The sequence below is a fragment of the Felis catus genome, chromosome B2 (genome assembly GCF_018350175.1).
Source record: "Felis catus isolate Fca126 chromosome B2, F.catus_Fca126_mat1.0, whole genome shotgun sequence".
NCBI lineage: Eukaryota > Metazoa > Chordata > Mammalia > Carnivora > Felidae > Felis > Felis catus.
The window spans coordinates 100,500,175-100,568,305 of record NC_058372.1 but is presented as its reverse complement, the minus strand read 5'-3'; the positions used below and the strand labels follow the sequence as shown (position 1 = coordinate 100,568,305).

At 42.2% G+C, this 68,131-nt stretch overlaps 1 long non-coding RNA gene across 1 annotated transcript; it reads right to left on the bottom strand.

Annotated features, from left to right (window-relative positions):
• Positions 1-34,974: 34,974 nt before the first annotated feature.
• LOC123385711 lies at positions 34,975-37,742 on the bottom strand. The gene is made up of 2 exons (XR_006598673.1): positions 37,186-37,742; positions 34,975-35,233 (listed from the first exon to the last, which is right to left on the bottom strand). It is a non-coding gene; the product is annotated as an uncharacterized LOC123385711 (long non-coding RNA).
• Between the last annotated feature and the right edge of the window lie 30,389 nt (positions 37,743-68,131).

Genomic DNA, 68,131 nt, shown 5'->3' with positions numbered 1-68,131 from the left:
ATCCTGGGGTGGGAGTGGGGGTGTCTGTGTGTGTGTGTGTGTGTGTGTGTGTGTGTGTGTGTGTGATAAAAGATGACTTTCTCCTTCATCCGTCTATTTCCATCTCCCAAAGAAATGTAATTACATTGAAAATAAGATCAGGAACGGGGGGAAATAATACAGACTTGCTGGCAGGAAGAGCAAGCAGGAAAGCCAAAAGGACAAAGGGAAAGCTGACAAGACAGAAGGAAAAGAGTGAAGGATGCCAGAGCAGACGGGAAGGGGTTCTTGCAAAGAACTGAAACCCTGACTGAAGGCCAGGGATAAAACAAAGACAATCTTGGCGGGAAGCCTGGCATGAGAAGTGGCAAACTAGAGCTAAAACAACAATGAGGTGCTCAGGAGAAGATGAAGTCCTTAGGAGAGAAAAAGAAAAGGCCATTTCAACGCCCCCCCCCAACTCTAGGTGGCACCGTGCAGGGGTGGCCAAGCACAGAGTGGAACACCTGCCTACGCTACACCCTTAGTGCTCCAGTCAAAACCCAACTCATATTTTTATATGAGTTTTTATGATATATATCATATATGAGTTTTTATGATATATATATCATATATATGATATACGTATATCATATATATAAAATAATATGATATGATATATCATATATATAAAATAAACAATTGGAGCTCAGGGACACCCAGGTGGCTCAGTTGGTTAAGGGTCTGACTCTCGATTTCAGCTCAGGTCATGATCCCAGTGGTGGGATCCCAGTGGTGGGATCCAGCTTAAGATTCTCTTTTGGGGTGCCTGCATGTTCAGTCGGTTAAGCCACAGCTCAGGTCATGATCTCGAGGCTCATAGGTTCAAGCCCAGAGTGGGGATCTGTGCTGACAGCTCAGAGCCTAGAGCTCACTTAGAAGTCGGTGTCTCTGTCTCTCTCTGCCCCTCTCCCACTCGTGCTCTGTCTCTCTCTCTCAAAAATAAATAAACATTAAAAAATAATTTAAGCCTGGGTGACTTAGTCGGTTGAGCATCTGACTTCGGCTCAGGTCATGAACTTGCAGTTCGTGAGTTCAAGCCTTGCACTGGGCTCTGTGCTGACAGCTCAGAGACTGGAACCTGCTTCCGATTCTGTGTCTCCCTCTCCCTCTGTTCCTCCCCAGCTCGCACTCCATCTCTCTGTCTCTCAAAAATAAATAAAGATTAAAAATTTTTAAAAATAATGAAATAAAAATCTCTGAATCTCTGAGGGAGCTTCATGCTACTGCACAGATGAAAATGGATCTGTGGCCCCTGAGGTGCTGATGGACAGCTGTGTTGTGCAAAGCAAGACTCTGTTCACGAATGCACCATGTCGCTTAGCGGTTCGAGTAGCAGAAAAGTGGAAACTCATCGTTTTCCTCATCGTTATCCTTTCCTTTCAATTTCAACTGGGTCTTTTTTAAAACCGTCCCCATTACACGGTTGGTTGTAGAGTCGAAAGATTTCCATTCAGGAAAGTACCCAGAAGCCCAGCATTCTGGTATGCTGAATGAAAATGCTAAATGAAACTATTGACAATTCTTTTTTCTCCCCACCAATGTTTTATCTGCAAAATTTCAAGCCTACAGAAAGGTTGCAAGAAAGGCACGATGAATATTCATATACTATTCCCCTAGACTGGCCAATTTTAATATTTTGCCACATTTATGCCTTCTCCCTATATACATATGTATTACACACTCCTTTTTGGCCAAACCTGAGAATCTTCAGGGAGGTATTTGCAGACATTATAACCCTTTGCTCCAATTACTTCAACATATATCTGCTATTTAAAAAGAAACCCTTTTCATAATTGCAGTACAATTAACATACTCATAAAATTTCACAATTGACGTAATACTATTATGTAGTATGCAGTCTACATTCGAATGTCTCCATTTACCCCAATATTATTCATGATAGCTGAGTTATTCCACCCCACACCCAGGATCTAAACAAGGAGCAATTCTTGTATTTGGTTTCATGTCTCTTTTGTCTCCTTTAATCTAGACGAAAACCTCAGCTTTTTTTTTTTTTTCTGGTTAATTCTTTCATGATGTTGACACTGTTTTAAGAGGCCAGGCCAGTTGTTTTGCAGAATGCCCTCAGTTTAGATTTCTCTGGGTGTTTATTCATCATTAAACCTACAATAAACAACCGAAATACTGTTAAGGTGAATCACGGAATGGTTATTTTATAGACCAAAACCAGTCAAATTTTAGCAATTTCATGCAGCTTATGCAACTGATAATTTCAACTTAATACATAAGGAATATTGTGTCCCTCCTTTTATGTCACACCAAGGATACATGATGCTCGTTTGTCTTGTTATTGGTGGTGTTACGTTTGATTGCGGGGTTAAGGTGGTGTCCACTAGATCTCTCCATTACAGAGGTATTTTTTTCTTTTTATAATTAATGGGAAATCTGTAGGGGATTCTGTGAGCCTATTTTAAGTATTCTGTTCCCCAACAGTCTTTCACCCAATTAACTTAAAATCCATTGATGATTCCGGGTGCCTGGGTGGCTCAGTCAGTTGAGCGCCCAACTTCGGCTCGGGTCGTGATCTCACGGTCTGTGAGTTCAAGCCCCACATCGGGCTCTGTGCTGACAGCTCAGAGCCTGGAACCTGCTTCGGATTCTGTGTATCCCTCTCTCTCTCTCTGCCCCTCTCCCGCGCATGCTCTGTCTCTCTCTCTGTCAAAAATAAAATAAAATTTTAAAAAATCCATTGATGATTCTCGCCTGAATACATTAATACTATGATGGCCATAAAGTGGTGTTTTTCTGCTTCGGTCATTGCTTCCACATTTTCTAGCTGGCATCCTAAAGTGCTTTACCTCCTCACTGCTTATAAACTTGGCCGGTAAGGACTCATGGATTCTTTTCATTTAAGATGTTATAATTTACCCCCGCCATTGTTCATTATCATTCTATCCCCACTAAAGGTTTATTTTAACCTGCCAAGTCAGTCTTGCCTTTCTAATTCCAGCAGGCTTACCTCTACAAGTAAGTTATCTGCTTTGTCAGATTTGAATCTACATCTCCTGAAGGGTAGTGTGGTCATAAAAGTGAGATTTTGAGTTTTTGTATTTGACCTCAACTTTCTCTCTTTTATAAACATCTGAAGTCATTTCCCTGAATTGGATTAACTTTTGCTGGAAAACTATTCTTGGTTGTCAGCATTTTGTAACTATCTGTAGTCCCATGGGACGGAAGTACGGGAGGAAGAGGAAAAAGCAGGCATGTGAGCCGCACAGGTTTGGGCTGAATCCTGGCTTTGTCCCTGAACAGCTATGCAAGCTTGGGCAAGTTATCTTATCTCTGTGAACTTCAGTCTCCTTGATTTAAGAAGAAAAAAAGAGAGAGAGGAATTCTAATCCGATACATAGGATGGCTGTGAGTATTCAGGGAATGAGGTGTGCCAAGTGGTTAGCTCAGTACCTGGCAAATAGGATGTACTCAACTAAGTGGTGGCTGTTCTTGTTTTTTAAAAATGTTTTTAAAGTTTTTTTAAAAAAAAACCTTTTTGTTTTTTTTTAAAGTGGTTTTAAAATGTGTTTTTTAAAATTCATTAAAAAAATTTTTTTAAGTAACCTCTACATCTAATATGGGGCTTGAACTCATGATCAAGAGTCTACGGCCATACCACCCTGAACGCGCCCGATCTCGTCTGATCTCGGAACTCATGGTCAAGAGTCAGATAGATGGTCTACCTACTGAGCCAGCCAGGTGCCCCTAAGTGGTAGTTCTTAATAGCACTATTAATGTTATTTTTCCCCAGGCTTATGTTTCTTTGCAGGTTTCACTTACCTTTAGATAATTTTGCATCTCCTAAATTATTTTTCTACGGATGCATAGTTTTGTGCTTCTCTAAAGTGAAAAGTCATTTTATTCTTTCCACCCATCTTATGAATTTACATCCTTTCACATCTAATTGACTTCTTTCTTGGTGTTTGCATTTCCTCCCAAACGGCAGCATCTGCAAACTTCATTTAAACTATGTTTCTTCTAGTCCTTTGCAAAATTTATAATCCTGAATTTATTTTATATTCTCTTTATCCTTTTGCAGAAACATCCTCTTGAAAGAAATTCATTTACAGTCACCCTATATTTAGTTAGGAAGTTTCCTTCCTCCCTCCCTCTCTTTCTCTTTCTCTCTCTCTCTCTCTCTCTCTCTCTCTCTCTCTCTCTCTCTCTCTCTTTCTGTCTCTCTCTCTCTCTCTCTTTCTCTCTCTGTCTCTTCCAGTCTTCCTTTCTTTTAAGTGACAGGTATGTTTTGGAGCACCTGCTAGATCAAACAGTATACCAGCAGAGTCCCAGACCTCCGTCTAGCAAGAAACAGACACACAATATACATAGCTGTAATTCAAAGTAGGCCAAATGTAAGAAGGTTATAAAGTGACTAGAAAACGTAGAGAAAGACTTGTAGAATGAGTAAGATATGGACATGTGGTGTCTTGAAGGACAATCAGTAAAAGTTTAAAACTGAACTCCATTCTAATCTAATCTCAAATAAAGTTAAATTTTTCATCCAGCACTGCAAGTTCACCAGAATTACGTACTTTTGGAGACACTGTACCCAGAAGTGACATATTCCATTTGTAATGCAGAAAAGCCTATTGCTATCATTTCTTTCCCATATGAGACCTGGAACACTGTGTCTGATGCTACACATACTAAAAAAACATCATCCTGGGCAATTTCTTCTGACCTATCTTCTACTTTACTAATTCTCTCTTTATCTTCATCCATTATTTTTCATCCATATGAAGAGCTTTAAGTTTCAATTATATTTTTTCTAAAAGTTCTACTTGGTTCTTTTTCAGAACAGTTTAGCTATTCTTTAAAATTTCTCATTCTCTCTGGGGCACCTGGGTGGCTCAGTTGGTTAAGCGTCTGACTTCAGCTCAGGTCATGATCTCACGGTCCGTGAGTTCGAGCCCCGCGTCGGGCTCTGTGCTGACAGCTCAGAGCCTGGAGCCTGTTTCGGATTCTGTGTCTCCCTCTTTCTCTGACCCTCCCCCATTTATGCTCTGTCTCAAAAATAAATAAACGTTTAAAAATTTTTTTTCTTATTTTCTGTAGATATTTTCAAGTTTGTCTTTTATTTCTCTAAACATAGGTAAGTATAGTGGCTTTCTATTTCTTGAGTATAATAACCTATTACTTGAAGCTTTTGTAGATCTATTTCTTCTGTCTGTTTTCCTATTGGTTTCCTTAATGTGCCAATTTCCTTATGTGCTTAGTTGTTTTTTTGCTGCTCATTTTCCGTGGAAACTGATTTGTGGGACTTCTTTGTGGCCTATTATGAAGAGGCTTTCATTCAGACAGAATTTGCTGTTGCTTTTGCCCAGTTGCCTGAGGCCACTGCCTGTCCCTGACCACTTTGATCTAAATTTAGGCTTAAAGTTTTTTAACTACCCAAATGATGTGAATTCATGCTAAAAAAAAAAAAAAATGCATGAGGACAGATTTTTGTGGTTAAAATGTGTCAGGACCAGTTCCACCAATACTGGCTCAGGACCAAAGCTACTTTTCTTACCATCTGTCCACTGGAGGTGGGAGTAGGAATGATATGTTTATTTCTGGCTGACCCTTACCCTGAAGGTCTAGCCTTTTGGGGGTCCCAGTTTTATGAGTAGGGTCTCCCATTAGATCCCTACCTTGTTCAGGCCCTGGCTTTGTTTTCTGTCTCCTTAGGCCCTCGGGCCATTAAAACAAACCCAGGTTTGCTGGGTTCAGCAGTTTGGCAAATGATTTTAGAGCAAAAATAGTTTTCCTCTCAGATTTTTTTGTCTTCGCTAAGACTGACCTGATAATTTTTTGTACAAGATTTTAACTTTTCCATTTAAAAATACATTTATATACATATTATCAAGATTTTCTAATTTGCTTTTAATAAGAATGTGCAAACACACAGCCTACTATACTCTAATAGAGCTTGAAGCCCACAATCACTGCCATAATTTGAGACATCACACGATCATTCTATTTTTCAAAAAATAAGTTACTTGGGGCGCCTGGGTGGCGCAGTCGGTTAAGCGTCCGACTTCAGCCAGGTCACGATCTCGCGGTCCGTGAGTTCGAGCCCCGCGTCAGGCTCTGGGCTGATGGCTCGGAGCCTGGAGCCTGTTTCCGATGCTGTGTCTCCCTCTCTCTCTGCCCCTCTCCCGTTCATGCTCTGTCTCTCTCTGTCCCAAAAATAAATAAATGTTGAAAAAAAAAATTTAAAAAAAAAAATAAGTTACTTGCTTAAGATTTTTCATTTCATAAATATACCAACTTTTTTACTAACAATGTTGAAACTTCTTATTCAAAATACATTCAATGGGGTCGCCTGGGTGGCTCAATCGGTTAAGCATCCAACTCTTGACCTTGGCTCAGGTCATGGTCTCACATTTTGTGAACTCAAGCCCTCAGTCAGGCTCTGAGCTGACAGCACAGTCTGCTTGGGATTCTCTCTCTCCTTCCCTCTCTCTCTGTCCCTTTCTCTCTCTCAAAATAAATAAATAAACATTAAAAAAAATACATTCAGTGATCTCAAAAACAGGTGTTCTGAGAAATCCTGGAAGACAAGACTTTAAACATTGGTAGTTTATAATCATTTATTATTATTATTATTATTTTTACATTTATTTATTTTTGAGAGACAGAGAGAGACAGAGAGAAGGAGACACAGAATCCAAAGCAGGGTCCAGGCTCTGAGCTGTCAGCACACAGCCCAACATGGGGCTTGAACTCACAAACCGTGAGATCATGACCTGAGCCGAATCCGGATGTTTAACCGACTGAGCCACCCAGGTGCCCCAATATAATCTTTTTTTTATAATAAAACCTAAGCTTGATGGAATAAGCAGAGAATAAAGTGTACAAGATCTTAAATGCATAAATATATATTAGTTAAACATGCAGTTAAACATACTGCTTAATGATTCAGATTCTTACAATATTTCCATTATTAAAAACTATCAATGATTTTTTTAAATATTTATTTACTTCAGGGTATTCTCTAGAAGTTGTTCAAAATAGCTTTTTTTTTTTTTTTTTTTTTTTAAGAGAGAAAGAGAGCATGAGCAGGGTAGAGGGGCAGAGGGAGAGAGACAGACACAAAGACAGAGAGAAAGAATCCCAAGTAGGCTTCACGCTCAGCCAGGAGCCCGACATGAGGCTCGATCCAATAACCAGAGATCATGACCTGAGCTGAAGTCAAGAGTTAGATGCTCAACTGAATGAGCCATCCAGGTGCCCCTCAAAATGACTTTTTAAAATATACATCTAATACACCAACATATCTTATGTTTATTTGCCATTTGTCTATTTGTCATCGAAATCCAAACGTGAGGAAGAGCAAATAGTGTTGGTTAATTCAAGATAATAAATTAGGTGTGCTTCAGTTAATTCTGGTTTTTATTTCCAAGCAATTTTTATTTTTTACACGGCATTGTGAAAATGGCCAGTGTTATCCCTCTTCCAGGGTCCAGCAAACAGAATCTTACTGATTGATTCAAGTAGTAAATGATCAGTTCAATGTTTAGATGGTTGAGCTGTGCTTTCATTTCCCCTTGACACAGCTTCTGAGCAGAATTCAATCATTTTAAAAACTTTGAAAAAAAAAAAGGTTCAGTAGTAATTCAACTGGTGAGAAAATCCAACATAGAAACAGTAGGACTTGGGAAATCGTCTGACTCCGTATATTCATCCAATAATTATTTACTGTGCACCTATTTCGGACACGGCACCAGATATCGCGCACACAGCGAACGAGACAAAGTCTCTGCCCTCAGGGAACTTTGTCTCCCAAGGCAGTCTCAGGCCTTTGAGGTGGCCGATGGGAACAATAGCTTTCTTTCTACACAGTTTTTCCTCTCCTTTATCATCTGGTTGCTCTTTGCAATTGCCACTGCCCCACCCCAACCCAGGTGCAGTCTGGGGGTAATATGATGGGAACAGGGAGGTCCCATCATCCCAGCATTGGCCTTGTTGATGCAGCCTGGTGCCATTTCCTCATTTCCTTCTCGAGAAGTCCCTCCTATGCCTTATCCCAGAATTCACTCATTAGAGTCTGTGAGGAAATGCCCAGTAGAACCTAAGTCAGGCTTTGTTCCAAAATATGGATGCTTAGGGGCACCTGGGTGGCTCAGTCAGTTAAGCATCCAACTCTTGATTTTGGCTCAGGTCATGATCTCACAGTTGTGAGACTGAGCCCTGCATCGGGCTCTGCCCTGACAGCATGGAGACTGCTTGGGATTCTCTCTCCTTTTCTCTCTCTTGCTGTCCCTCCCCCATGTGCATGTGTGTGCACATGCGTGTGTGTGCGCTTTCTCAAAATAAATAAACTTAAATAAATAAATAAAATATGGACACTTATGTGGATGGTTTTATGTAGCAACCAAGGCAACAGAGGTTTTCCCAACAGAGGCAGTTCCATCCTCAAATGAGTTTGTAGGAGTTGATATCAGTAATAAGACTAAAGCAGAAAATAGGAGTGCCCTTGCTTATAAGCGCATAGAAGACAGATCCTGGGACTTCTAAAAATACCTGGGAGGAAGCTTCAGCTGGGAGGCTGAGGGCCTTGTCAGTCAGTAGAAGCAACAAACCAGCAAAAGGTAGGCTTTAAGGTTAATGTAATCTCATTGTTATCCAAAGCCAGTGAGAACTGGGGTGATTTGGGATACATGTGTTATCTTGCTGTCTCTAAAATGTAATCAAAAGAGAAAGGAGGGAGGCTCCTGGGTGGCTCAGTCAGTTCAGCGTCTGACTCTTGATCTCAACTCAGGTCTCCACCTCAGGACTGTGATGTAAGACCTGCCTTGGGCTCCACACTGGGCCTTGGGAAAAAAAAAAGAGAGAGAGAGAGAGAGAGAGAGAGAGAGAAGGGGATTGGAGAGGACTCTGGGAAATGCTCAGAGAGAGACTTTACTCTCTAATTCTTTTTTTTAAAGCCACATGACTGCTTCACAGTTGGGTGCAGAGGGGTGAAGTTACAAGATTGGGTAGGCTCTGTCCCATAGTGGGTCTTAGACGAAAGGGCCTGCTTAGAAGGGACAGTGCTAGGAAATCAAAAGCAAGCACCCTGTGTCTGGATGAAGTCAGAAAAAAGCAGGCATTGACTAGGACCAAGAACTATGCAAGCAGGAAGCCCGGACCCTCACCCCAATTCCCACCCTCAACAGTAACTTGTCTGACCACCACCCCTAGAGGCCCAGGCTTACTCCTCACTCCAGCTACTTCCATCATCCTCACCGCAACCTCCCACTTCATTTTAACCCAACAACCAACCTACAAATTTTAGTATTATGGCTCTCAACCTTGGCTGCATATTAGAATTACCTGGGGAGCTTTTAAAAACCCCAATGCCCAGGCCAATTAAATCAGAAGTGAAACCCAGGCATCCATAGGTTTTAAAGCTCTCCTGGTGATTCCAGTGTGCAGCCAAAGTTGAGAACCTCTGCGTTAGGAACACAACTTATTAATAATAAATTGAATACTGCCTAGCTTTTCATCAAAAGCAGAGTGTCAAAAAGGGAAAGAAAACAGAATGGTGGAGATAGGGCAGGGGTGCAGCGTAGAAGGCAGAATTTTCTATCAGTAATGACAGACCATGGATGTGTGTGTGTGTGTGTGTGTGTGTGTGTGCGTGCACGTTCTATGAAGAGCTCATTCAAATTTAGAACAAAGACATTGAGACCTCCAAAGGGAAACGCACAAAGGTCATGGACAATTCACACAGAAGAATGCAAAGAGTAAACGAACATGGAAAAATCCCTTTCGCTGATGATAAAAAAAAACAAATTAAAAGCAATCTTGAGGTCGCATTTTATAACCACTAGTGTTAAAAGGAAAAGCTTAAATGACGCTTAATTTTGATGAGATTGCTGTGAAACCAATATACTCACAAATTCTGATGGCACCGTAAATTGGTTTTAAAAAAAAACTCCTTCTGGATAGCAAATGGGAGCATGAAAAAAAATCATAAAGGTGTTTGGACCCATGGACTACTAGAGGTTGATCTTCAGGAGGTATTTGAAGCCAAATGATATACACTTGAAAGCAATCTCTGCAACAAATTCTAAATAGCAAAAAAAAAAAAAAAAGAAAAGAAAAAAAAGGAAACAAGCTAAATTTCCAACATAGGGTAATAGTTTAATAATTCATGGTATCCCAGCACCACAGAACATTATGCAGTCATTAAGCTGACAACCATGAAGACTGAGGAAATGTGGAAAAAATGCTCCCTTGAGGGGGCCCTGCCCCAGGCTCAGCACAGCCCGGCTTCTCTACAGCAAACTGCCTACTGGGCCCATCTGAGAAGGAAGCTGTAATTTGACCTGATTTCCCAGCCTCCCCTGGGAGACCTCTGGGAGTAGCTCCTGTCAGGGCTCACTTCTCTGTTTCCCTCCACGGGGGAGGCCGGCTTCTTGCCACCCAGGCTCTTATCTCTAGAGCTGTGAACACCCCGCTACCTGCCAGACCCTTTTTCACTCTGCCCTCCAGAACCCTGAGGTCTCATCTGCAAAAACCCCTGTATCTCCCTCCAGCTTCATCTCTGAGCCGTCCCCTGTCACGTGGTTAGGAAGCATTTTGGAAAGTTGAAACGTCAGTCGTGGGTGATCGGGTCCTGCTTCTGCCAGGGCGGTAGCGTTTGCTGCAATGGGCTAAACAGCCCCGCACAATAAAGAATCGCTCTGTGTTCTGTTTATAATCATCTAAAGCTAGACTTGACCTGTACTCTATGTATAAACCCGAAGTATGTTTGACATTATTTTTTTTTTTTTTTTAAATTTTTTTTTCAACGTTTATTTATTTTTGGGACAGAGAGAGACAGAGCATGAGCGGGGGAGGGGCAGAGAGAGAGGGAGACACAGAATCGGAAACAGGCTCCAGGCTCTGAGCCATCAGCCCAGAGCCCGACGCGGGGCTCGAACTCCCGGACCGCGAGATCGTGACCTGGCTGAAGTCGGACGCTTAACCGACTGCGCCACCCAGGCGCCCCCGTTTGACATTATTTTTAAGTATAGCGAATTTCCCAGAAATAAAACTTCCATGTACATTGAGGGAAGAGAGCACTTTGTTTGGGGCACCTTCTTAAGAGTTGCACAGCAACTTTGGAGAATCCCATCCAGGCCGCACACCTCTGACCGACCGCCTGCGGATCTGGCCCATTCGCAGTGTTCCCCTGATGGGTTCATCCAGCGAGCAACTTCGTCAGGCCTTTTAGTGAGGTCATGCGTGACCCAACATTTTTACAGGTCAAAATAAAATATCGTACTGTAAGTTACTTTCCTTTTTATCCTTGCGTTCCGTTACAGCCAGAGCGTTTCAAAATATTTGTCACAGAAGGGGAGCCCTGGGCCTAACAGGGATGAGCCCCAAGCTTCCTCCTCCCTGTAGCTCTTGCAAGTGGAGGCTGATTTTCCTCTCGTTCCTCTCACACGGGGTCTCAGCGTGGCCTCCTTCGTCGCCTCTAGACCTTGTCTGCGGTTTCCTCTAATAAAACGCTCAGGTCTTTCTATGGAACGTGCCTTCAGACTAGCACCCGTGACTCCTTCTCAGTGCTCTCAACTGCTGACTCACAGGCCGTGCCCCTTCCTTTACTGACTTTTAGCACCCTGCTCAGTCAGTCATCTTCCTTCTACCAACACTTCCGTCCTCATTCCTCGAAACCCCAACCTCTATGAGGACAACCCACCATGCCCCTGACTTTGCATTTTCTTGATCCCACTTCCAGAGACCTCTTCTTCCACCCCACATTAGCCACGGCTACACTCCCAGTCCTCAACAGCACCAGTAATGGCACTACCTCTGATATCACAGTTTAAAGCCTCTACTCTCTGACCACCACGTCATGTCCTTCCAGCTCACTTCCTCTACTGTCCTCCCCCTAACGATTCCTGGACCTCAATGAGACTTCCGGTCCATTGGTCCCATCATTTTCGCACTCTCTCTCTCCTTGCCTGAGCTTCTGCCCCCTCCCATGTCCTTACCTTTATCCTGACTCTTGACCGACGCTTGATCCCATGGCGTGCAATTTTACACACCGCGCACACAAGCACACACACCTGTATCTAATTCCTTTGTCACTTGCTCCCTTCACGGTGTCATCTGACAAAAGCTCCAATCCTAGTTGCACATTCCACCTCCTGCTGAATGTAGCTGAGAAAAACACACCATCTTGCAAACCAGCCTCACTTTCAATTTACGACAAACTTTTCAAGTAGCATTCAGCTGTCCACACTGGTAATGTAATCCTAAAGTATGTCCCTGGCAAAATAGACTTTCTCCCTAAGTCAACTCTCCCACATTTTCTCCTTTCCCAAACCATCGACACCACCTTCCCCTCCTTACTCCTTGATGATGGTCTGAGCCTTTATTTCATTGACAAAACAGACCAGATTTGATGAGAATCGCTTCGTTGTTCCACTATTAAATCTAACAACCTATATGAATCTGTGCACATACATCACATTTAACTAATATAAATTGGGGGAACTGTACATATTCCATTGAAGACCAACCCCCACAACTCCTAAACTGGTTCCCATCACCTCTTGCCTGCTTAAAGCTTTTTGCCCCATAATTATCCCACTTTCTTATGAATCATTATTTTTCTTCTCATCTCCAATTGTCTGCAAACTTACCATAATATGCTCCGCATCCTTGACTACATCCTCTTCCAACTCCACTCTATTTCTTTCCTCCTGCTCACAGCAAAACCTCCCAAAATGTGTCTCTCGTGATGTCTCCACTTCTTCACCTCTCAGTCTCTCTATACTGCATCCCATCAGAACCTCATCCTCACTAAACCACCAAAGCAGCTCCCATTAAGGTTACCAACAAACTCCAGGGGCATCTGGATGGCTCAGTTGCTTAAGCGACCAGCTCTTGATTTCGGCTCAAGTCATGATCTCACAGTTCATGAGTTCTAGCCCCATGTCCAGCTCTGCACTAACAGTTCAGAGTCTGCTTGGGATTCTCCTTCTCTCCTTCTCTCTCTCTCTTTCTCTCTCTCTCTCTCTCTCTCTCTCTCTGCCCCTCTTGTGCATGCTCTCTTGCTCTCTGTCTCAAAAATAAACTTAAGGTTACCAACAATCTCCAACTGACTAAACCCGGTGGGTTTCTCTGTCCTCTACCTTATTCCACCTCTCAGGAGCATTTTATTCCATCCTTCCATCACATCCTTCTTAAAGCATGTTTTCACTGTTTCCAGGATGCCACACTATCCTCTTTCTTCTCCTACCTTATTGGCCACTCATTCTTAGTTCCCTTTACCAGGTGCTCAACCTGGTTCTGCTCAACCTCTAAGTGTTAAAGCCTCCTAAGTTTAGCCTAATCCCCTTCTTTTCTTTTTTTTAATTTTTTGAGATGTTTATTTATTTTTGACAAAGAGACAGAGTGAGCAGGGGAGGAGCAGAGAAAGAGGGAGACACAGAATTGGAAGCAGGCACCAGGCTCTGAGCTGTCAGCACAGAGCCCGACATCGGCCTTGAACTCATGAGCTGTGAGATCATGACCTGAGCGGAAGTCAGACGCTTAACCAACTGAGCCACCCAGGTGCCCCTCCCCTTCTTTTCTATTTACCTGGAGACCTATGGCTTTAAATACTACCTATAAGCTTATGACCCCCGATTTTATATCTCTAACTCCTCTCCCAGGTTCAGATGCGTATCTCCCATTGCTTATTCGGTATTTCTTAGGGGGCTGCCTCATAGGCACCTCAAACTTAGCATGACCAGTACGAAATGCCTTGTGCCCCTCTCCCCACCCCCATAGTCCACTCCTCCATGATTCTTCCCAATTGCTTTTATGGCACCATTATTTTGATAGCTAGGGGCCCTACCTATCAAAACTGTTATTTACAATGGGAAATACAAACATGCAGCACATCAACTTTGTTGTCAAGGTACTCTTGCAAATGTGTGCCACTGTCTGAGGCTCAGACCCCAAGTGAATCCAGCCAATCGGAAGTCACCAAATCCTGATGACCACCTGCAGACACTCAAAATTGTCTATTACCTAGCTGTTTCAGTCATCTGATACTGTATATAACAAACCACCCCAGAATTTGGTGGCTTAAAACACGATAGTCCCTTGTTTGCTCACTATTTGGCAGTTTGGGCAGCTCATGGTGGAAATGGCTCATCTCTGATCTATAGGCAGCTCCTGGCGAGCTCACCTGGGGCTGGAGGCATCAACCTCCTGGGAGGATTCACTCACAGGCGTAGCCAGTTGATGCTGGTTATCCAACTGAGATCATCAGCTGGTGACTTTGATTCTCTGATTCTCTGTTGCGTGGGCTTCCCCCAGAAGCTTCTTGGATGTCCTCATAGCAGGGTGCATTCTAAGAAGAAGGTGATAGAAGCTGCCAGTCCTCTTAAAGGATAAATCTGAAATTGGCACAGGGTCACTTCCATCCTATTCTGTTGGTCAAATCATCACAGATCCAGCCAAAATTCTAGGGGGCGGAGAAGTATACTCTACCACTTAGCGAGGGGCAGTGACAAAGAATTTGGAGCCATCTTTAATTCATCGCACCAGCCCTCTGAACTGTGGAACGGACCTGTAGCTGGTTTGACTCCTCAGAAACTGTGGTGTGCTGGCAGATGTTTAACAATTGACTGGACTGCCCTGGGAACATGGGGGCTGGGTGTCACAATCTCACTGGCTCCCCGACACATGTACAGGTAGTACACCCCCACGGATATAGACGTCAGACAGAGGAGGGAAGCAGGGAGAGGTGGGGCCTCTGCCATGGGAGCAGTGAATATAGACTCCCACACTTTCCTGTCTTAGCCCCCTCCTTCAGCAAAAAAAGAGCAGAGATAACGTATCTCTGACTTTTCTACTTACCCATCTGTAAAGCAATCTCAAAACTCGTTGCCTTTATAACTGAAAAGCTTTGTAAAATACTGTATGCCAAAATACAGGTTTTGTGATCTCCATTTTTTTTTTAAAAATCCTAAAAGATCTCCTCTCCCACTAAACACACATTGTCATTGTTCTCAATTAAATGGGTAAGAGCTGGAGCAAGAAAAGGAGCCGGGCTCCCTGGCAGAGCCCTGGGGCTGATGAAAGCGTTGACTCAGTGGGTCAGAGGAACACGTCCCTGGAGACACGCTCTAAGCTTACACTGAGAAATCGGAGTTGAATCAGGTGTCAGAAGACCCATTGAGCCTTGTAAATGGTTAAGGGAAGGCTGTGATCAGCAGCGAGGAGGGCTGCTGAAAGATCAAAGGCACCATAGAGCAAGAGACAACCCAAGTCAGCCGTGAATAATAACTTGTTTTCTTCCTTGAGGAGCAAAGCATGCTAGGGCTAAAGCCAGAATGAACACATTCAGGCTCCATCAAATACTGCAGGAAACGCTTATGTGGATGTGGGGGTGGGACAGGGGCGCGGTAAAAAATTAGTCTATATGGTCCATAAACATTCATTAAGTCTCTGGAGCTATGAGGAATGTGCTTGGAATTAGGCTCTCCATTTTACGGCTGAAAGAGCGCATGTTAGATGAAGCAAGTTGTTGAAACACTATTAAGTAGACGGAAAGAAGCAAAAACAAACAAAGAAACAATCAAAAACCCAAATATTTGTTCCCCCCTGCTCTGTCCATCAGAGAACGTAGCCTTTATCTTACATGATGGTTATCTAGTTACTTTCAGCCTGGGGAAAGATCGGAAAAATGGCAAAACGCCTAATCTATAGGCTCTCTTGGGAAAAGAGCAGGTGAACATAAGAGGTTTTCCTATCAATGGAATACCAAGACTGACTTCCAGCTAGGAACCCAGCCAATTTCTTCTTTCCCATTGTGAAGAAATACTATAAATGGACACACTAAGCCCTAAGGAAACTGGTTAGAGGACAAAGAAAAATCAAAACCCAAGTGTAGAAAGATAGGCTAGTAGGATCAGTTTGCTGGGTTTCCATCCAAATCCACCTAATTATGCATGAGGCTTGGCTGGCAGCTTGACATCAGCTAGGCTGTGCCCAGGCTCCTCGGGCTGAGCCTGCTCTGAGTGAGTAGCAGGGCAGCAGATCAACCTTCTAGAAGCAACTGGGTTTTCTGTCCTTGTGCCCAAAGGAGACCCTTCCAGAAATCTAAATGTATTCTTCTCTTTAGAATTACTCCTTCAGAAGAATGTCCAAGATATAGTTACTCTGCTCCTGCTTACGCACAGCTTAATGCTGTCCCTCCTCCCTGCCCTTGGCCTTGTCCCTTTCCTTTTCCCACTGACCCCACCCAGAAAGGGCTGTATTTCATTGTCTGTAGCTAACTCAGTCATGCTCTCTGCACCAAGGATAGTTGGGGGGGGGGGGGATCTTTAATATTCGGTGGCATCTACAAAAACATCTGAAAGAAATCTAGCAGGCCTCACTTTTGCTGTCCTCTCCAAACAAGCACACGCCAAGAGAGGCTTTCTCAACTATGGTAAATTTTAAAGGCATACAGCTACCCTCGGCTTGTTCTATTTCTTTCGTTTTACCCCCAGCCCCACCCTTGGGCAGCAGAGTGGAAAGGGACCTCGCTGTCCATACCCTCCTCCCCTCTGACCCTCAAGGAGGGAGGGTGGTATTCCACTGCAGACTGGGAGTCCATGCACAGGCGGATTCCCAGGCTCTGGACAGTGCCCGTGGTCTGCCCCTCCTCTTCCTCCGTGTCAATCAGCCCCTTCTGCTCTGCCAAACCAGCTGTCTGCACCTGGACATCTCTGTCATTCTGCTCCCTTACTCTGCCTGGCCAGAAGCCAGCTTGGCATGATCCTAGCTGGGGTCTGTGCTCCACTCCGGGCAGCCAGCTGGACCTGGGTGGGGGTGGGGAGGGCTCTCCTGGGGCCGCCAGCCCCACCACTGACAGAAGCAGCAGACTATGTTCTGGCTTCACCTAACTTTGGAACCAGCGTAAACTAATCTTCAGGCTTTCCGGGAGATTCAGAGTGTGTGCCCTAACCGAATGAACGGGCCTATTGCAAGGTATTTCTGTTAATGAACAACATAGTTGGGTTTATATGGGTGGGCATATCTATAGATCAAAGCAGATATTGTCATCTAAGTAATGTCCTTACAATGTGATTATAAATGGTAGGGTTTTTTTTTTTTTCAATTGCCTTCAATCCATTTAAGGTTCTGAGACTTCCCAAAGTTCATGTAATCTCTCATAAGTCTCCAAAGAGCCACATTTTCAGGGACCAGATTTACAATGTGATACACATTGTAGCAGGACACGCAAGCCCTCACTTCCTTATGTCGAGCCTTACTTGGTTATAAGCAACAGAAAACCAAATCTACTGACTTAAGCGACAAGAGGGAATTTTATTGGAAGATACTTGTGTAGCTCGTAGTGAAGAATGTGAAGGAAGGAAACAACAAGGGTGTGCTGAGGCCCTGGGTCGCAGGGGGTCACTACCCTCTCCAGATGCATTGTCCTTGTCCTGTGCATTAGTTTTCTGTTGCTACCCTAACACATTACCACGAGTGTAGTGGCTAATTTCTTAGTTCACAGTTCCATAGGTCAGATGTCTGCCTTGGCTCAACTGCTCAGGGTCTCCCAAGACCAAAATCAAGGTGTCGGCCATGCTGGGCTCTTATCTGGAAGCTCTGGGGAGCTTTTAGGCTCATTTAGGTGGTTGCTGAATCCATTTCATTGCGATTGTAGGTCTGAGTTCCTCACTTCTTCACCTGCCGTCAGCTGGGGGCCTCCATCGGCTCCTGGAAGCCACTGCAGTTTGTCTGCATATGGACCCTTCCAGCTTCAAGTCAACAATGGGGTGTCAAATTCCCCTCCTGCTCAAATTTCTCCAGCTTCTGCTGCTTTTTAAGAGAACAACTGGTTAGATCAGGCTCACCCAGATCATCTCCCTATCTTAAGGTCAATTCTGCCACATAAAATAACAATCATGGGAGCTGTATCTTATCATCTCATCATATTACAGTTGGGGGGGAGGGGATTAGAAATTTTGCCAACCACACCGTGACTCAGTTCCGATAACTTTTAGTCCTTGTCTATCTGTGTCATGTGTCAAGCTCTCAAGAGAGAAGCTCAGATTAGCTAGTTTAGGTTAGGTGTCCGTCTCCATCACCAATCAGCTATGATTGGGGATAGGTTCATACAGAAGAGGGGTCAGCACCTAGATATCAGCGGCTGTTCCGGGACAGGGGAAGACGGTGGGGAGAAGGGCGAAGATCCTGAGAAGAATCCTTCTTGAAGAGGGAAATAAGGCAAGTGACAATAAGAGAAGAGAGCCCTAGGCAGCACAGCTGGAAGACAAGCCACCCAAATTAGGTAGAGAACCTAAGAGGAACATGAGCAAGATTTCCGTGCTCACGTTTTGTCCTTGTATTTTCCACCTGGGTTAAAAATCTGTGGTGTTGACCCTGCTGCAAAACAGAACAGTGACTCATTTTATTTAACAAGTACATTTAGGAGAGCTGCTTTTTCCTCTGAGGAGTTGGCGTGTGTATGCCCCCCTATGCTTCCCACTGAGGGAGAGGGTTTAAAACAGTACCGCCACAAAGGAAGTTGGTAGAAAGCAATCCAGAACCAAGCAGACAACCCTTGGATTTTGTAGGGTATTGTCATATCCTTTTTGTCGCTCCCAAGAAAACTAGGATTTGGGGGCACCCTCCTGATTTTAAAGACTTGAAAACTAAAACCCCTAGCCAAAAGTAATGGCTCTCTTTAAGGTGACTCAACAAGGCACCGATGTATATAGTAGCGCTTGAGACTTTTCAAAGAAAGAAGACCTCATTGAATCGTATGCCTTGTTAGACTCATTTGGGGAAAAAACAAATGTGCAGTTGGCTGCATCTGTCAAGTGCCCACTTTGGGCAGAGCTCCCTGGGAGAATCAGAGAGACAGGAAAGAATCGAAGAGACTTTGCGATACAGTGGAGGAAGCAGGACCAAAACTAATTGTGCCTGGAACTGTGTTTTACTTAAAATGAAACAGAGCCTCTCCAGAAGAAGTGGTGCAAACCCTCTCATATTACGAAGTCACAATGAAATTGATTTTTATTCTCTTCAAAAGTTTATATGGTATACTGCACTGTACCATACAGGTCTGGATGGGTTCATATGGTAGCTCCAAGACTTGTGGGAATGATTTTCTGTGCTTCACTTACTTCTCACCACACTGACTTCCTTCCACAAGCCATTCCTCCTGCCTAGAAAGTATTCCCTCATTCCTTTCGAGTGTTTTCCTTCTTGTCTTCAAAATGCTTCTGAAATGATTTGTTCCTTTTATCCCCATCATCTGCCTTCCCATTTGTTATTATCCTTACTTACCCAGTTACTATCTTAGTACCCATCATAGTTCATGACCATGCGAGTGGGAGAGGGGTGGAGACAGAATCCCAAACAGTGTCCGTTGCCAGGGCAGAGCCTGATGGGGGCTGGAAGTCACGAACTGCAAGATCAAGACCTGAGCTGAGACCAAGTCATTTAGGCATCCTGGCGTTGCTTTTATAATAAGGATTTGGGATGGGGGGCACCTGGGTGACCCCATTGGTTAAGTTTCTGACTCTTGATCTTGGCTCCGGTCATGATCTCACAGTTCATGAGATTGAGCCCCACTTGGGCTATGCACTAACAGTGTGAAGCCTGCTTAGGATTCTCCCTCTCCCTCTCTCTCTGTTCCCCCCAACACACACTCACGTGCCCTCTCTCTCTCTCTCTCAAAATAAATAAATAAACTTGGCAAAAATAATAATAATGACTTTTTTGTGGTAATTTCCAAAACCTCAGATTGCAAATAATTTGCCAAGTTCTCTGAATGAGCTACTTTTCAACTTGTTTTCTTCTTTTATATCCCACTCCATCATCTACAACAAATCTCATTCCCATAACCCCACACCCACCCACATACCTACTTATCCACATGAATTATTTTTATGTGATTATTATTAATATGACAATAATATGACAAGCATGCAACACTACAAACAGGCACATTTCAATAACATAATGACAAAGAGATTGTTGAACACATTCCCCAATGTTAGGGTAGAATTTTGCAAAATAATTACTAAAAATTCTAAGAGGCATTTACCAACTCTCTCTGTGCCACTGGACTGAGTCCTTCACTTGCATTATGGCACTTTAATGTCAAATACACGATTGAACAAAACAACATTTCCTTCCCCAACACAGCATTCTCAGTAGATTCTATCTTTTCTGAAAAATAGATTATTTCTCTTCCAAGAACCTCAAGGCATTCCATTGGCATCAAGTAATTCATTTAAATTCTCTCACCATCCCTAAGAGAAAAACACAGGATTGGATATTACTTATCTTTCTGTAGAGTTGAAGAAGCCACAGAGATGTAATTTCCTCAAAGTCACTCAACTACCAGTGACATCTGTCCATGTCTCCATTTATTAAAGCTGAAGGCATTGTGAGAACAATTATTTTATTTAACAGACATATCTTGCGGTTCTACTTTGTATCAGGCTTTTGTGCAGGGAATTAAAGTCTGATTCACGCATGGACATCCATGCTGGGTGCCTAGGCTGTGCCAGGTACCAGGAACAAGACAGATGCAGCCCCAGGCCCCACAACGGAGAGGCCCTAGCTGTTCTCAAGTTTACAGTCAGAGGGTAACCAGGGGAGCATCTGCAAGTGAGGTGTGTGGCCTAAGAAATAGAGGTGAAAGTTGTGTCTGAGGAATTGGAAATACGCGTGAAAACACTGAAGTGACAAACAAAAAGTTGGTAGATACGTATAAGGCAAAGAAACTTAGAGACGGGTGAAAGCTACATGTGGAGGAAAAGGAAGTGAGGAAGCAGCATTCACAGGTAGAGACAAAAACCTGAGAACACTGAGGGCCACCTTGAGAGGAGCTGCTCCTTCAGTGGAAGGACACACAGGTCAAGGCAAACTTGTAGAGGGGGCAAGGAGATAAAAACCTAACTCCGTCCTGCAGATGTGCCTAATCTCCTGCCAGAGCTCCCAGTGGCCAGTCCAGGGATCTGGGGTGTCTGCTGATACAGTCTAATAGGTTTTCCCAGGCTGGGTGGAGGTGGAGGCGAATGGACAGTGAATCTGGAGGGGTGAACAAAGATACCCAACACTTCCAGTTATGCTGCTAATTTGTGTTCCTTGACCAAGTCCTTTGGCCTCTTTGGACATCAGCTTCCTTACTGTTCACAGGAAGGCCTCATTCTGGTCATCTCTAAGGAATCTCTAAGAATTAGGGAGGGGCGCCTGGCTGGCTCAGTCGGTTGGGCGTCCGACTTCGGCTCAGGTCATGATCTCACGGTTCGTGGGTTCAAGCCCCGCGTCAGGCTCTGTGCTGACAGCTCAGAGCCTAGAGCCTGCCTCAGATTCGGTGTCTCCCTCTCTCTGTCCCTTTCCCTCTCACACTCTGTCTCTCTCTGTCTCTGGAGAAATGAATAAACATTAAAAAAAATGTTTTCTTTAAACAATTAGGGGAGATTGGGACACTTGAGTGGCTCAATTGGTTAAGCATCCAACTCTTGATTTTGGCTCAGGTCATGATCTCATGGTTGGTGAGATCCAGCCCCTCATCCAGCTCTGCACCAGCAGTGAGGAACCTGCTTGGGATTCTCTCTCCTCTCTCTCCGCCTCTCCTCTCTCTCTCTGTCTCTCTCAAAATAAATAAATAAAAATTTTAAAAAAGCATTAGGGAAGATTTCCTTCTACTATCAACCAAGAGTCATTCTTTCCCACCACCTGAGCATATATGGTATTAAACTGACTTAATAGGAATCCTCTTGACTGACAAATGAAAGAATCTACACTAAAATCACAAAAGGTCTGTAAACTACAGCTCTGGGACTGTTCGTCTTGGTGTGTACCTTGGGGGAGTCAGTCTTCCCCTTGTTGCAACAGCCAGGAAGCAGACATAGACACAGAAGGTCACACCTCCCCTGTAAATATAATTGCTATTTTTAACACCAAATAATTGAGGAGCAAGGAGAAGGAGAAGGGAAGATTATCACTATCCGTATTGGAAGTGACTTCTACCAGTTCCTCTAAGGACACTACAGAGTAATTACCACTGAGAGGAAGTGTAAGACGCTGGCTGGTTGGCCAGCAGACAGGGGTTGAGTAAAGGGATTAATGTTAAACTCAGGGAAGCTGCTTCCCTATGCAGTCAAGTGGCTCTGATGGGTCTTCTACTGGCTGGTACAGAGCATGGGTCATTCATTAATTCTGAGTGTGTACTGAGAAATGGCACACACATTAACTGAAGAGGAGAAGAACTTGCCACTATAAGAAGAGAGAAGGATTTCTTCCCCCATCAAAACCAGTAAGATGTCATGGCTCATTTTATCCATGAATTCCAATGTACTTGCCGAGTCGCACACTCTGACTTCTTGATCTGAACAGATGGGAGAGGTGACATGATGAGGAGATTAAGCAGTGGCCATTCGAGCCAGGATGCTGGGGTTCTGTCTCTCACATCAAGTGACCTTAGCAAGTTACTTAACTTTTCTGAAGCTTAGTTCCTCATCAATAAAATGAAGAATTGTGCCTTCTCATGGACTGCTATGAGGATTAAAGTATTTACTAAAGAGCTAATAAAGTTAAGAAAGGTAAGGGGAGCCTGAGTGGCTCAGTTGGTTAAATGTCTGACTCTTGATTTCAGCTCAGGTCATGATCTCACGGTTCATGGGTTTGAGCCCCATGTCGGGCTCTGCATTGACGGTGTGGAGCCTGCTCGGGATTCTCTCTCTTCCTCTCTCTTTGTCTCTCCCCAATTCTCTCTCTCTCTCTCTAAAAAAGAAATAAATAAACTTAAAATTTTTTTAAAAAGAAAGGTAGAAGAATGACCTAATATGCAGAAAGTACAATATGTGCTTAATAAAACAAATATTTCAATGGGAAGGCAAAGAATAGAATCCAGAGACCATCAAACTTAAATCTTTGGTAGATGACAGAGTTGTCTTAAAAATAAAAAAAAAAATGGAAAAGACAAAGGTAAATTCCTATTGGGTTTAAGCCAGTTGCCAAGTAAACTTGAGAAGTATTTGCTATCCTGTTTTTTTTTTTTTTTACAGATGTTAGTAAGTGTTTGGCCTATGGTTTTTATCTATTACAGTTGTCATGCATTAATATTTATGTGTATATAAATAGATACACACACATATGGGCCAAAGTTCTCCAAGTACATAAGCTACTCTCTGAAGAGTATCATTTACTTGTAGCGGAAAGAGTAATACATCTGAAAACATGTTAAGATTTTGATTCTCAGCCTTTTTTGGGAGACCTTGGATAAACCTAGCTTTAGGGTATATTTCACCATCTAGATAAGAGGTAATATCTCAGAGCACTATGAGGATCAAATGAGTTAATACAAGCAAAGTACTTAGAATAGTCCTTGGGACATGGTGAACACTCAAAAAAATGTATTTCCAATATCCTTTCCAGTGTTAAGTGATGTCAGGGCACTTGTTTGGTCGCAGAGGAAAGGATTAGCTGAGTAATCAGCCCAATGAACATTTCTTCCAAGGCTGAGAAAACAAAGCTGCTATAACTATGAGGCATATACATGCAAGAATTGTTAATGAAGAGCTTGCTAACATATCCCTGGATCCCACCACCATACCTGGACCCTCACCTAGGTGCTGCTGCTCAGGGCTATGTTGGGCACCCATGTCTCCACTAAATGAAAGCTTCCTGAAGGTCTCCAGAGGGGTCAACCTGATGGCCCCTATGCTCTGTGAGAGTTTGGCTCCACTCAAATCACATGTGGTACTCAGGTTTGCAAATCCAAAAAGAATGAATCAAAACAGAATTAGTCTCTACCGTAGAAGCAGCCACATTATAAAAAGCCTGAAGTGCCAGAATCATTTACTTTATGCTTGCCCATTTGTTGAGCACTTTATCGAAAACAAGTCTTATGTTATTCTTTTTCTCATAAGAGAAACTTGGTCGCTACAATGACTGTTGTCAGTTTTCCTTTAAACAACATTTTTGTTAATCTTGACAATTATCACTCTTGGCCATATACAACTGCTGCATTGCATTTGTGTGTGTGTGTGCGTGTGTGCGTGCGTGCGTGTGCGTGCATATGCATATGTGGGTGCAACACTATATTTCATTTAAATAAATGCCTTGTTATCAGCTTAGGCAAATAGTTGGTGTATGGTTCTTGTTTTTTAAGTGTGTTTAAAGTTAATCTTTTTTCACTTTTTTTTTTCTGTTACACCAGTCAACCTGATCTTTAATTTTCATGGCTTGGAAGGCTTTGGAGAATAGATAATATCTTTGGTGTCAGTCAAGCTAAGCCAGAAATATACTCATCCCTGATACAGGACACTGAGAGGAAAATTACCTGTCTGAAACTCAGCACTGAGTAAAATGGGGGAAATAGCCCCTAAGAATTCACCCTTCACAATGATTTTAACCTAGAATTTTTAACCCCAATTCATACTACCAAGGTAGTCCAAAAATCCTTAGGCTGAAACTGAAGCAAGAGGCTTTTAAAATAACTGAGGAGGTTTTCGGAAAAGTAAATAGAATTTCTAGAAGTGAAAAACATAATAACCAAAAGTATTAATGATTAGGTTTGATAGCAAATAAGACACAGTGAAAGAGAAAATTAGAGAACTGGAAGCTGAAAAAATTAGCTATAATAAAACACAGAGAGGAGTTCCTGGGTGGTTCAGTCAGTTAAGCATCCGACGCGTGAGTTCGAGCCCTGCGTCAGGCTAGGCTGCCAATGCAGAGCCTGCTTGGGATCCTCTCCCTCTCTCTACCACTCCCCTGCTCTCTGTCTCTCAAAATAAATAAATAAACTGTTAAAAAAAAAAAAAGAAAGAACAAACACACAGATAAAGAAAATAAAGAGAAGAGGTTGAGTATGAGTATGGAAAATACAGGCAAATGCCTAACATACATCTAATAAAAATGAGAATATGAGATAGTAAAAGAAAATACTGGGATGGACAAAGGCAATATTTGAGGAGGTGATAGCTGAAGAGTTTCAGAACTAATAAGAGACAATAAAAGTGGAATGACAGGGGCACCTGAGCGGCTCACTTGGTTGAGCATCTGACTCTTGATTTCGGCTCAGGTCATGATCTCACAGTTTGTGAGTTCCAGCCCCACATCAGGCTTCTCCCACTGACAGCAAGGAGCCTGCTTGGGATTCTCTCTCCCTCTCTCTCTGCCCCTCCCCCACTCCAGCTTTTTCTCTCTCTCTCAAAAATAAATAAATAAACTTAAAAAAAAGTGGAATGACAAAAAATAATCCAAAAGAAGACAAAGTGGGGGCGAGAGGGGGAGTGGACCATGGAAAAAGTGAGACACCATAAAGTATAAAATAAGATTAATAATAACTTCAAATAGATCAATAATTACAATACTGGACTAAATATTCCAATAGAAAGGCAAAGGTGTTGAGAACATATTTTTTAAAATTATTTTTTAATGTTTATTTATTTTTGAAAGAGAGAGAGTGTGAGTGGGTGAGGGGCAGAGACAGAGGGAGACACAGAATCTAAAGCAGGCTCTGGGCTCTGAGCTGTCAGCACAGAGCCTGACGCAGGGCTTGAGCTCACGATCTGTGAGATCATGACCAGAGTGAAGTCGGATGCTTACCCAACTAAGCCACCCAGGCGCCCCAAGACCATATTGTTTTTATGCTTTTATAATTCTTTTTTTTTAATATGAAATTTATTGGCAAATTGGTTTCCATACAACACCCAGTGCTCATCCCAACAGGTGCCCTCCTCAATGCCCATCTCCCACTTTCCCCTCCCTCCCACCCCTCATCAACCCTCAGTTTATTCTCAGTTTTTAAGAGTCTCTTATGGTTTGGCTCCCTCCCTCTCTAACTTTTTTTTCCCCCTTCCCCTCCACCATGGTCTTCTGTTAAGTTTCTCAGGATCCACATAACAATGAAAACATATGGTATCTGTCTTTCTCTGTGTGACTTATTTCACTTAGCATAATACTCTCTAGTTCTACCCACGTTGCTACAAAAGGCCATATTTCATTCTTTCTCATTGCCACGTAGTATTCCATTGTGTATATAAACCACAATTTCTTTATCCATTCATCCTCAATGGGGGGAAACTGAGAGCTTTCCCCCTGAGATCAGGAACACGACAAGGATGTCCACTCTCACCACTGTTGTTTAACATAGTGTTGGAAGTGCTAGCATCAGCAATCAGACAACAAAAAGAAATCAAAGGCATCAAAATTGGCAAACATGGAGTCAAGCTTTCACTTTTTGCAGATGACATGATACGATACATGGAAAACCCAATAGATTCCACCAAAAGTCTGCTAGAACTGATACATGAATTCAGCAAAGTCACAGGATACAAAATTAATGTACAGAAATCAGTTGCATTCTTATACACTAATAATGAAACAACAGAAGGACAAATAAAGAAACTGATCCCATTCATAATTGCACCAAGAATCATAAAATACCTAGGAATAAACCTAACCAAAGATGTACAAGATCTGTATGCTGAAAACTATAGAAAGCTTATGAAGGAAATTGAAGAAGATACAAAGAAATGGAAAGACCATATATTTTTAATTCTACTTACATACTTCTAATCTGAGCTACTTGTAAAATATAAAAATACAAAAAAGTTGAAAGTAAAGAAATGGAAAATATATGTCAGGCAACTATTTGCTATGCTAGTAATCTCACCAAAATACACTTTAAGGCAAAAGCATATTTTCTTACATATGGGAAAAAAGGTTAAATTCACTTGAAAAATATAATTCTAAATATCTGTGCACCTAATATTGTCTCAAAGTATAGAAGTAAAAAGTGATAAAATTACATAGAAAAACACACTTTTTTTTCAATTTTTTTTAACGTTTATTTATTTTTGAGACAGAGAGAGACAGAGCATGAACAGGGGAGGTGCAGAGAGAGAGGGAGACACAGAATCTGAAACAGGCTGCAGGCTCTGAGCTGTCAGCACAGAGCCCGACGCGGGGCTCAAACTCATGGACCGTGAGATCATGACCTGAGCTGAAGTCAGATGCTTAACCGACCAAGCCACCCAGGCTCCCCAAAAACAGACACATTTTACAGTCAAAGTAAGAAAGTCGGTAATCAATAGATCAAGCAAACTAACCAAAATTAGTAAGCATATAGAAGATTTGAACAAACAATTGGGAAGCTCATGTATAGAACATTGAACCCAATAGTTGTCATTCAAGTGCACAGGAGGAGTTACAAAATCGATCACATAATGGGCCGTTAAAGAAGTCTCAAGAACTTTCCAAGAACTGAAACCATACAGGCCGTATTCTCAGATCATAATTCCCTTCCTCTTGAGTATGGACTAGACCCAGTGACTCATTTCTTACAAACAGGAGAAACAAAAGCAAAAGTGATGGTGTGAGATTTCGCAGACTAGATCGCACAAGGCGCAATAGCTTCCCGTGTTCTCTCCCTCCGGTTCACTTTCTCTGGGGGAAGCCAGCTGCCATGTTGTGAGGACACGTGAGGAGCCCCGAGGAGAGGTACACGGGGTAAGGAACTGAGGCCTCCGGCCCACAGTCATGTGAGTGGCCATCTTGGGAACAGAACCTGCAAACCCAGTCAAGCTTTCAGAGACTACAATCCCAAGCAACGCCTTGACTATATCCTAATGAGATATCCTGAGCCAGCACCACTTAGCTAAGCAACTCCTGGATCCCTACCCCATGGAAACTGTATGAGGTAATGTTTGTTTTAAGCTGCTACATTTGGGGGGTAATTTGTTATATAGCAATAGGTAACTAATACAATAGCGGTGGAGTGCCTGTTCTACCTACTGGGGGACTCAGAATAATAGCCAGATACACACACAAGTTAGAGAACAAGTCGACACGCAGTAAGGTGCTACAGCATATCCTGCAGCAAACAGGACTGTGCACAGTGAGATGATAATTCTAAAGTATGAAAACTAAGTTGGAGGAGGAAGACGTCAACTTTCCAAAAAGAAGGTAGAGGTGAAATTTAGTATTTTATTCATCCATGCAACAAATAAATTGAACCCCATTTATGTGTGATACGCTGGGCTAGGAACTTGAGCTACAAAAACAAATGTGTTAGCAATGATTCCCGCCCAGAAAAATTCACAATTTAATGGGAGAGAGAGTCAAGTAAACAAAAAATTACATCATCAGTGATAAGTGTTCTGATAGTACCCTACAATTTTTGGAGAGTACGGAAAGCCTCCTAGATGAAGCAATATCTAAACAGAAACACGAACATCGGGGTTGCGTTAGCCAACCAGGAGGAGGAGGTGAGGAACAAGGCTCTAAGCCACGGAAACAGCACATACAAAGGCAGGAAGGCAGAAAACACAGCACATGAAGTGTCCAAAATAAAGTTCAGGATGTCGGGAGACTTGGACTGAAATGGTCCAGGGTGGGGAGATAGAAAATTGGAGAAGACAGAGAGGCCCGATCCTGCAGAGCCTAGAAGCACCTTAAAAGACTCTGTGCTACACCAACAGCAAGGAGGAACCACCAAAAAGTTTTAAACTCCAAAGTTTGGGCTGAGTAAGAGATGACAGCAGCATCCTTGCAATGTCCCTCCGGTTTACCAGGCCTTCAAAGATACCCCATCTCCTAATCCTCACAATCCATCCCCAGGTAGGTATTGTTAACACCTTTGTTGGGAAGACAAGAAGGCAAGGAAGGCGACCGAGGCTCCAAGAGTTTTTGTGCCTCATGCAAAATCACTGGTTACAGGGGGCAGAGCTGCAGCTTAAAAGCAAAGAAGAAAAAAGGAAGAAAGAAGGGAGTAAAGAAAGGACCGATAGGTAGGGAACCCGTTTGGCAGGACAGCACAAAGGACGGTATTATATTTTAAAAGCCTACTTCAACTATCTATTATTGTAATAGACTTTCTTTCAAAAGCGTGTTGCCTTTCTATAGGGGTGTGAACGTGTGGGAATGCATGTAAGACCCGCTGTAATTACAGAGAGCTAGAAATAACTCTGACAGGCTCCTACTGATTTCTTTATAATAGCATGTGCCCTGCGACGTTTATCAGTGTCCCTGATCTAAATTAATACGATGACAATGCACACCCAAGTGATAGGTACAACTCAGACGCCATTTTGTGCCAGTCGTTAAATGTGCCATTCCCCTGGGGGGGAGACCAGCAATGCTCCCTGGGGGGGGAGACCCCCTACCCTCTGCCCTGCCTGCCTCCAGGCTGCACCTGAGGGGTGCTCCTGTCTCGTGTGGAAAAGAAACAAAAGCAGAAGCATGCCTGCTGAGCAAAAAGACGTTTTAAAAATCCTAACTGAACAACAACTACAAAAAAATCCTTAGGGGCGCCTGGGTGGCGCAGTCGGTTAAGCGTCCGACTTCAGCCAGGTCACGATCTCGCGGTCCGTGAGTTCGAGCCCCGCGTCGGACTCTGGGCTGATGGCTCGGAGCCTGGAGCCTGTTTCCGATTCTGTGTCTCCCTCTCTCTCTGCCCCTCCCCCGTTCATGCTCTGTCTCTCTCTGTCCCAGAAATAAAAAAAAAAAAAAAAAAAAAAAAAAAAAAAAAATCCTTAGGTGCATTCCTGAGAGTGGTATTTATCATTTTCTCCGGGCCTTTCATTTACATAATTTACCTAAGTATAAATTCTCAATTACTTTCCAGAATTTCCACCGAGGGGCTTACAAAACAGCAACGAGAAGTTCATTTGTAACAAAAAACTGTTGTAATGAGTAGCGGACTGTCCTTACGCCAAATCAAACGTCTGGGCGCACCTTTGAGGTTTTCCTTTTTTTTTCAGTATACTGCTTTTCATTTGTCTTTAATATTTCAGTGGTAGGAGAGGAAGAAAATTAATGTCTACCATGGGAAATAGCAAAAGGCTGAAAAAGATGAAAGAGAATAGGATAAAGGCAGATACATTTTTCTAAATTTGATGGATCTATTAATATGGAGGCTAAAGGCAAATGCAAATAAAAAATGAGTTCGTTTGTAATGGAGAGAGCTCTTTGATAATATCTGAACCCGTAATCAATCTCAGTCTCAGAATCACAAAAAAAATGGCCAATCCGATTTTATGGGCTTCAAAAGGTCATGCAGCAGAAAGTACGTGTGCCCCTTGGAAGGGAAAAAAAATTGAATGTGGATCTCATGAAGCCTCTAGTTTTTGCCTACCCATTTACAGGAAATACAGAGGACAGAGGCAGGAGCTGAATGACACCACAGAGAAGCAATTAGCTAAATCCAAAACATGGAACATTCTTCAGGACAAATGACTTGTTTGCTGTCACCAGCCCATAGCATGAGAAGAAAAAAAGAGGGTGGAGGTAGATGATAGAGACTTAGAAGAAATGGAAACACCAAATACAGTGTGTAGACCTTGTTTTCAACTTGATTCAGATGAATTAAGTATAAAAAAGACACCTGTGCGGAAATCGGTAAATTGAATATGGTAGGGGTAATGCAATTAATTCTGTTAGGGGTGGTAACGGCATGGTGCTTATGTCTTTCTTTCTTTTTAATCTCTATTAGTTAGAGACTCTAAAATCCGTACTGGTGAAATAATATGATATACAGGCTTTAGTTTTAAAATACTGCAGGGGAGCCTGGGTGGGGCAGTTAACTGTGCAACTCTTGATTTTGGCTCAGGTCATGATCTCACGGTTTGTGGGACCAAGCCTGGTGTTAGGCTCTACCCTGACAGAACAGACCCTGCTTGGGACTCTCTCTCTTCCCAACTCTCTGCCCCCACCTCTCTCAAAATAAACAAATTTAAAAAGATAATAAAATAAAAAGAAATAAAATACTGCAGATCATTTTTAAAATGAGGCTAGAGGAAACAAGATGGGCAAATGTCGGTCTGGTTCAAGCTGGTTTATGGCACGTGAGGCTTCATTCTATTATTGTCTCTATTTTTGTGTGTGTTTGAAATTTTCCATTGTTAAAATAAGGGGAGGGGCGCCTGGGTGGCTCAGTCGGTTGAATGTCCGACTTCGGCTCAGGTAATGATCTCACGGTCTGTGAGCTCGAGCCCCGCGTCAGGCTCTGTGCTGACAGCTCGGAGCCTGGAGTCTGCTTCGGATTCTGTGTCTCGCTCTCTCTGCCCCTCCCCCGCTCATGCTCTGTCTCTCTCTCTCTCCGTCAAAAATAAATAACCATTAAAAAAAATAAAATAAGGCGGGGGGAAGCAACTCACTTAAAGATCAATTTCTGTGACAGGGCATGGCCGTAAGGTGGTTTCATCTCGTTTAGATCACTTATAAATGAAGTGACCTTGGAAATAAAGCCTCTTGGAACCCAACAGGACCTCAGGGATTATTTTTCCCTTGAGTTGCAGATGAGAAAGTTAATGCCAAAGTTAAGTGAATGATGGAGGACATGCGGCCGGTCGTAACCAGGCTGTGGACTACCAGTAGCAAAATCCAGATTCTCAGTCCAGCTTTCTTTCTTCTCTGACATGTGGCAGACCAATTACTTAATCCTCCCGGAGCTCAGTGTCTTCATCCCCAAAATGAAAGACCACTACTTACTCTAACTAATTCATTCAGAACCACCTTGGGGAGGTGAGAGGGCTTCGCAAAACTCTTCACAACTGCAAGAGGTCGTGACCGTCTTTTCAAATGTACCCAGTATAAAATGGCAAAACTCCAAGCTCACTGAAGAAGGGGCTGCAGGGGGTGGCGGGGTGGTGGAGAGTAATAAAGAACAACAGGACAACAGATCGGTTTCAATCAGGCCAAGAGAAGTCCAGTGTAACCTCCCCACGAATGAAGCAAGATGATTGCAAGAGAGGCAACAATGGCTCCCAACTACATCTGCAAAAGAAGACAGATCATCTTGCATGATTACCTGCGAGCAGCGTTCAGAGGGGGCCTGCCACACGATAAGAGTTGCCCTTGGGGCTACTCCCTTGTTCCTCTCTGGCAAATCCTTTGCCCCGAAAGCCATATGGCTCCCTGCTGGGGGCCCAGGCACAATAGTGTGCCTGCCAACCCGGAGGTGTGACTTCCCTAATTGGCACAGTCTGTTCAAGTGTCTGGCCACCAGCTGACAGACGCCAATGTTGACAGTGGGGAGGGGGAATCTGAGGGTGGGCGAGGGGGAGGGGGAGCATATGATGTCTGAGGCAGAATTCTCCCATTACATTGACTCATCTTTTTCGCTTCCCCCATCTTTAGAGTTGAGGGACATGAGCAACCTAATTGGCTGTTCGGGTGAAAGACACTACAGCAAGAGAAGTCAGATGCCCTCTCAGGAACATCTGCTCTGCAGAGTGTCTACAAAAATAAACGGCACCCATGAGAGACAGGCTGAGGCTGGTGAGTCCCAGAGGAAGGGAGGAGGAGGAAACACAAGCAGGGGATTTGCTGCTTGACCAGAGCTACGATTCCCTTCCATGCTGGCGAGCGATGGATGATGGCGATGAGCAGACGGAGCCATATTTCCGAGGGCAGCAGAGGAAGCCTTTCTTTGTGCCATGATTCCAAACACTTGGAAAAGAGAAGCCTTGCATGGAGCGCAAAGAGCTCTGGTGTGGGAGTCGAACAGCTTGGCTTCTTTCACTCGTTTTGTCATTCCACAAACATTTGTTGGGCACCTGCTCCGTGCCAGGTGCAGATTAGCCGCTGGGATCCAAAGATAATGTGGGAGCTAGGAAATAAAAAGAGTTTATAGACTATCAGGAGATGCAGAAAAGGATAGATTTTTTCCAATAGACCTAAACCCTGGTTTCTGTGGCGGCAGCCAAGTCAGACACAATTGTTTGAATCTAGACTCCTCGCTGGTTTGCCGGGTGACCTTGCTTCAGCCACCTAATCTTCCTGAGCTTTTGTTTTCTTACCTGTAAAACAGGACTAAAGCGGCTTTTACCTTTTATAGGAGGCTCAAGGGAGACCGTATCCATGAGAGATTTGTAGATGTGGAAGGTTGCTTTAGTAATGGTGGTGTGTCCTTTTCTAGGTAAGGAAGGCTTTAGGTTTCCAGAAAGGTATGTATCAGTTTGGTCTTACTTTCTGAAGTGTATCAGACGTCACAAAAGAGAAAAGAATCACTTGGCAAAGATTCCCCGCATAAAGAGAGAGATCTGGGAAGAAACGATTGTTTGCGTGATGTGTGTGTCCCAAACCACAGTAATGGCTGCCACATATTTAGCGTTTACTTTATGCCAGGCGCTGTGTTTGTATGTTTTACACACATACACACATTTCATTTAATCCCTAACGCCGTCCAGTGAGTTAACTTTATTATCATCACTTTATAGGTGATGCAGTTAAGATCCAGAGAAGTGAAGCAACTTGCCCGAGATCACACAGCTAATAAGCAGAGGTGCCTTGGGTTCAAACCCAAACCTGCCTGACTCTGGGATCCTTGTGTTTAAGCCCCAGACGGCACCATCTCCACTGTTGGTGGAAAAGGACAAAGCTAGGACTCCAGCAAGCCGTCAGAACAATGCACAGATCTGAGATGGGGCTAGAGACAATTGTCAAGATCATTTGCTCTTCCCCTGCACCCCAACCCATTCTATATAGGAAAAAAATAGGTCACGACAAGGTGAAGTATCCTCCTGGGAAAGGTCATCCATAATCCCATGATCTTCCCACCATATGGCATGGCCCTAGAGGTTGGTCACTGATCAGGAAGAGGGATTTACAAGGGGTGGCTTCATAAAGACAAGAGCAGTCAAGGATCAGAAACTGACCACTTTCAGGCCTCTCCTTCCAGATTCATCTCCTCTAATGCCCAACTTCCCATCTGGCTTTTTGGAAAAGCATAGCGCGGACCAGTGGTTCCCAAACCTTAGCAGGCATCAGAACCACCTGGAGGGCCTGTTGAAACCAAGATCGCTGGGTTCCACCCCAAGTTTATGATTCGGGAGCTGATTTGGGAAGGGAGACAGAGGGTGAGAATTTGAATTTTTATAAAGTTTCCAGGTGATGCTGGTCTGGAGACCACGCTTTAAGAACCACTGGTGTGTAGGGCCGCCTGGGTGGCTCAGTCGGTTAAGCGTCTGACTTCGACTCAGGTCATGATCTCACAGTTCATGAGTTTGAGCCCCGCGTCAGGCTCTGTGCTCACAGTTCAGAGCCTGGAGCCTGCTTTGGACTCTGTGTCTCCCTCTCTCTGCAACCCCACCACCCCCACTCACGCTCTGTCTCTCAAAAATAAACATTAAATTTTTTTTTTTAATTTAAAAGAAGAACCACTGGTGTGTGGCACTGGGCTTGAGGATGCATAGGCATTTGATACAGTATGTAGTCAAAATCCATTCGTTGCTCCCTACTGTCTATTCTCCCGTTCTTCTCCAGTGATAGGACCTGGTTATTTAGCTGAGCACATAGCTGACCAAAATAGATGCAGCATTTTCTAAGTCCCTCACAGCTGAGTGGTCACTTGTAGACCTATGTGATCTAGTTACAGGTACTGGTCTATGAGGACCAGTGACGCGTGCAGCTTCCAGATCGTGCACCCTCCTCCCCCACGCTGGCTGGAATTCAGAAATGGAGAGAAGTCACCTTAGATTATACAGAAGGAGTAGGGTCCACTAATGACTTAGTGAAAGAGAGTCATTAGCCGTCTTGGACTTCTACATAAAAGAAAAATAAACTCTCTTTATTTATACCACTGTTATTTTAGATCTCTATCACTTGCAGCCAAACTATATTCTAATGGATACAAACATACCAACAAATGTCTTAGAATGCCAGAAAATAAGGTAGATAGGTAGATCACTAGAGTAGCTAAACAGATCATTGCCGATTACCAGATGTCAACAGTCAGAGCCCAATATGTAACAAGACACTTGATCTGGAGAGCTGGTTACATAGATAGATCCCCAATCAACTTCAGTTGGCTTAGCCAAGGTTTAACTTTGCCAGAAGTCATTTAGTTGTTTTTAAAGATTTCATTTCAATTTATAATTATGGAAAGTGTTCCCCATTCATTTTATTGCCCTGCCCTACATTATACCTATAATCTTCCTAACTTGGATTGTTATCTGATACACAATTATGTTTCTAAAAGACTAGAATTTCAGCAGATGATTTAAAATAAAAGTTAAATGGATATAATTTGTGTTTATTTTTGCCTTATTGAAACCAAATACTATAGAAGTGTCTATTTCACAGGGATGATTTGAGCCAAGTAGATGTAGTTTCTCTTTAAATAGCATCTTTGAGGAAAGCATATGCGGATGAGACTATAATTGTCCAAAGAAGGAAGGCAAGGGGAAAGGTCAGGCATCACCATGCCTAGGTTCTGTTCGTGCAGATTCACTTTCATCCATATGTTCCATTCCCAAACGGTGGCTCCTACATTTGTCTTTGAAAAAAAAAAATCAAAAGTCAGAAGGAATAGCAAAAATCAAAGCATTTCAATGCTGGTAAATAACAACAAAAATTTTATCGCTTCTGGAGCACCTCCGAGTTTGCACAACATTTCACAACATATTATCATACCCCCAGGTGACAGAAGCCAGAAATTGTTTTGCTTTTTAAATAAATTGCCAATAGTGATCACCCACAATTACATGAAGTTGCTCGTTGATAGTGATACAATAGAAGTTTTAGAACAATAAACTTTTTGAAAGATTGGATGCTAGCTCCCCATCAATAACATATAGCTCATCTTGAATTGTTCCAAATTGGATTGGTTGGTTTGGATTTGGACTGAAAACTTTGGATAAGCTATTTTCTAACCCTTCTGCCTGTTCTTAGAATCTATAATAGTGTCCAACATATAGATAGATAGATAGATAGATAGATAGATAGATAGATAGATGATTGATAGATAGATAGATAGAGATAGATGAAAGGAAAAGAAAGGAAGGAAGGAAGAAAATTGATATACATAGAAGCAAGTGGGAATTGAAATGAACCTCTTGGAATGCTAGCATCCCACAATGCAATGTACTTTATGAGGGTTACAGAGCTGGTTGACAAGAATCCCACCTTTTCCTTTGTAATTAAGTCTTCAGCAGAGCTATAAGGTGATTAAAAGTGACCTTGTACGTGGCTGGCATTCAGTTACATGGAGTAATTACGAAGCAAATGTGTATTTACAAGAGTCATTGACAATACTTACGGTATGACAGAGTATCCATGCTAATTATAATTCATGAGCAGTACATAGGAATATATATTTAAAAGAAGATACTAACTAAGCAGTTTCAAAATAATCTTCAAATTTCAGCCAAGGGTGTCTCTTGCAACACCCACTGTGATTTCATCAGATTCTAACTGTAACTTTCAAATTAGACTGTGACCATAGACCTCCCAAAAGTCTGATGTCATTGATGGCAGATAGTTTCACTGATCTGTGAATGTTTACCTAACAAAGTAAAAATAAAGTGTTTTTTACAACCTTGGAAATTACAGTGACTAGACACTCTCCCAGAATGTTTATCATTCTTGTTGAATATCTAAATATGTTTTTATTAAGGTTTAGAGAAAATTAATGAAAGGAAGAGATGTGATGGGGAGTTAAGGGAAAGGAGGGTGGGTTGGGGTCAGCCCCACTGGGAAGATGACCAAGCCCTCCCATGATACATTTCTTGTTGTGACCATCAGAGATGAACAGGGGAGGGCTGTAGAGACACCTTTAGGTGTCTTTGTGATTATGTGATTATATTATGATTAAGAAAGTATGTTTCATAAGAAAACACTGCAGAAAGTTGTTTCCAGAAGATACCAGTCCATCAGGAGGATTTTTTAAAGTTTATTTATTTTGAGAAAGAGGGAGAGAGAGAGAGACCGTGAGCAGGGAAGGGACAGAGAGCAAGAGGGAAAGAGAGAACATCCCAAGCAGGCTGCACACTGTCGGCATAGAACTGGATGGGGAGCTCAAACTCACAAATCATGAGATCATGACCTGAGCTGAAACCAAGAGCCAGAGGCTTAATCGACTGAGCCACCCAGGAGCCCCACAAGGATTTTTTTAAATAAAGACATTAAAGATTGTTTGGCTAGAAGAGACCACTCTTCTCCCATGTTCCTTGGTAGTGAAGCAACATGTACAGCAAAGCTCATCCTGTTCCAAGAAGATGGAAAACAAGAGGGCTAATTACAGGATGTTTGAAAAAATAATACTCAAGCAATTTTTGTATTTGTCAACTTGATTGCAAGCCATAAAAAGTGATTAAAATACTTATTGTGCTGTAATTTCTTTATAATTTGGTATTTTTAGAGTCATGTTTCCCAATGATAGCATCTAAGGGACTCTTAGAATTTAAATGCAAAATTAAAAAGCACTTGTACAACAAAACAAGCACTTACCAGTAGCTAGTTCTTGTCAACACAAGATGAAGCAGGTTTTGCAACTCATCAGGTGATAGGCAGTTAATTACCTCAGAGCAGGAAAGTTTTGGAAATGTGATGCTTTTCTCCAGGCCTAAATTGGTGACCAGTGGCCACAGGAACCCAACATCTGGCGGAGGTCACAAATCATTTAGGAGTGGATCCAAAAAATGCAATCCTGTTGCTCTCAGGCACTTGCAAATGCAGCATGAATGAAGGAAGGAATGATCGATCAATCAGGTATGGCTCAGAGATCATTGACCCAGGGAGTGAAAGGATTTTTAAAGTCTTCCTACGTGGTTGGTGGTGCGTCTTTCTAAACTCATGTGCAAGTCTGACTTTAACGACTAAATTTCGAAGTGACCCTTTCCAAAGCTGATCCTCAAACACCCCCAACCCAGCTTCCCTTCCTCCAAGTACATCAAGCCCTCTCACTGCCAGCAGCCATGAACTGAATGTTTATGCCACCAGATGGGCTTTTATCCTTCCTTCCGCCTGGGTCAGGCAGTTGTTTTGACATAAAAGCCTGAGGGAGAAATTTACAGGCTTGTTCATCTGAGCTGGTGAAAGACTGCTTATTTTGCTGGTTCACCTCCCTGAGAAGACATTATAGTTCAGGACTCCTCTGCCTTCTCCTGGCATCTGGCACCCCTGGGGCCATCAAGGAGAGGACAGATGGAGCCACAGGACTCCGGGGCAGGAGTAACTGTGGCGAGGTGGACAGATGGATGGGGGTAGGGGATAAGAGCCAGAACTTGAAAAGGGGGAGAGAGGGCTACCCCTGCAGTCTTTGAGACCACCAAGCATGTTCATTATAAGTTAGAATGTATGGCTTAACCATGGGGAGGTCACCATTTGATACACCTTCAGATTCCCTGGGGGTCACCCGTTCCCTCTCTTCCATGATATGGGTTGAATTCTGGGGCTACACTCAGTTGTCAAAAAACGCACACACATTCACCCATCTTTCGGTCAATTTTATTTTATAAATCACAGTTCAGTGTTAAATGTTGAAGACGCTGTAGTGGGGAGGCCCAAACGCAACGCCAGTAAATGCTTTCCACCTGGAGAGAGCTATACCCTTCACAAAGGAATCCTGTGATTTCGTAATTGCCATTTAATTCTACTGTGGGACTGAGAGGTAGGTATTAGCTGTCCTCCCACTTGCCCTCCTCACCCCCCACACACGCCAATTAATGGATGAGCAGACTGAGGCCCAGAGAGGTTAAACGACCTTTCTAACCAAGATCACTGAGCGAGCAGACAGCGGCATCCCTGACACGCCAGGCCTCCCCTTCTTTATCAGGCTTAATCATTCCGGGCTGTGCATAAAACACTGATCTGTTGGGGCGCCTGGGTGGCGCAGTCGGTTAAGCGTCCGACTTCAGCCAGGTCACGATCTCGCGGTCCGTGAGTTCGAGCCCCGCATTGGGCTCTGGGCTGATGGCTCGGAGCCTGGAGCCTGTTTCCGATTCTGTGTCTCCCTCTCTCTCTGCCCCTCCCCCGTTCATGCTCTGTCTCTCTCTGTCCCAAAAATAAATAAAAAACGTTGAAAAAAAAATTAAAAAAAAAAAAAACACTGATCTGTTTGCTTGTGTGGCTGATGTTTTAAACATTTAATAGGGTGCCCACAGAGATCAAATCTGTGTGGTTTTCCCACTTTTTCAGGGAGAAAAGTGCCAGAAAATCATCTCGGGCCCACTAAGAGCAGCTTCGCCTCTGGGGAGCCAGGAGTAAAGGAGATTCCCTGTAATGACTGAAGGTAGCTTTACTCTGAAAGTCAGGGGCAGAGTGAGTGGCTCAGCTGTCCAGAGAAAGGACATGTAGGACAGCCACCTGCCTGCTGTGGGGGCACTAGAGAGAAGAGAGGCTCTGAACCCTGGCTGCTCGGTCAGTGGACAGAATCTGACCGAGTGGCCTGGGCATGGGAAGGGGCTGGAATAAAGGATACAGCCTCCTCTACGTTCAAGGCCAGATTCTGCGCAGCACTTGCACTCTCCCGATGGCAGAAAACAGGCCCTGCATCCTTGGTTCCCACCCGAGGAAGGGCTGGGCCGGCCTCTGTGCACTCAGACCATCTTCCACAAAGCCAGCCCTCGGTGGGCAGAGAGCTCAGCCAGGCCAGGGCACCGGTCAGCCCTCACCAGCCCTCAGAGAAGAGGCCCAAGTGTCCCTTCCAGCTTCACACTGAGTGGGAAGGTGGTAGGGCTCCCAGTTTAAAACAATATTGCCAGATACTAGATTTTGGTCATGGCTAAGCAAGCTCAGTGCATAAAACACGGACAGTATACCTGCAGAGTTTACCCCTTCAAAAATACGGTGCTTATTCACAGAGGGTTGTGTGACCAGCTGATTTGGGGAAGAGAGGTGTCAAAGGCAAGGTTGTCCTTTGTGAGAACAACTAATAGAATGTGCTCACTGATGACACATCACTGAAGACCAACTGAAGCGCCTAGAGTTTTTAAAGATCATGGTGTTCTTTCATTACAGTTAAAACTATGTCTGGGGTGCCTGGGTGGTTCATGCAGTGAAGCGTTGGACTCTTGATTTCAGCTCAGGTCATAATCTCACGGTTCGTGAGATCGAACCCCACGTTGGGTTCCGTGCTGACAGCACAGAGCCTACTTAGGATTTTCTCTCCACCCCTCCTTCCTCTCCCACCCCAAATAAGTAAATAAACTTTAAAAAAAATTGTTCCTTTTGTGCCAGGGAAACCTAATAAACTCTCTCTTCCTTCTATTCTCCCTTTCCCCCCATTTTAAGCAGGAAGCTGGGTTTTGTGACTTCTTGCTTTGAGTACCATAGCTTCACGAAAAGCAGAAGCAGCCTGTTGTCCAAGACTGTGCCTTTCTCAAAGCCCAAGTCTACAAAGCACAGAGAACAAGACACATGCAGCCTATACCAAAGAGGGGCAACTCTCTAAGGAATGACTCCCATGAGGCAGAGAGTTAGTCATAGCTCAGGCAGTGGCCTCCCCAGTCCACCAGAGTCCCAGGCCCCTGGCCAGCCCAGAAGCAGCAGAGCCCCCGAGAGAGAAGGATCCTAAGGTCAGCAGGGCCATAACCATGTGGACTGTGCTGAGGCTCGGGGTTTTTTCTGCTTCTGACCCCTGAACTTTGCACATCCGGGGTCGAGGAGGAGAAGGTCTAAGAATGACGGCAGTTAGATTTCCTGCCGGCCTGGCGGGAGGGAAACTCAGAGTGGGAACTTCACCTGCTTAACAAAACTACACGTCTTCCTCACCTAAATTTGAAGATTGTAACTCATCTCTACCATATAAGCTACCGATGAAGATAGCAGTCACTCCACCCGCAAGTCACACTGGGATCCATTATGAGGACGAGCCAGCTGTGTTGGTTGTAAAAGATGCAAGAATTTATTTGTGGCCATGAGAAGAGGGCACGATTGCTCAGAGGCACAGTTAAAGCAGGTGCTGCGCATCAACGAGTTGCATTCTTAGCTCCTAAGTTCCTAGGCACATCCTTGTACTTTGTCAGCAATATGTCAAGCTAACACCTTCAAAAACTGACAACTGATTGGTGTAAAAAGTCTGGCTCAATGGACATAAAAATAATTCGAGAAGGTATATCATATATCTTTGCTCTTTCCAACTAAATACACACCTGACTTGGGTTTCTTCGTGCTGGTTAAGCAGCGGCAGGTGCTAGACCCTTGAGACAGACATGCCTGGATTCGAAGCCTCACTCTGCCACTGACTAGCTCTGTGGCCTCTCACAAATTGCTTGATCTCTTATAGCCTCAATTTCTTCACCTGTAAAACATGAAGGATGCTACTAAATGCCTTGGGAGGGCCTTGTGAAGAATAGATATGTGTTCAAGATCTATGCCTGGTACATGGTAAGCCCTACATGCTTGTTAGCTTTTAAATAACTTCTTAAATGTTTTCATTGATGTAGAACCTCAGGTAGTCTTGCATTTAGCAGCATCAAGTTACCAGCAAATCATGAATGGCCTCATTACTTTTTTATATATTTAAACAGTTTATTAAAAATATATATATTTTAATAATAAAATATATTATATATATATTTTTTTTTAAAGTAGGCTCCATGCCTAGTGTGGGGCCTGAACTCATGACTCAGAGATCAAGATGCCCTACCAACTGAGCCAGCCAGGAGCCCCCTAAATATACATATATATGTGTATTTTTTTTTTAGATGCTTTCTACTTTAGGGAGAGAGCATACATGAATGGGGGAGGGGGCAGAGAGAGAGAGAGAGAGAGAGAGAGAGAGAATCTTAAGCAGGCTCCACGCTCAGGTGGGCCCAACACAAGGCTCGATCCCACAACCCTGGGATCATGACCTGAGCCAAAATCAAGAGTCAGACACTCAACCAACTGAGCCACCCAGCCACCCCAATATATATTTTTATGAATAGATTCACTATTACTTGTAATTCACTGTTACTTTTATTTTGAATAAAATTCTTTTGTTTTTATTAACTCATTTGTACAGTAATGCTCTATTTTGGCAAGTATATAGGTTTTCATTATGTTAGTTGAAGATAAGTTCATATAAAGAATACTAGTAAATGATTGTATAAAGTTATATCACTAAGTCCAAAATCATGGGACTGCTGAGATGGACTTTTGGAAACTCAAACAGAATGCTTCCTAAGCCTGCTTTCCTTTCTAACATCCTATTTTTAGTCTACTTTTGTTCTTTTTCCCCCCAGCTTTACTGACGCTTAATTGATAAATAAAAATTGTACATATTTAGGTTGTACGGCATAATTATTGGGGTATAATGTGATGCTCTAATATGCATTTTGAAGTGATTACCACAATCAAGTTAATTAACTTAACCATCATGTCACATGGTTACCATTTTTTTTAGTGTGTATAGTTAGAACAATGATAATCGACTCTCTTAGCAAATTTCAAGTGTACAATACACCATTATTAACTATAATCACCATGCTGCACATTAGACCCCCAGAACTTATTCATCATACATAACCAAAAGCTTATACCCTTTGATCAACATTTCCCCTGTCCCCAAACCCCTGGCAATTACCATTCTACACTCTGGTTCTGTGAGATCAACTTTTTTAGATTCTACATAGAGTGAGATCATGAGGTATTTGTCTTTCACTGTCTGGCTTGTTTCACTTAACATAATATCCTAGGTTTCATCCATGTTGTCACAAATGGCAGGATTTCTTTCTTTTTTATAGCTGGATAATATTCCTAGATAGATAGATAGATAGATAGATAGATAGATAGATAGATAGATAGATGATAGATACATACATACATACATACATACATACATACATACATATATATTACATTTTCTTTATCCATTCATCCATTGATGGCACTTCGGTTGTTTCCATGTCTTGGCTGTTGTAAATAATGCTGCAATGAATATGGGAGTAGAGATGTCTCTTCAAGATCCTTATTTAATTTCCTTTGGATATATACCCAGAAGTAGAATTGCTGGATCATATGGTAGTTCTATTTTTAATTATTTGAAGAAACTCCATACTGTTTCCATAATGGCTGCATCAATTTACCTTCCCACCAACAGTGTACCAGGGTTCCCTGTTCTTCACCTCCTCACCAACACATATTATCTCTTGTCTTTTTTTTAAATGTTTATTTATTTTGAGAGAGAGAGAAAGCTGTGGAGGGCCAGAGAGAGAGAGGCAGAGAGAGAATCCCAAGAAGGTTCCACAGTCAGTGCAGAGCCTGATTCAGGGCTCAACCTCACGACCATGAGATTATGGCCTGAGCCGAAATCAACAGTCTGACACTTAACTGACTGAGCCACCCAGGTACCCAGTATCTCTTGTCTTTTTCGAGACTAGCCATCGTACCAGGTGTGAGGCAATATCTCATTATGGTTTTGAGTTGCATTTCCCTGATAATTAGTGTCGCTGAGTACATTTTCATATACCTGTTAGCCATTTGTGTGCCTTCTTTGGAAAAATGCCTATTCAGGTCTTTTGCCATTTTTAAGTCAGGTTATTCTTGCTATTGGGTTGTAAGAGTTCCTTATATATTTTGGATATTAGCCCCTTATCAGACAGATGGTTTGCAAATATTTTTCCCCATTGGCAAAAATCATTGCCAAGACCAATGTTAAAGAAATTCTCCTGTATGCTTTCTTCCAGGTGTTTCATGGTTTTAGAATTTACATTTAAGTCTTTAATCCATTTCAAGTTAATTTTTGTATATAAGATAGGGGTCCAGTTTCATTCTTTTGCATGTGGGTATCCAGTTTGCTCAGCACCATTATTCCTGGCACCATTGCCCAAGATTAGACGACATATTGCCCTTTTGAAAGATTTTTGCTAACATTTAATAGTATCTAATGAGTTGTGGTTGGAAATGGAGGAAAGCTTAAAAGGAAAGAAAGAGATGCTATTTCATGAACCTCTAAAGCTGTACTTCTCAAGCTTTAGCATGTATACAAATTACCTGGGGATCTTAAGGTGCATATTCTGATTCAGTAGGTCTGGGCTGGAGCCCACGGATTTTAATATCCTTCTTTATTTTATTAAGCTTTTCATTTTAAATACACTATAGTTAAGGATTTCACTTCCTAACAAGCTCCCAGGTGATGCTGATGCTATTGGTCTGAAGACCACACTCTGAGTAGAACAGGTGCTAGAAGTATATACAGACAGAGGAGCTGTGTGATGTGCCAAGATAACCATTATACAACTTAAAGAGATATGTCGTGGACTTTAAAATTGGTCATGGTTCTTTTATATTGAAAGTTGAAAGGTTCATTTTGTCAGTAAGACACGGACAAAGAAACATCTTTTCCAAATTTCATGAGGTATTTGCAAAGAATATTTCTGCCTGCCTAGAAGTTCTAGGACACGCAACTGAAAAATTCAGAATTAGCAAGAGAATTCAATCATACAACTGTTGATAGGAAAAAAAAAAATAGATTTCCTATAAGCCAGTAAGAAGCAGTTAGAAAATTTAACTGTATGTGGGCGTAGGGCAAAGAAGAGAAGTTTCACTCACAATAGCAACCAAAATACAAAGTACCTGGTGCCTGGATAGCTTGGTCACTACAGCATGTGACTCTTGATCTTGGGGTTGTAAGTTCTGGCCCCATTTTGTGTGTAGAGACTACTTAAAAACAAAATCTTAAAAAAAATAGATCAACTAAACTTAAGAGCTAAAACTTTAAAACTCTTAAAATAAAGCATGGAGGGAAAGTTTTATGACTTTGAAGTTGGCAATTTCTTGGATATGATGCCAAAAGCAAAAGCAACAGAAAAAAAGATAAATTTGACTTCATCAAAATTTTAAAACTTTTGTTTTTCAAAGAACGCTATGAAGAGTGAATAGGCCACCCATGGAATGAGGAAACCGTTACAAATCATAGGTTTGTAAGATGTCAATATCTCAATGTATAAAGAACTCTTATAACTCCACAACAAAAAAATAAAACAACTTGACTTTAAAATGCGCAAAGGACTCAAACAGATATTTCTCTAAAGAAGATATACAAGTTGCCAGCAAGTACATGAAAAAAAAATTACCATCACTAATCATTAGGGAAATACAAATCAAAATTACAATGAAATACCACCTCCCGCTTATTAGGATTGGTGCTATGAAAGCAAAACCAAGCAAACCCCAAAATAACAAGAATTTGCAAAGACGTAGAAAACTTGGAGCCCTTGCGCGCTGTTGGTGGGAATGTAAAACGGTGCAATTGCTAATGAAACTCGGTAGGACAATTCCTCAAAAAAAATAATAAAATAAAATAAAAAATAGACTTGCCATATGATCCAACAATCCCACTTCTGGGTATTTGCCCAGAAGACTTGAAAGCAGAGACTCCAAAAGCAAGACTCACTAGAAAGGAGGCTAGAAACAGCCCTGTGTCCACGGCATTATTTGAAACAGGCAAAATGTGGAATCAAGACAAGTGTCCATTGGGGGATGGATAGATAAACAAAATGGAGTATTACTCAGCCTGGAAAAGGAAGGGAATTCTGACACAGGCTACAACACGGATTAGCCTTAAGGATGTTGGGCAAAGTAGACCAAGCCAGTCACAGAAAGACAAATCCTGTACATTATGCTTCCAGTTATATGAGGTACCCGGAGGCAGAAAATGGAGTGGTGGTTGCCAGGGCCTGGGGGAAGGGAGAATGGAAGGGAATGAGGGGGTCACTGTTTAATGGGTACAGACTTTCAGTAACGTTTATTTGTTATTGAGAGAGAGACAGAATATGAGCATGGGAGGGGCAGAAAGAGGGTGAGACACAGAATCTGAAGCAGGCTCCAGGCTCTGAGCTGTCAGCACACAGCCCGATGAGATCATGACCTGAGCCAAAGTCGGACACTTAACCGACTGAGCCACCCATGCACCCTGCTAATAATATTTTTAAAAGGGATGGGGCGCCTGGGTGGCTCAGTCGGTTAAGCATCTGACTCTTGATTTCGGCTTAGGTCATGATCTCCCCAGTTTGTGATTTGGAACCCCACATCAGGCTCTGCACTGTCACTATGGAGCCTGCTTGGGATTCTCTCTTTTCCTCTCGCTCTGCCCATCCCCTACTTGTGCTGTCTCTCTCTCTCTCTCTCTCTCTCTCTCTCTCTCAAAATAAATAAATAAACTTCAGAAAGAAAGGGAGACTAATGAAGGATGTGTTTAACTAGAAATAAAAATATACTACAAAATAAAAGACTGATAAACTGGACTACAAAAAGTTTATAACTTCTGTTGTTAAAAAAATAAACACACATAAAGCAAACTATAAACTGGGGAAAATGTTTGCTCTAAGTTTGGCAAAGGGCAAATAAGCTTAACATACTAAAACTTTTATAAATCAACATGAAAGACACAATCGAACTCACAGAAAATGAACAAAGGGGGAAAAGGTAATTCATAAAAGGAAAATGCAATGGCCAATAGAGTCATGAAAAAGCTTCGACTTCACTAATCAAAGTAATGCAAGTTAACACATCTATCACATTGCACTAATTTTTAAAAATTATAATATCCAGGGGCGCCTGGGTGGCTCAGTTGGTTAAGCATCTGACTTCAGCTCAGGTCACGATCTCATGGTTCGTGGGTTTGAGCCCCGCGTCGGGCTCTGTGCTGACACCTCAGAACCTGGAGCCTGCTTTGGATTCTGTGTCTCCATGTCTCTCTGCCCCTCCCCTGCTTGCACTGTGTCTCTCTCTCTCAAAAATAAATAAACATTGAAAAAAAAATTTTTAATAACAATAAAAATTATAATATCCAGTGTTGGTAAAGTTACAGAGAATGTAGCACTTTTGTACATTGGTGAGTGAGAAGTAGAGGAGAGAGAAAATTATTACAAATTTCTTGGGACAATATAGCAATATAATTTTTCCTACCCTTTAATTAGAAAGTTTATTATTAGATATATATAATGTGCAAAGATTGAGCTAATAATTATCCCTAACAGTGCTACTTAGAATAACAAAAACAGGGGCGCCTGGGTGGCTCAGTCGGTTGAGCGTCTGACTTCGGCTCAGGTCAGGACCTCACAGTTTGTGAGTTCGAGCCCCGCATCAGGCTCTGTGCTAACCGCTTGCTCAGAGCCTGGAGCCTGCTTCAGATTCTCTGTCTCCTTCTCTCTCTGCCCCTCCCCTGCTCACGCTTTGTCTCACTCTGTTTCTCAAAAATAAATCAATGTAAAAAAAAAATTAAAAAAAAAAAAAGAATAACAAAAACATGAAAACTTCTTAAGAGTCCAAAACCACGGGATTGGTTAAAATGGTACATCATCCATGAAATGGAATAAAACTCATTTTAGAAATGACATTTAGAAGAACATTAAATGAACAGGAAATGTGTACCAATGCAGCAAATGGGACAAGCAGGTTATAAACAGTAGAAGCGACATACATACATTGAAAAATTACTGGCAGTATATACAAAATATTAGCAGCCGTTATGGAAGAAAGTGAACTATAAATTATTTGTCTCCCTTTCATCTATCTGTATTTTCTATCTTTATTGTTTTGTAAGATACTTGGTTTACTTTAGTATCAAAAAATAATCAGCTTAAAAATAATTTTAAAAACCTCTAGATGAATTTTGAGGAAAAGACTGTAATCATTCCTTGGCCCGTAACAGGAGATGTCCATTTCCGATTTTTTTTTTTTTTTAATTTCAAAGCACTAAGGAAAGACTGAGTCCAACTCACTTTTTTGAAAATAAAAAAGCGAGTGTAAAGACATTAAGTAAACTGACAGAAGCCTCTTTGTTACTTCAGATTCAGTTTGGCTGGGAATAAAAGAGACCCAAATAACAATGGGTCAAATAACAGCCCACAAGATTTTATTCACTCAAGTAACATGTCTAGGGTTCAGCAGCAGCTGGGGCTGAAGTCATATTCTCAGTATTTCGGGGAGTAGGTTTTTATCTTGCTCCACTAACCTCTGTGGCGAGCAGCCACCTAACAACAACTTAGCTGTTTCAGCTCCAGCCATCACATCTGCCTTCCAGAGAGCTGGAAGTAGAAAGAAAAGAAAACTTACCCTATGTCTTTAAGGACACTTGCAATTGCCCATAAAAGCAAAGGGAGGGGAGCCTGGGTGGCTCAGTTGGTTAAGCATCCTAATTTGGCTCAGGTCATGATCTCACAGGTCATGAGTTCGAGCCCCCTGTCAGGCTCTGTGCTGACAGCTCAGAGCCTGGAGCCTGCTTCAGATTCTGTGTCTCCCTCTCTCGCTCTGTCTCTCTCCCTCTCAAAAAATAAATAAATGTTAAAAAAAATTTTTTTTTTTTAAAGAGCAAGGGAGCTAGGAAACACACTCTTTACTGCGTGTGACGCTGCTCAGCTAAGAATTTGGAGTTCTGTTAGTAAGGATGAAGAAGAGGAAAAAAAAAATACGAGGGTTTAGCTCTGTGTCTCTGCCAGTGCCTCACTGCCGGCAGGAATGGGGCAACAGATGGACTGGAGTTTCTCTCTCGTGCCCGTTTCCCTGCGGAGGGGAGCGCACCAGAACTCTCACTCTGAGCATGCAGAGTGGGAAAATCACCGCACTTCTGGATATGGAATTTATTTTCAAGTTCGAGTTGCTAGAATTTTAAATTAGAATATATTTAGCCAATATTACAGTAAAACATAAGCAAACATCAAGACAATATTGTGTGTATATATATCTGTATACTGTATACAGATATATATATACTAAAGCATCCCTTTTCCATAAATATCTAGTTTTTACAAGCTTCTGTGACCTCTTCTGATACTTTATGTGATTTTTTATGTTTTTATGTGATTATATTCTTTAAGATATATGTGCAGAATTATAATCACTGTGTATTGAATGCGACATGATATTTTTCACTTAATGTTATTTAAAATAACTTCCTCACATGTCCATATTGTCCACATGTCCACCATTTTGATGCCAAGATCTAGAACCAATATGCCAATTATACCTATAATACCAGTTATAGGACATTTCCATTATTTCCAGCTTGCGTTGTGTTATTTTGTCGTCGCTACAAAGAGACTAGCTATAAACATCTTAGTGCAGGTAAACACTTCTTTCTTCCGAGTATTTCTTTAGAATATATTTCCACACTCAGGATTATCAAGGCAAGGACTATGACCAATTTGATGGCTCCTACATGAACCATAGTCTCTCCAGAAAGTTCTCTAGTTTTCAAGATGTCTAAGCTATTCAGTGAAGCTCTTTGGCTGCAACCCTGGCAGATCGGAAACTTGTATCACATTTGATAGTTTCAAATTTACTGGAGACGCAACAATATCAATAGATCACTTGAACTTAAGTATCTGTAAATATTTTTTAGCTGAACACTGTCCGTGTTTATTTGCTTATGTTTTTAATCCCCTTGAATCACATGCCCATTCATACTTTTTGCAATCAAACTAGAACAAGAAACTGGTGTTGTAAGTTTGCACCCGTTCTTCTGAATCCTAAATTTGTTTCTATCATTTTTTTTACGATACATGGTTTTTTCCCTTCTGGTGTTTTCCTCTCCCCTTAGGGCAGCTCCAGTGACGGTGAAAGGGTTAAAAAGAATATTTATTAGAAGGCATAATGATGCACATGTTTCTGCTCAACTGGGAATCCATTGTCTGCTGGGGCCCAAGTCAGAGGGATGTTTCCTATTAGGAGTAGCAGGCTCGGAAGTTGCCTCCGCTGCCCACAGAGATGGCAGGACTCGGGATGCAGAGTGGGAACCCAAAACGAAACATGAATAAAGGAAGCAAGCATTTCCAGACATGCTAAGCGCATAGTGGCAGGTATATTACAGCCCTCCCAGGTGGTCTCCTCGCTTTGCACATGATGTGAAGTATTCCTGAAAAGCCATTTGAATTTGAATGTCTGGAAGTCACATGTTAGGGCGTGTGTTATGGACGGGGGAAAGAGAAAAGAAAAATAGTGAATCCCAAACTGTTGATCCCTGAGGCACCGCCTCTCTCAGGGCCGGACTACCCAGTGGATTGAAGAGAGACTATTGAATCAAGTATCTCCCCTTTGTCTGCACCCCTTTCCAGGCCCTAGCAAAGGGTCATGATGCCCTTCGCCTTTACACTTGAACTCTGGGACACACTGGTTATCTAGGGCACAGGTGGTATCTCTTTTCTAGCAGGGAGATGGGCAAAACACAAACAAACAAACAAAAGCTAAAATCTTAAAAACAAGCAAATAAACAAGCATGACAATTACCAACTGTGACACAGGCAATAAAGGAGTAGGATGATGCAAGCAAGGGTAACTTGGGGTGGTGCTACTTGAGATAAGATAGTCAGAGAGGGTGTCCCTGGGGAGCAGACATTTGCGCTAAGACGTAAGGATGATAGACGACGCAAACAGCAGGGAAGAGCATGTCAGTGAGAGAGAGCAAGCCCTGGGCTACCGAGACAGGAAAGGGCGGGAGGTGGTCAAGGAAGAGAAGAGCAGGGTAGGGAGGAGAAAGTAAGGTCAGAGGGAGCCAAGCGGGGGCCATATCTTGGATACTTTTAGAGACCGCAGTGAAGACGGAAATTTTTATTCCATAAGAAGTGAGAAGTCAGACATTATAGAGTAAATATATGATTGGGGTGGGGAGGGCACCTGGGTGACTCAGTTGGTTAAGTGTCTGTTTCTTAATATCAGCTCAGGTCATGATTTCGTGGTTGTGGGATCGAGCCCTGTGTCTGGCTTCACGCTAAGCGTGGAGCCTGCTTGGGATTCCTCTCTCTCTCTCTCTCTCTCTCTCTCTCTCTCTGCTCTCCCTCTTCATGTGTGCTCTCTCTCTATCAAAAATAAATAAATAACCATTTTAAAAAAGAAATATATGATTGGGCAAAGCAAGATTTCAAATGCTGTGCAAAAAGGCTATTTCCTGTTTAGATCTGCCATATACTATATTAGATTCATTGCATTTCATTATATAATTCAAACGTGTTTACATAATTTTTAGAAATATATTTTTTAAAATACTTTTTTTAAAAAAGTTTCAGGTTCATCACAAAATTGACAAGAAGGCATAGAGATTTCCAATATACCCCTGTGCCAAAATATGTACAGCCTTCCCCACTATCAACATCCCCACCAGCGGGGTGCATTTGTTACAACTGATGAGCTTGCATTGACTCAATAATCTCCCAGAGTCCATAGTTTACATTAGGGATAATTCTTGCTGATGTACATTCTACGGGTTTGGATGAATGTACGGTGACATGTATTCATCATTATAGTACCATACAGAGTATTTTTACTGCCCTAAAAGTCCTCTGTATTCTGCCTGTTCATCCCTCCCCACCCTCCAACGCCTGAAAACCACTGAACTTTTTACTGTCTCCATAGTTTGGCCATTTCCAGAATGTCATAGAGTTGGAATCATACAGTATGTCAGATTGTCTTCACTTAGTTATATGCATTTAAGTTTCCTTTATACCTTTTCATGGCTCGATAGCTCATTTCTTTTTAGCGCTGACTAATGTTCCATTGTCTGGATGGGCCACATCTTATTATCTAGTTACCTATGAAAGTACATCTTGGTTGCTTCCACGTTTTGGCAAATTATGAATAAAACTGCTATAAATATCCATGTTAAGCATATTTTTATGTCATAAGTCCCCTTTGTCACAGGTAATTTATTCGTTCTGTTAACGGACAAAAGACTAAATTTTCTTCACAGTTATAGTGAGTACATTATCTTCTTTTCTTATAGGTGTTTTATGGATATTTTATATTTGGCCCATATTAAACTCACACACACCTTTCTTTGCAGACAAATTCACTGTTGAGGCACCAGCTTATGTTCCCTCTGTGCGTGCCCAGACAGCAATTGTCTTGATCTGATCTCATATTCAGACTAAGGCTTGATAACGTTTGTAGTTATCAGGAATATTACGTACGATTCTCTCTTCTGTTTTAGACATTGGGCGGACAGTAAACCAATGGCTCTCCAGAGGATTGCACCTCCCATTACATTATTTGTTGATTCATTTCTTCCCAGCCATTAACTCAATAGGTATTTCCTTAGTATCCATTATGAGCCAGGTACCATATTATCACTGAGGACATAAAGATGAGTAAGACAATTTCCGCCCTGAAGGGGCTCACATCCTGGTAGGAGAGATAGATTCTAAACAAGTAATAATGATGTGCGATATGTCTACCATCACAGTAGCGGCATGTACAAAATGCAAGGGTAACCCAAAGTGGGAGAGTGATTAATTTTGCTTGGGGGACCTGGCACAAACTTTGGCATGTGACCTGGGTCTTAAAGACTTAAAGATTTCAGGGGCGCCTGGGTGGCGCAGTCGGTTAAGCGTCCGACTTCAGCCAGGTCACGATCTCACGGTCGGTGAGTTCGAGCCCCGCGTCGGGCTCTGGGCTGATGGCTCAGAGCCTGGAGCCTGTTTCCGATTCTGTGTCTCCCTCTCTCTCTGCCCCTCCCCCGTTCATGCTCTGTCTCTCTCTGTCCCAAAAATAAATAAACGTTGAAAAAAAAAAATTAAAAAAAAAAAAGACTTAAAGATTTCACAGGCAGAGATGAGAAGAAGGCCTTCCGTGGAGGAAATATCACAAAGAGGAGAAGCAATATGTATTTTTTAGACATTTTAATGTTTTTATCAGATGAACACATATGCAGGGTTTAAAACCCTGCATATGTAATTTTCAAGATGGGATTATAATGAGAAGTCCCTCACGCACACCTTCATTCCTACTCGGCCCCCAGGGGTAACCTTCATTTTATCTTTTTTTCTAATAACCTTCTTATTTTAGGATAGTTCTAAATTTGTGGTCATTTGACACAACAGCCATAGAAATCTAATGCAGGGCTTCCCTCACGGGCCATTCCAAATGGACTTCACGTTGGTAGGAAATTATCCTTTCATTAGAGAACCCCGAAACGCTAGTATGTGGCCATCTTTTCTCAGGAACTGCTCAGTTTTTCCAACAAAGAATCTTCAGTCTTGTCTGAAAAACTACCTGCATTTTGAGGAGCAGTCTACGAGGGAAAGGCTTTGAGGAGTCTGACCATTCCGTATGAAGATTTTCAGTTAATTCCCCCATTTATACTCCTATGCCTAACTCCTGCCCATGCTGTACAAATTGTCTCCAAATCCTAAGAGTTTTTTCTCATTCCCTTTCTACAGAGAATAAACCCACCTCCTGCCTCAGTAGCGAGTATACAGACACTAGCTAGTGTTCTATGCTTGGGCTGTAAACAAGGCGATAGACTTCTTCGTGGAGTTTCAACTTCTTCCCGCACACTCTCGGCTGTACTGGATTCCTCAAAGCCTGAGCTACTCCAGGGTTCTACCGAACTAATCTGCTCCCTCCTTGTTGTTGCCCTTGTTCTTGTCCTTTAAAATGTGGAATCTTTGGCCCAGCTGTATCAGACGCCTCTCCTCTATCCCTTTTCTGCCTATTAAAATATGATTGAAATATCTTGTCAACTAATGTCCTTTCTCCTACTTTTGTTGTGCCTGCGAGTTTAAGCCTCTTTTATTCTTTCAAAGATTTTAGCAGGGTTTCTGGAAGGAGACGATAAACTTGCATGTTTATCTTTAACCTGAACAAGGGGAAAACATCTTAATGGTTAAGAGCATAGATAGACCTGCGTTTAAATTCTGCCTTCATCACATAGTGTCTCTAATTTACTTAACTTTTTGAAACCTCAGTCTCCTCTGTGTAAAATGAGGATAATTCTACTACTGACCTCATTGGGTTGCTATAAGGATCAAATGAAATATTTATGTTTGGCACAGTGCCTGAAGTCAGTGACTCTTTAAATGTTAGTGACTGCCATTACGCAGGTAAGAAAGGATTTTCAAATGATGGAAAGAATAACTTTGGGACATGAGGCTAAAAATAAAGGTCAAGTTGGTATTATGTCAGCTATGGATGACCCAGAGAAGACAGGAGTCAAGGAAGTCGGTTATAAGTCTTTTTGCAATAGTCTAGGAGAGACATGGTAAGGCCATGAATCAAAAAAAGTGACAGTGTTTGTAAACAGGATGAGATTGATTATAGCTAGGTTTAGACAAGTAGTTCTCAATCCTGGATGCACATTATAATCTCATGGGGGAATTGTTGGGTTTTTGTTTTTGTTTTTGCTTTTTTTTTTTTTTTTTTTAATATTGACACCCAGATCCTGCACCCAGGCCACTGAATCAGAGTGTCTGGAGATAGGGTCCATGCATCCATGTTTGTAAAGCCTGCCATGTAATTCCATTGTGCATCCAGGCTTGAAAACCACTAGTTTAGACGATAGAAGTCACAGGACTGGCCCAGTGATTGTCAGAGGGCACAAAAAACGTTGACAACTACCACCAAGTTTCTAGTTTGGCTAATGTGTTGGATGGAGCTTCAGTCTTTGGAATATGTTTAGGGGACAATTCATACTGCTGCAAGTAACTTTTTAGCCAACCTCCATTGTATAGAGGACAGAAGTTGGGATGTCTGATTAAGCTAATAATGCAACGTATTTCTAATTATCACACTGCCTGTCCCCCACCTGTTCCATCTTTAGGGAGAGCAAAATGTTGGAACACCGCTTCTCCCCATTGCATTCACAGCTGTCAATGGGATAAAGCCAGAGCTTCAGGGGGTCCCAGGGAGGTAGTTACTGTGAGCCCACAGGATGGGTATTAGAGAATGGTTTGCAGATCACTGTCCTTGACAGGAGCCCAAAACCAAGCTTGGCAGTGATAGTCTTATTTATTTAGAACTTACAACCTGTTTACTTTCAAAAGGATTTGAGCTAGCTTATCAGACTAAGCTAAAGCATATGATTAGGAAATCAAAACAGAGACCACCAAAGGTCCTGGAAGAAATAGATGTTTCCATTCATTGAGATCAGCTGGTCTCTCTCTATAGGCCCTGATGTAGGCTATGGGTTCTCCAGTGGGCGCTGAGTTTTTCTTAAGTTTAGACTCTCAAAAATGCACACCCTTTTCCAGAAGATGCCTGCTTTTTTCATGAAACAAAAACTTAAAAAGGGTTCACTGCAAGTATCTATCCTTCCCTGAATAGCAAATTTCTGAAAGGCAGAAGGGAAAGAGAGTGGCTAAGTAGATGACCCAGGTACTTAGAGACTCAACAGGTATAAAACTGACCAGGAGTTGGGTCGGGGCTCTCTATCAGCTTTTTTATCTGCAAAAAAAAAGACAACACTGAACATTGGAAAGATACATTTTCACTTGAATTCATTCATTTATGATTAAATTAGGAGGGAAGGATAGAACTATATATTCATTAGATTTTATAGTGAATCCATCCTTAAAGTGCTCCTTTTGAAATACTAAGTTAACCAGTTGAGCCTTTTTTTTTTCGAAAGAGAGAGAGCACAAGTAAAGGAGGAGCACAGAGAAAGGGAGAGGGAGAGCCCAAACAGGCTCCACACTGTCAGTGCAGAACCCAGTGTGGGGCTTGTAAGATCACGATCTGAGCCAAAACCAAGAGTCAAACGCTTACCTGACTGAGCCACCCAGCTACCCCTGTTGAGCCCTTAACGTTGTGCTGGAAGAGTTAATTCATGGTCAAATCTCCAACAAGGGTCTGTAGTGTTAAATTTCTCTTGTTGGCAAAGTCAGAACCAAACAATTTAGATGTTGGGTATGAAAAGGACAAACTGTATTATACTCTCCGTCAAAACGCAAGGTCAGCCCACATGAACTTGAGAGTGGGTAGTAAGGATTCCTGCAGGCAGAGCCAGTGCTTTAGTCAGGAGTATTGACTCTTCATAACAATCTGCAAAATGGGAAAGAAATTAACATTTACTGGATTCTGGTCCTACTCCACGAAGTGGTATATACACCTCTATCTCCAGGGCCAAAGGGCCCCTGAGGACCCAGCTAACTAGGCTGGTGCCATATATACCTTATTTCACTTAACCCTCACAAGAGGGATGTCAAGCAGACATAGGTTTCCCCATTTTACACTTGAGGAAACATTTTAAGGAATCTGCCCAATTTTTCTTTAAGTTTTTAATTCCAGCTAGTTAACATGCAGTGTTATATTAGTTTCAGTTATACAATAGAGTGAGTCAACAATTCTCTACCTTACTCAGTGCTCATCACAACAAGTGCACTGCTTCATCTCCGTCACCTATTTAACCTCTCCCCTCCCTCCCCTCTGGTAACTACCAGTTTGTTCTCTATAATTAAGAGTCTCTTGTTTTGTCTCTCTCTCTCTCTCTCTCCCCGCCCCCCACTTTGTTTTGTTTATTCAATTCCACATATGAGTGAAATCTCATGACATCTGTCTTTCTCTGACTTATTTCACTTAGCATTATACTCTCTAGCTCCATTCATATCATTTCAAATGGCAAGATTTCATTCTTTTTGATGGCTGAATAATATTCCAACGTGTGTGTGTGTGTGTGTGTGTGTGTGTGTGTGTGTGTGTATCACATCTTCTTTATCCATTCATTAGTCTATGCACACTGGGCTGCTTCTATAATTTGACTGTTGTAAATAATGCTGCAATAAACATAGAGGTACATGTATCCTTTTGAATTAGTGTTGGGTAAATACCCAGTAATGCGATTGCTGGATGGTAGGGTACTTCTATTTTTAACTTTTTAACTTCTATTTTTAACTTCTTTTTTAACTGATTTCCTAATCTGCCCAGTGTAACTCAGATTGGACTCAAACTCAGGTCTGTGTTTTTTCCAAGTCCCTAATTTTCCCATACCCTCTTGAATGTCAGTGTACTTGGTCTAAAGTTCCGGCTCATACAGAAGAGGAACTGCTATTTTCTGAAGATCTCCTTCTTAACATTGTAAGGGCATGATCAAAAAACTTTGACATGGTAACCAATAACATCTGCTACATGGGGTAACTCTTGTCCATGTTCTTAAAGGTCTTCAAGTCTATAAGTTTCTTCTTATTTTCCCAACAATCCCATGAGTTGGCTCATGGTGGAATTAAACCTGTTTGACCTTACGGAAAAATGGAGACCCCTAGAAGTGAAGTGACTTGCACAAGGGAGTTGATGAACAGGCTGTCGCTGTTTTGTTTTGATGAACAAAACTGCCGCACTCCAGGACCTGCTGTGCCTCCACCTCTGCAAAGCTCCTCATTCCTCAGTCCAGCATTAAGGATGTTGCTGTCGCCAATGTATCGTGTGTCAGAAGTGGTTTTACCTGTATCTATTTATCAGGTATCAGAATAATAAAGACCGTTACCTAGCAACGGAAAGCAAAAAAAAAAAAAAAAAAAAAAAAAAAAAAAGATGGGAACTGGCCCCACACTGCTGAGAAAATGTGCAGGGACAGTGGTACAGGAGGCCAGATACAGGATTTAAGCAGCCCGGTTGCCAGAGCCAGGCAGCCAGGGTCATGTCCAGCTAATTCTGCTGGTGAGGACCAAATCCCTTTTCCCTGTGGGTGGGTGGGCTAGAGTAAGAGATTGGAGAGTAATGGTCCTGTACTCCAGGAAAGCACTTGACCTCTGGTTTGTGATCTACACGGCCTCTAGGCTGGCAGTTTCCTGCAAACAACTGGTAGAAAGATCCCTTTTCACACTTGATTCCTATTCCTAGAAAAGGAACTTCTATTTTGGGGATTCCTTTATATTCAACAAGTATTTGTATTGAACACTGGGGTTAGCATCATCCTAATGTTAGGGGGAATTGCTATTGTAGTTATTATGTAAATGAAATAATGAATGTACAGTGTCTTAGTATTGAATTAAATATTAGGGAAACACGCTGTGAAAGAGAAAACAAACCAGGGGCTTACACTGTAATTCAAGAAAATAAGTCAAGAGGGCAAATTCGGGAGCCCAGAAAAGGACCCAGAAGAACTGTTTGGCACCTTCGTAACTTCTAGTGAAAATGAGCAAAATGAGTTAAAGAATCCTTAACAAGGTCAACTGACATGAAATTCTCCATATGTAAAGATATAAAAAGTATATCTAAAATGGCAAAGGTGGGGCACCTGGGTAACTCAGTCGGTTAAGCGTTCAACTTCAGCTCAGGTCACGATTTCGCAGTTTGTGAATTTCAGCCCGGCGTGGGGCTCTGTACTGACATCTCAGAGCCTGGAGCCTCCTTCAGATTCTTTGTCTCCCCATCTCTCTGCCCTTCCCCTGCTCGCTCTCTCTCTCGCTCTCTCTCTGTCTCTCTCTCAAAAATAAATAAACATTAAAAAATTTTTTTAAATAAATAAATAAAATGGCAAAGGGGATCAAGATAAATCTGAGAGAAAAGGGATTGTTGAGTTTACATTTACTTTCCAATGCGATGGCATCTTTGTAAAAAATGCGAAACTAAGTAATTTTTTAGAATAGTCTTAATGAATATCAGCAAATCACTGAAGCAGAACTCTTACTTTTGGGGTTGCTCTAAGACATAAATGACACTTTTCTCCATTGCTGCACACCAGATTCATGTGCGATGGCGAAGGCGGAATGACCCAGTAAAACCACAAAGGGGAAGTAGGCGGCTCATCTTTGCAAGGCTTGTTTAGTACAGATTGTATTTAGACACATATTCTTACAATAGTTTTGCCACTCTGAGAACTGGGTGTGTAGATTAGTGCTGAAAATGCATGGCAGCACACCCAGACTCCACATGATGTTTGCAGTGTGGCTCTCATTTCGTGGTCTTAGTATTTCCCTTAACTGTTCATTGCTCACGCAGTTTCTGCCTCCAACTGGGACCAGTGCTTACGGTGCTTTCTTTCCCAGATTCCACCCTTCCAAGCAAGGAAGGAATGCTTCAGACTTTGAGTTGTTGGCCCGATTCCCTTTAGCCTAGTTCAAGCCCCATTCACTACAACATTGTTTCACTTGAAATTTGGATCTTAAAAAATAAGTTTCTCACCCTCCGTGGTACATGCCAGAAAAAAATACAGAATTATAAGCCAAGGGATAGGAGTCCTGTCCTGGTGCTGCAGCTGGTGGCTGGGTCCCCTTTGGCAAGCCTCTATGTCCTTTGTTTTCACCTGTAAAATGGTGGGTCCCAATACATTCTGTAATCAACACCCAGTCCTTCGCTAATAGTTTGGGTGCCGACTGAGTGCTGAACCCTCTGCTGGGTACCAGGGAAATCACACAGATGATGAAGGCATAAGCCATGTGGTCACAAAATCTGTACTCCTGACACAGCTGATCACTGGCTGGCATTGAGCTTTCCTGAGACAGTGCTGTTAGAGCGACCTACTATTTTTACCGGAAAAGCCATATTTTAAGAGGAAATTTTAACCTGTTTTCCCCAACCCGAAATAGAAATGGGGCCATAACGTTAGGTCTATTATTATACTCTGCATGTCATATGCAAAGATGCTGGATTGGATTAAGGAAAGGGAGAATCCCAGAATGAATTCCAAGCGTTCTGCTCCCTGAAACGCTCCCTTTGCTAAACATTTGGGGCAGCATTTTTCATAATGTGTTCCATAGCACACTCGTTTTTCAGAATGTTAATGTGTTCTGTGACAGAAGTTTCCAGCACTACAGACGTTGGAAGAGTACTAGGCAAAAGAGTTAAACAGTTTTTCTGAGAGCCGGTTTCCTTGGTGCCTTTACTGAGTAACGTGAGTTTAAAAGAGCAGAGAGAAGAAGCACTAACCGCACCTATCTGACCATAGAATCTGTTTTGTCTGTTTTGCAGAGCCTTTCATGGGGCCAGTCCTCTATGGAGCTTAGGGCCTTTTTGAAAGCAGCTGTTTGAAAACACGTGTCTTTCACACAAAAACTCATACGTGAACATTCATAGTGTCTTATTTGTAAGAGTCCAAAAGTGGATATAACCCGTCAACTGATTAATGGATAAATAAAATGTGGTGTAGCCATACAACAGAATATTGTTTAGTCATCAAAAGGAATGAAATACTGCAATGACATGAATGAACCCTGAAAACATGATAAGTGGAAAGATGCCAGACATGTGAGGCCACGTATTCTATATATATGATCCATAGAGACAGAAGGTAGATTAGTGTTTGCTAAGGATTGGAGGTGGGGGGGGTGGGGTCTATGAAATGACAGCTAATGGGTTTGGGGTTTCTTTTTTGTTAAAATTGTCCCCAACTATATTGCGGTGATGGAGATGCAACCCTGAATATACTAAAAACCATTGAAGTAAAACTTCACATAGGAAAATGTTATAGCATGTGAGTTATATCTCAATAAAGCCATTCACAAGTACATGTCTGTGCAAAAAAAAAAAAAAAAAGAGGAGAAGAAGAAGAAAGAGATTAAATGGAAGGGGGTCAGGCCTGTCTTTTTGAATGCCATCGGTTCATAGTTATGATTCATTGTCTTAGAAGTTTGCCTGCTGTAGCAACATGACCCAACCTGGCCTAAAAACCATTTGTACCATTTACTGATGAAGCAACCACGGATATGTCCTGACCTCTCTAAGTCGTCCCTTATCTCTAAGTAGGACTAATAACAGGACTGTTGTGAAGATGGATAAAATCATGGTTGGACATTCTTTCGAAGAGTATAAACATTTTATTCGTGCTATTATTTTCCTGTAAATAGTAAAAGGACCGTTGGGTGCAAAGTCTGTGTGTGATGTTTGTAGGACTCAGTTTCCTCCTCTGAGATCATAAAATACCTTCCTCACTGGGTTGTTACAAGAATTTAATGGGTTAATGTGTGTAACACTTTGAAAATTGAGCCTGAAATTTAGTAAGATTTCCGTATTTATAGCTTAATTTCTTATTTTTCTGGCCAAGCTTACTTCCCAACATAGTTTTCACACGTTGTATTTGTTTATTTCATTCTTCTCTTGCCTTGATGGCTTTGACCACTTCTAATATATCATTCCTCCCTTTCTTTTTAGTGGCTCTTAGTTATTTATAAATCACCATATCCTTCTTTTCCTGCCATTCTTCTAGGGTGTGCATGCCAACTTATTTTCGTTGCTTCTTAAACATATGCCCTTTAACCCACATTGTTGTTTTCTTGGCCACTTTCCAATGTGTCAGCAACCTCTTTGCTCATGTTGCTGTGTGCAAAGCAGAAATGTCGATGAGTCCAGGACTCGAAAGATCTGCCCTGGACTTCTGGTGGCGTGGTCATTAGCACCTATGCAAAAGTCACTGTCACTAGACCGCAAGCTCAGGGAGCAGGAACTCTGCCTTCTTTACAGGAGGAGCTCAAGAAATATTTGAATGAATCAATGTAATTCCAAAGGGAGCGGGAACGCTGAAGGGCAAGCATGAGATTGCTACCATTTGAAGTTGAGGGTCAGTAGAAGAGCCTACAAAAGAGGATGAGAAGAAGCAAGAGGAAAAATAAGAGGACACTTGGGAGAGAATGAAGTCATGGGTATCCGGGGAGGAAAATGTTTTAAGGAGACCATTCCAACGGGGGCAAAGCATACTGGAGGGTCTGATAAAATGGATCCAAAGCATGTGTATTAGATTTCACATCAAGGAATTGGTGACTTAAGGGAAGCAGGGCTGTTTCAGCGAAGGAGGGATCATCCTTCTGAAGAATCTTAGCTGTGCAGGGGAGGAGAAAGAGTAGTCACTGGGGGTCGGGGGGGGGGGCATTTTAGTGAGGAAGTTTCCTTCTTGTTTTAAGATGAAAGTGCCATAATTAAGTCTATTTGATGAGAAGGAAAAAGTAGTATAATAAAAAAGGCTGGGGTGCCTGGGTGGCTCAGTTGGTTAAGCGTCCAACTCTTGGTTTTGGCTCAGGTCACGATCTCACAAGTGGTCGTGAGTTCGAGCCCTACGTCGGGCTCCGCACTGATGGTGTGGAGCCTGCATGGGAATTCTCTCTCTCCCTCTTTCTCTGCCCCTCCCCTGCTCACACTCTCTCTCAAAATAAATAAAAACTTAAAATAAAAAAAGGCTGAGGGCTTTATAAAAGAGAAAAGAGAATGAATAAAATGAGTTTTATGAAAATATTCCTAATTAGAGTCCTCTAAATGGGAAGTTCCTCAGGGACCCATAAATTGTTGGGTGATTTGCAAAAGGAATAGTTTCACATCTCTTATAAGAAGTACTTTGGTTGTAGTAATCAGTAAATGCTTGTGGTATCGCTGTATTATCTATGATAAATACCCGTGTTTCTAAGTTTCCTATTTTTTTTTAATTTTTTTCCCAACGTTTTTATTTATTTTTGGGACAGAGAGAGACAGAGCATGAACGGGGGAGGGGCAGAGAGAGAGGGAGACACAGAATCAGAAACAGGCTCCAGGCTCTGAGCCGTCAGCCCAGAGCCTGACGCGGGGCTCGAACTCACGGACCGCGAGATCGTGACCTGGCTGAAGTCGGACGCTTAGCCGACTGCGCCACCCAGGCGCCCCTAAGTTTCCTATTTTTAATTATAAAGTGAGATTAGGCCCGTTAATTCCATCTATTCTCCCTCCCGCCCTGGTTGCCTCTCTTTCCCCATGCCGAAGCAGTGATTTGTATTCAAGAGCTCCAAATGGAAGAAGATGCATCTATTCCCGGACTTCATTCGTTCCAACCCATGGGCTTTGAGGTTTTCAATTTACATGCTGAAACTGAAACGGAAAAAAAGAAATCCCATCGAAACCACGCCTGCAGTCCTGTGGGAAGAATGCTTCAGGAACCTGGCGGGACAATAGGATTGTGGAGAGCAGGGCCCAAAGTTCCTCCTCTTGGCTGTAGGAAGACGGAACCACCAATCAAAAGCAAATGAAGAAATCTCTGAACACAAAAACAAAGAAGAAATCCAGCCCAATGTAGCTATGTTTGCCACGCTACGTTAAAGTTCAACTTCCCTGGCACTGGGTGGCCACCACCATATGTCTTAAACTTAAAATAAAGTTTTTATTTTCCATCTCTCCATCTGAATGGACAGGCCTGGTATTTTAGTCTTGGGGTTGGGAGAGGGGTACTCTAGAAAACAAAGGATGTCTTTAATTCCTTCTTTCTACCTCTCTTTATCTTCATGGTATATAGTAAAGCAGCTCATTTCAAACGTATCTGCTCAATAGCTGACAAGTTGAATTACTAGTTTTTTTTAAATAGAAAGACTCTAAGAAGCTCCAACAGAGCAGATGATATTAAGCACACAATGAAAGCCCCGCCAGCCTGTTATTGTCCCATGGCCACGATCATTAGCCGTAGTTATTGGGTATTGTGCCAGGAATTCCCTAACTATGGGTGAGCAAAAATATGATTACATTTCATTTGAAAAGGAGATGATAGTGGTAGTAATCAGCTGGGCCCTACCCTGTCACTTTTCTGGGCTTTCGTTTCCAAATCTGCAAGTAGGCAGGCCTGTTTGTTCTTTCCGACGGCATTAACCGAAGCTGGCACACCAATTGTACATGGCAGTCTTGGTTGGGTAGTGATGAGTCCTCAGTAGGTTTTAGAAGTGCCGTGAGGGAGCCTCAACCCTCTGATCCTCCTCTTTCTCCTCCAAAAGGGAAGAGCAGCTTTGAAAAGTTAAGCACCTGCTGAGGTCCATCTCTGCCTCCCTCCGGGGGGCTTCTCTCTGGAAGCTCAGTCTTTTTCCCAGCTGGAGCCCCTCCTCCTCGGATGGGGGAAGCATCCTGCGGCTGCCTTGGCTTTAATAAGTATCCAATTAAAGAGAAAGCCAAAATGCTCTTCTCTGAAGATGAGAGACCTGAGAATGAAAATACCATGAACTAGGAAGTAAATGAGGAAGACTCCGAATTTCGGTAATAATAATAATAATAATAATAATTTTTTTTAATTCTCAGAATGAGTTGCTATTTCCACACATATCATTTTTCATGGATCTGCCTGAGAGCTCCCTTCCTTCACACTGAATGGTTATAATACTGCTTAGAAGGTGCAAACCTGTGTGGTTGGCTTGCTTCTATTGACACAAGATAAGATCCGTATCTTTTTTGGCCTCGGACTTTCCAGTCTTCAGTGAACTGAGCAAGTAGATGAGCAAAGGGGGAAAACAGCCTGGCTCATACTTTTTGGCATCGACCCAATTTTCCAATCTTCAAAATTCGCAGCCAGTTTCCCTCTCTTCATCATTGCATTGTGCTATTTGAAAGACACAGTGGAAATAGCTATGGGAACACAAAGAAAGAAAGAACACACACCATGGAGTTAGCGGAGAGGAAACCCTCTTAATAGATTTCAAAAGAATAAATCCTGGAGCAATCCTGAGTCTTAAAAGATTTACCAGAAGTGTAGGCAGAACTCCAAGACCATGTTGCTGGAAAAAATTACAATATTGGGTATTGTAAGATAGAAGATAAGGAGAAGAGAAATTCCAAATAATTTAATAAGTAAATGCATGTATGGCTTCTTGTTAACAAGGTCCAATCAAGAACTGTAAGATCCAACCTCATTACCCTCTTAGCTGGACTGAATATGATGTAGTATTTGCTAAAGCAATCTGTATCATCTTATTTCTAAAATAACCTTGTGTCCTCTGGGCCTTTCAGGTAGCCAAATTCTGTGCAGAGTAAAAGTGATTTGTTTTCAATCAATGATTTCCTATTGATATATCACCTGGTCTGTCAAGTTCTTTTTTTTTTTTAATTTTAATTTTTTAAAGTAAATTCTACCCCCCAACATGGGGCTTGAACTCACAACCACGAGATCAAGAGTCATATGCTCTACCAATTGAGTCAGCCAGGTGCCCCTATCCAGTTCTGACTATGTTTTCCCAGGAATACTGAAATCTACAACTTGACTGGGCCACAGCTGTGTCCTTAGTAATTATCCTCTTATGAACTCACAAGAAATACATTCTTAGCAAAGTAAGCTCTAGAAATTGAACTATAATAAGAATCTACCTAAAGATGCCTCAAGAGAAATAAGTTGCATTCAGAAGTATACATTTTCTTCATTCCAGTGTGGACTCTGACAACATATAAGGGCTTTTAATACGTAATCTGGATTTATTGGCTTTTTCTTTAAAGGTTGCAAAGATAAGAGCATTTTACGAATGTATGTAACCAATATACAAGTTTCAATAAACTTCAGGTTATATTAAAAGTTTAAGAGCTTGGCTGCAAACCAACAGCACTCATCAAGTATTCAGGTTTTACTGGCTTTTTGATGTTTGGAACTTTGGGAGCAATACAAAGGACAAAACAGTCATTTTTTTTTTTTAACTAATTAGTGAATAGATTTGTCTAAAATCGAGACTCCAGCATCCTATCTGTAGGGTCCCTGTCAGAAATGCTATGGAAAATAAGCAGGATGACAGAGCATAGACAGCTGCACTGGGGAACACCCTGGGATCGGAGCAGAGAGGCATCGGGGACAGGGGGAAGGTACAATGGTTCACGTGTCATGAGATGGGGACTCTGGCAGACTATAGTTGTTTACCCAACAGGTCCCCCACTTTGTTCAGATATAAGGAAGAGAGGCTTTGATATCAAGAAACATAGTTCTGGGGGTGCCTGGGTGGTTCAGTCGGTTGGGCGGCCTACTTCGGTTCAGGTCAAGATCTTGCGGTCTGTGAGTTCGAGTCCTGCGTCAAGCTCTGTGCTGACAGTTCAGAGCCTGGAGCCTGCTTCAGATTCAGTATCCCCTCTCTCTCTCTCTGCCCCTCCCCTACTCACGCTCTGTCTCACTCTGTCTCTCAAAAATAAATGTTAAAAAAATAAATAAATAAAAATAAAGAACATAGTTCTGGCCTCTGTTCTGGGGAGAGATGAACATGTGATCCCATTCTTTCCAGTGATGTATACGGGGAAGTCTGCTGGGGGTTCTGCTCTGGGTACAAAGCAAGAGGTATACAAGGAGAAGGTCTTTCTGCCTGGCTGTTCCCAGGCCAACCCCATGCACCCACCCTCTGCCATTTCTGGTCTTTGAATGTTGTAAAGCTTTGGCTGTGGCAGCCATATGGCAACCAAGAGAGGAGGAGGAGTCCTCAGATGAAAAGCCAACACGCTATGGATGGTAAAACAGAAGAATAGAAAGAGCCTGGGGTTTTAATGACCCCACTGAGATGAGCCAATGCCACCAGCTGGCGATCTCTAGACTTCTTGATATGTGAACAATAAATCCATTTGTTTTAGCCACTGTTCCTCAATTTTTATGTTATTTGCTGCTGAAAGCATTCCTAGTTACTAAGGAAATTATAGCCTTGGTTCTAAAACCAAACCATAGCATGACATTGAACAACAAAAAAGACCTTGTTAAAAAAATAAAATACAGTGAAGGACCTCTCAAATCCTGTTTCCTTATTTATAAAATGTGGAAGAAGAACCAAAATAATCACTGTGATCTTTTCAAGATAAATAAGACAGTCTACATTTTTGAAATAATTAAAAACACATATTTTGAGCTCTTGCCTAATATATTTTGAAGGCTTTCCTGGCCCCATGCTAAGGGTTTAGTCTACATTATCTCATTTAGCCTTCCAACAATCCTTTACAATGAGTGCTCTTAACCCTTCTTCAAATATGAGAAAACTGCAGTTGGGAGAGGCTAAGTGACATGTCCAGGGTCACACAAGCTACTAAGTGGCACAACCAAGATGCACATAAGGTCTCTTTTCTGCATCTGAATGTACTCACCACCTAGAGCAAATACACCAATGCTATGAGTGAGGCCTAAAGCTTTATGGGCACTTAGGTGATGTTTGTTGTTTTACATTTCAAGAGATAAGACTTGACCTACGGTATAAACAAAGCCATGTCATAGTTACCCCAACCCACTATCTTCATATGGAGATGGGCTGAGACTATCCACGGGAGGATCAAGATTCTCCCAAGGAAATGATTTTGAATTTATTCTGATACATACACAAACAATTAATTGAGGCACTGAGCTGTGTGCCATAAAGGGTGTAAGTAACAATTTGGGTTTGGAAGAACTTTGAATGCAGGAATAATCAAAGCCTATGTGCATCACGCAGAGACCTCTCAGGAAAGCACCCAAACATTGAATGTCTGTCATTATTGGTCTTTCCTGGTACACAGCCGAAATAAACTGCATAATCCATTCTACATAACGGAATGAATGGACTATTGACTACACGGGTAGTAACTGTATCAGTGACAAGCGAGGAGACCCTGACCAAAAAGACGACTTTGGTTTTGAAATTATGATCAATTGTGCCCACTTTTTTCTTTTTCTGGCAGAAATTAGTCCACAGGTCCCATTGTCTATTAAGGTATGTCATAATTCATGATATTAACGCCTCATCCTCTACACATGGAAAAACCCTCACGTATTCTCCGAAGTTACTTTATTACTAAAGCAATACATATTTTTTGTTGCAAATCTGAAAAAATACACATAAGAAAACAAAATGAATGCAATGACAACAACAACAAAAAACCCATAAGTTCCACTGCAAGATGTCACATTTTCCCCAGAGTGCTGCTTCCAACACGTGCCAGCTGCACAGCCTGGGGCAGGTTTCTTTAACCATCTTGGCTTTGGTTTCTTTTCCTATAAAGTGGGATAATAGGGCCGCCTGGGTGGCTCAGTTAAGCGACTAACTCCTGATTTTGGCTCAAGTCATGATCTCGCAGTCTGTGGGTTTGAGCCCCACATTGGGCTCTGCTCTGACAGGAGCCTGCTTGGAATTCTCTCTCTCTCTCTCTCTCTCTCTCTCTCTCTCTCTCTTTCTGCCCACACCCCCCCCCCCGCTCATGCTCTCTCTCTCTCTCTCTCTCTCAAAATAAATAAAACTTTAAAAAAATGTTTTTAAGTGGGATAATAATAATACCTATTCCTTAGGTTTTTTAGTGACCGTTAAATGAATTACCTTATGTAAAGCATTAATAATAGGTAACACTGGTACATACTAAGCACTAAATAAAGGAGAGCCATCGTAAGTTTTATAACACATTCTATCATCTCTTTCATGTTATGTCATAGTCTTCTACCAAATAATTTTTAGTGACTGCAAGGAATTGAATTATAACTATATATTATAACTTAACCACTCTCTTATTGGTGAACGTTTCAGTTGTTTCCAATATGCCACTATTTTACGCGACTCATGCGGTGACAAAAATGTCTACAGCCAAATTTGTGCACACATCCCTGATGATTTCCTTCAGATGTATTCTTAGGAATGAAATTGCTGAGTCAAAATGCTAACGCAAAGCTAAGTGTCCAGAGATGTTACATGGATTTATAATTCCTCGAGTAGTACGTGTCCCCCACCCCCACCCCAACTTAGAGAACATCCAGTATTTTGCCAATTTGGCAGTTTAACAATTATATGATTTTCCTGCTTAATTTCTTTTGGTGGGTTATTACTGAAGTGAACTGCTTTTTCATTGTTCATGGACACTTGTGTTTTGTCCTTAGGACTTGCCTGTCCTAAGTGCCTTAGGACTTGTTCAGCCCTTCTGCGGGGCCAAATTTCTTACAGAGGTCTGTATACACCAGGTCTCCACCTCCCCTCTGTTCACTGACCTCTCAGCCCACTCCCCACCCATCGCTAATGACCTCCATTTCACCTAATTTGGGGATCATTTTTTCTGATCTCATTTCTTTAAACCTTTTGGTAGTATTTGACCCCATGAACCATGTTCTCAAAAGACTCTCCTCTCTTGACTTCTGAAATACCACATCGGT